General features: G+C 34.3%; 3 protein-coding genes and 1 pseudogene across 3 annotated transcripts; 1 reads left to right on the plus strand and 3 right to left on the minus strand.

Moving 5' to 3' along the window:
• Positions 1–22,174: 22,174 nt before the first annotated feature.
• Positions 22,175–23,031, minus strand: LOC128185186 (uncharacterized; annotated as a pseudogene).
• A 14,904-nt stretch (positions 23,032–37,935) lies between these two features.
• LOC128183423 (zinc finger protein 862-like) lies at positions 37,936–41,407 on the minus strand. Its single transcript, XM_052852413.1, has 4 exons — positions 40,247–41,407; positions 39,926–40,152; positions 38,262–38,385; positions 37,936–38,174 (listed from the first exon to the last, which is right to left on the minus strand). Exons 1-3 carry the CDS (start codon positions 40,781–40,783, stop codon positions 38,373–38,375), a joined length of 777 nt encoding a protein of 258 aa, XP_052708373.1. The 5' UTR covers positions 40,784–41,407; the 3' UTR covers positions 37,936–38,174; positions 38,262–38,372.
• A 7,714-nt stretch (positions 41,408–49,121) lies between these two features.
• Positions 49,122–53,876, plus strand: LOC128185187 (uncharacterized). The gene is made up of 6 exons (XM_052854848.1): positions 49,122–49,181; positions 49,666–49,782; positions 49,883–49,897; positions 51,646–51,767; positions 51,954–52,153; positions 52,937–53,876. The coding sequence occupies exons 1-6, from the start codon at positions 49,122–49,124 to the stop codon at positions 53,785–53,787; spliced, it is 1,365 nt and encodes a 454-aa protein (XP_052710808.1). The 3' UTR covers positions 53,788–53,876.
• Positions 53,877–53,923: 47 nt separating this feature from the next.
• Positions 53,924–56,255, minus strand: LOC128183416 (uncharacterized). Its single transcript, XM_052852403.1, has 2 exons — positions 55,638–56,255; positions 53,924–55,347 (listed from the first exon to the last, which is right to left on the minus strand). The coding sequence occupies exons 1-2, from the start codon at positions 56,078–56,080 to the stop codon at positions 54,216–54,218; spliced, it is 1,575 nt and encodes a 524-aa protein (XP_052708363.1). The 5' UTR covers positions 56,081–56,255; the 3' UTR covers positions 53,924–54,215.
• Between the last annotated feature and the right edge of the window lie 13,160 nt (positions 56,256–69,415).

Genomic DNA, 69,415 nt, shown 5'->3' on the forward strand with positions numbered 1-69,415 from the left:
ACATTGAGCCCATGCTCGCTTCTTTTTCTGATTCAGCGATTTTGCATGCTTTATGCTATACTCTGATATTTGTTTTATTCTTTGCAGAGCTTTCAGTGACTGAGACTGGGCACCAAGGGGAGCACCTAGGGAAGCAAGGGTTGTACACACCGCCATGTCTACCCCATTGTTAGCTCGTAACAGACCCGAGAGAGCACGGGATTTTGCATTTCTACTGTAAGTTCTGTTTTTGGGAAGACTGACAGATATGGTTCGATTGACTGACTCGCTCTTGTTTGTAGTTGTGTTCAGTTTCATTTCATTCAAGGCAGAGATCGAGAGAACCATTCCGAGTAATGATTTAAGAATAACCTTGTCTTTTTTATTTAACTTTAGGTGTTTTGAAGGGCGGTTTCTAACCCCACATAACTGGTGGCATCACTATCAGTGGTCACATATTTAACCAGTAGATCATGTTTAGCCAGTTTTTCCCAAATTTTGTATCCCGTCTCCCTCTCGGAGAATGGTTCGGCAGGATTTTTATTTGCTGTACAACCGACATGCCCATTTGGGCAGCTAACATCATATGCCTCTTCTCGGAGCCATGCTCCAACCCAGCAAAGCTTATTTACCATATGATAGCTTATCACATTATGCTGGTCTGTCTCATCCTCACAGGCTACACCAATTACTTGTGAGGCTCCCTGGCCCATTTTATGCCAGCTGGTGATACCCCTTGATTGATAAGAGGCATTCATTTGAATATTGATTGGATGCGAGGATGGAAGACCTAACATTTCATTCTTTTTCTTAAGTTGTTTCAATTTTTCATTCATATCGTGTTCCGCAATTTCAACAATTTTCTCACCCACTTTATTACCTGATTTATACATTGCAGACCTTGCTGGGGGTGGAATGCCGGTACATGCCAGAATAAGTCTGGCCTGGTCATTACCTAATGGGGTCTGGTAGAGACCTATTTGTATACCTAGATTCATTTCTGCAGCTTTCCTGCCACAGTGCTCAGATGGAACCTCATGATACAATTTATATGGTTTCGAAATAAAATTGCACCTCTTGCACCCGAATGTCCATGACCAGCCTAGCCCCTACTTAGTTTCGGATTTTATCTCAAAATCAGCAAGGTGGCATTTACACCTAACATGTGATACATACAGGTCGTTTATCATGTCTAGGGTCAGACCCTTGTCTACAACCCTCATTTCCCGGCTGTCGAGTCTGGTGACTCTTGAGTAAGGGTTGGGATCACTTGGGCGGGGGCGTAAAACCTTAACATTACTAAGACTTTTTTCAGCTCCGGACAAAGTGTACGACTTGCCGTCAGGTGATACTTTAGTAAATAAGTTAAATTGATTAGCTGTTAACCGTGGTAACCAAACAGATTTACAGACCCTGAAACGTGCTACTACACCTCTAAAACGAACCGTACCGTTCCGTGCAAGAAACGAACCGTACCGTTCACAAAACGAAACGTACCGTTCACAAAGCGTACCGTACCGTTCACAAAACGAACCGTACCGTTCACAAAGCGAACCGTACCGTTCACAAAGCGAACCGTACCGTGCAAAAAGCGTGCAAGATAATTTATGCAAGACCCGCCTCCAAACGGACAAAAAAGCGTACCGTACCGTGCAATAAGCGTGCAACTTCCATATACGGCTTATTGACCTAATGTCTTTCGATGAATACGGACGGATATTATCGCTGACCAGATAAGTTCAATATTTTGCTAGATTTTTTATACGGATTAGATAACACATACAAAGATTTAAAACTGTTATTCTTATTAAAACAGTCACAAAAATATTTCCTTTCTTAGACCGTAATCATTTCTTTGTTTTTCGACAAAACTTGCATCGCCGATTTCTTAAACACTGTAAACTATTAACGTTCACACAAGTCGTGGTTATACTATTTTGATTATTTTTATGAAATGTTTGAAACATTGGGTACAGACTGGAATTCTCAGGAGAGAGAGAGAGATCGTTACCGAGACGTTAAAAAAGTAGCGTATGTTTAGAAATAAATACACTATGACTAAACAAAGGTTGAAATATAAATAATTTTATATCCTTTTTAAATTAAAAAAAAAAAGAATGTCGACGTAAGTTACGCAGACCCAGAAAATTGTCGGGGCTTTCAACGTGAAGTTGTGATCTGTAATCGTAAATGGGTATCTTTTAATTAATTTGTTCTTAGATAAATTCAAATTAATTTACCAAATATATTTATTAGTCAATTGATATATTATCAAAATTCAAATCAATTTAAGTCATGCGCTTTTTTTCTAAACAAATTAAATATATGTGCTGTAGTGAATGACGACCACATATTACCGGTGACTCGAGTGATTTGTTCTTGAGCTATTTATGTACCAATAAATAAACAAAAAATCACTCATATGATAAATTGTAAATAAATACATGTACAAAATCTTAGTAAATTAAATGCAAGCATTGAACGGAAAAAAGTTCACGCGTTCTATATTATTGATTTCAACTTTATTTCCTGCATAGCTGGTAATGGCGTCGTGATTTCACATGAACAAAAATCACTCGTGCGAAACACGTGTACAGAAGCTGATCTTTGGTTCTATACACAATAGGTGTTATTGTCTTTCTTTGTTTTTTAGCAGTTATTGTACTTCACAAGTAACTCTGTATATTTGGACGCTTAAACAGGTGTACACGAGATGCCGGTATTCACACCTTTCCACGGACACGTGTTAGGTAGCTCATCACAATCTGTCGTGTGTATAGTCTGAATATATCTTACTTCTACTTTGTTAGTTTCATGGCTTTTCTTAATCTCTATAAAACAAAAGAACTGTCTGTAGAAATGGACACAAACAACTACACGTAAGACTATCGGCGCGTGGATCCGTAGAACAATTCAGCGACTCTATACATGCGGGATTTTCACATATTAACTTGCGATAAAAAATATCATTTACTGGGTACATTAATGTACCAAAAAATGATTAATTACATCATAAATAGTTAAATGATATAACAAGTACATGTAAGCACAAACACGGCTCTTTTAAAATGTATTTTAAATCTAATATGCTGTGATGTGAAATAGCGTCGAAATTTTAACCGTCGAGATCAATCTATATGTACATCGTCCACTGTAAAAACTAGTCATTGTGTTGAAATCGTTGTGAAAACCATGTGTCTAAAATAAATGAATTCAATTCAGACAAATAAAAATCTAATAATTCCAAATGGCTTGCACACAATCACATACACCCTCAGATTGAGAGAGAGAGAGAGAGAGAGAGAGAGAGAGAGAGAGAGAGAGAGAGAGAGAGAGAGCTTGTGTTGTGTTTTGATTATAATACAATGTATTTAAATTAAAGTTTTATCACTGAACTTAATTATTTCGCTCTAGGTTGCTGTAGTTGGTCATTTGACCGGGATTTTATCTCAGGACTCCACGTGCTTCGCCTGTCAATCAGTCTTAGTGTAACAGTACAGATCACGTCATGTGCCGCGTGCTACTTGGCTCCTCCTATATGGCTAGAAGAAATTTGTTTTATGTTATCTTAAATCCCTATTTAAAAGAGTGTTCTTATTTTAAATTATTCAAAATAATTTCTTTCCGATTTCTTGATTATAATTCATGTACTGGCGATCAGAGTCGTTTTCCCTCGCTGTCGTATTATTTTTGTTACTACATAAATTCTTATATATCTATCACTTTTAACATTCATTTGTTGATTACCGGGTATTTTTTCGTGTCCTGTTTACAACAAGTATGTGTGTAAAAAGGTAAATAAAATATGAACAGGTTAGTCAGCATTTGTAAAACGTTAGCTAAATCGCATGCACACAGTGATGAGCGGACACTTGTTCAACAGAATGATAAATATCGCCATTATATATATATATAAGTTATTGACTTGTTGTGTATATCCAGTTGTGTACATATCGTAAGAGATATGTTACATGTACATGTATAGTTTAACGGAAAATCAAAAACTAATAGTCATATTTTGACTATACACGCGATCTTAGTTCAGATAAGAGAAGCGATAACGGTTACATGTAGATATGATCTGTGTAAACGAACAAGTGCAGAAAATCATAGAATCAATATTTAAATGAATAAAAATTCGTGTCAAAAAACTATATAACAGTTGAATTCAAGATTTCTTATCTGAAATTCATTGTTTGTCTTATCATTAATTTTACATCGTCTATTCACTAGAGCAATCGGCGATCGACAATAGTACTACAGTAATACGCAATAAAGAATGATTATACGAATTATGAATAATAACTAGCCGAGAATCAAGACAACGATAAAGGAAACTAAAGAAATATCGGAATAAAGTCGGGGCAATTTTTCATAGCAATTTTAAATTGATTAGAAATATTTATTGACTTCAACTCAAATACATGTATAAAAATAAAAACTTAAGATGCTTTGTAAAATTATCGACATCTCGCTGAATTAACAAAAATATATCGGATTAAAGTCAAACAGTTCTTTTAATCTATCTTAATGATTACATTTATCTAAATTAAAAACTTATAATATCAGACTGATCAAAATTAAAATTACCTCCGCTTCCCGGTTGTCACTGAGTATACGTTTCACGCAACGTATCAAAAACCGGGAAACGGATGGAAGTTTTGATTTTAAACAGATCAATTGAAAAATTTTTGTAATACTAGTATATCATATAAATAAAGAAAAATTCTTGTCATAATTACATGTACTACCTTTCTGAAGTAGATCGGGCAAAATTTAAACAAAATTATATCGAGAAAAATCAAAGCGTTCAGGCCACGCCTACCTCATTAATAAAGCGCGCAAACCGTTCACAAAGCGTGCAGCTATTTTTAGCAAAGCGTACCGTGCAAGAAGCGAACCGTTCCGTTCACAAAGCGTACTGTACCGTTCACAAAGCGAACCGTACCGTTCACAAAACGAACCGTACCGTTCACAAAGCGAACCGTACCGTTCAAAAAGCGTAACGAACCGAACCGTGCAACTGGTGTAGTAGCACGTTTCAGGGTCTGTAAATACCTCATGTTTAGAGTGGCCGTGACCCACTCTCCCCTTTCTAATACTGTTTCCACACACACACTTGTGCTTTTTTCTCTCACCTCTCATTTTCAATGCATACACAAGTTCAAATTACCTTGTTATGATGACATCACATTTCAATACGGCTGCCTCAGCTGTCTATGACATCATGACGTTGGGTTTTGGCGTAAAAATGTAGTTAGGTTAGACTGATAGGTTTACACATTGAAAGTTTAATAACTCCATTTCTAACATACCAAATTTTACTTTTTTAACTTAATATAGTGATTTTTTATTTAAGTTAACAGTTTACTCTCAATATTTTGATTTATATTCTTAAATCTAGTTCTAAGAAGCAATTTAAATTAAAAAATCATGGTATAACTTAATATTTTTGTCTGTATAAGTCAATCAAAAGACAAGTCTGAAAACAACTATATTTACATGTAATGACGGAGGCGTACATGTAATTTTTGTTAGTCTGTATAACTTTTACTATTTATCGGAATTTCACGAAACTTGGTAGTATGGCTGTGAGTGATGTATAATAGATAATGATATGTTGAAAATCATTAGATTGATAAATGGGTTTACATATTGGGTTTATCCCTTCAACTATTTTTAGAATCGGTAGGACAACAAAGTGCAATTAAAATTAAAAGTTCCTTTATAAGCAGACTACATAAAAAAATAATGAAGCTATGTATTATTATGAACATCATACTTGTAAGTGAGGATCATTTTTCCTGTAAGTATATTAAGCAAAATGTGATTTAACCTGAAAGTGTATGGAATTATTTTGTGTTATTTGATGCTTCACTGACAGGCAGGAGTTTACTACTTTCATTTCTTTTTCAGGGGTTGATGTAAATAGACGGATTTTGCGGGAAAACGAATCTGACATCAAACCACGAAACTCGGACCGAAGATGGACAACTTGTGTAGCTTCAGTTTGAGGGATCACTCGTTGCTGAACGAAAATTAGGGAGAATTCTGTGTGACATTATGTTAACATTACCGGCTATGGAAAATGTATTAGTGGATTATACCCATATGTTTGAATTAAGAACTTTTTTTAATACGACCAGACTCCAAATTACTTAATTAAAAACCAAAGTTTAACAAAAATGGATATGTTCATAAAAAAATTTGATTACAGCCCCTAACCAGGCGCGGTCAATTAACTTAAAGAGGGGGGGGGGGGGGGTGACGTTAGCGTAAATGCACTCGATGAAGGCTTATTCAGACAGCGGATTACTTTAATATAATTTGAATCTATCCATTTCTCAGCACACATTGTTTTGAATTCAAACTGAAGCTATCGTTCATTCTAGATGCCTTTACTGATTGATTTATTAGGATCGAGCATTTATTTGCTTTGCTGGACATATTTTATTTTCATTTTGCAAACCTTTAACAGGCAAAGATGAAACATAAAATGTCTCAGTCTTAATTCTTTGTAAATCCTTCTCTCACTGAAAGAGGTTTATCTTTATATCGACACCCCCTGACTACATATAATCCACAACTCCTTAGCATTACCTTTTAGGCGTCTTGCACATGAATTCATTATGTCCAGTAGTAGAGAAAATATAATTTGCCCAGATTTTGATCTACAACTCATGGGCTCAGAGATGTTAGAGGTCAATAATTTTATCACATAGGTTCTTCGTCCCTTTTAAATATGTTACAAATCAAATTTGTTCAAAATATCCCTGGTAGTTTAAGCGAAGAAGCTGAAAATGTTTTAATGTGAAAAACCAACAAAGTTCATCGAAGGTTATCCATTAAGAATCATTCTATTCTATTAAGCAAAAAGATGGCGACATCCTGACGGAATCTGCTGGAAACACGATGAAGCGAACCAAAGAGAAAATTTTAACTACATAAACAATAGTGGAGGAAAATAAGAAAGAAGAGATATCCCCAAATGGCGGCAACCTTGATCGGTACCTAACTTTACACAAACTTCACGAACTTGCTGCGAATGGGAAAATAAAATTACTGGTCTTCCTTACCGCATGAGGTAAATAAAAGATATCCTCAAATGGCAGGGAAAAAGTTGAAGAAACTCAAAGATCACACAACACTTGATACTGAACTTCGTATCTGGCATCCCTTCGTTTTCGGAGAAATTAGAAACATAAATCGATGCATGAATCCCATGTAAGTAGATAATGGTAGCATTCAAATAGAGTAATAATCCTATTTAATGTCAGTTGTTTTGAAATAATAAATACGGTTGAATTTAAATGGGAATGCAATTGTAAGATATACCGAAAAAAAACCTGGCAAGAAAATCCACAATAAAATAAACAATACATGTATAGTTTGCATTGCTTGTATGAAATTTCGATTTTTATGTTGTAGGGGGAAATCATCTAAAGATATTTAGATATTTTTTTTTTCAGGAGTGGCAGGAACGTAAAGACCATCTTCTTAAAAACAAGGACATCCTGTATAAAACCATACGACCAACATTTTCTGATTTAGATATGGAAAGACTAGAAAAAAAAACGTTCGGGGGTCTTTCAACTTCTTCTTAAAAGAAGATAATAAAGAATGGTGGTAAATATCTTTCAGAATGTAATATAATATTGATGCATGTTATAATAATGATATGACTATTGTGTAATAAAAAAAATAAGCGTATTTCTGATCTGATAACTTGGTTTTATTATTTGTTTAATTATACCATTTTTTTTAAAGCTTCAATTGCTATTAGAACTATATTGAAAATAATTTAAAGTATGGAGAGTGAACTCTTAATTATATTATATTATATTATAAAATATATTAGGTTAAAAAGGTCAGCTTTTTGCTCTTTTCTGAATACAAATTGAGTCAAATCAAGAATAACTCCATCACGAATAAGGGGTTACGAATAAGCTGAGGATATGTCGTTTCCATAAAAAAAAGGTGCTAATTGTGAAATTTGGTTTGATAGAACTTTAGTTAATAAACATTAAATGTGTATTAGTTAACTATAATTTTACGCCAAAATGTCATGGTGTCACAAAACGCTGAGGCAGCCAAATTTTGATGTAATCATACCAAAGTAATTTGAAAGCTGTATATGCTTTCAGAATAAAAATAAAAAAAACCACTAGTCTCTGTTTAAGGACGTTGGATCCTGCCATCATGTCTCTAACTTTTTTTCTAAAGTATTTTTTAAATATCTACACACATATCTTAACCAAAATCCAAAACAAAATGTTGGGGTCTATATGCTCCTTTCGGTGCTACGGTGTATTTAATATGACCCTTCTGCACCGAGAATGCAAATTGCACATAAATCGCTTTTCCCTCTATAATTTTTTTTATCGAAATGAACCATGGTATCAAATACAAATTTACATTATTTAGAATTAAAAAAATTAAAATTATCATAATGAAAAAGTTTGCAATTTTTTTCCCTTATTGATATTTTGACCTTTTTGCACTAAAAAAATACTATTTTTATTCATAAACGATTCAACATGCAATTAAATAATTTAAAAGTCTCAAACTTTCTTCAAATTATGACAGACTTGTCAAAAAAAACTTATATATTCAGAAAATCGAACCAAAAGTATGGGTCTATAATGTAAATTTTGAGATATGGCATGAAATAAGCTAATTTTAGGGGTAAGCTGGAGTTGATTTTTTTCTTTACTTTTATGAAATATCACTTAAAGATGCCAATATATGTCGATAGAAATATTGAAATATTGTTGAAATATGTCCTGTGAAACAATACAAAGATATCCCAATGCATAAACTATCTGAAAATTTGGTCTGCACGGAAAATAAGAAAGCTAAAATTACGGTACTCTGAAACAACTGAGTTATGAAAAATGTTCATTTTCTTCTTAAAAACCTTCCGCCACAAAATGTAGTTCATTACCACACTCTCTAAATATGGAATTTTTTCTTCACTATTTTATTCAATAGAGTTTATTTGGCATTATAAAAAAGGAATTTACAAGTAGAATTCATATATGACACAGAATTTCCAGACTAGAGGTGACACAAAATGGCTACCCAAAATCAGAGGATCGAACCTCTTTAAGAAAACAGTATTAGAAAACAAGAGGCCCATGGGCCACATCGCTCACCTGAACAGCAGTTCCTTGTAACATTACATTTCGTAGCATATGCTTTTTCTATTTTAAACATTGAACCCCTTTCTGGAGACCCAGTAATGGTCCGAGGTTTATGGTTGGCTTGAACAACATAAATAGTAACATAGGAATGAAAATGTGTAGCACTGCGGTGGGACCGCACGTACACAACCTGAAAAACTGAACGTAGAAGAGTTCCACTTCAAGAGGAATAACTCTCAGACAGTACAGAACATTAAGAAAGATAACTCTTGGTTCCACTACATTAGAGTTTACACAATTTGAGGATCCTTGCATAGTAATCTCACAAACTGTAGCATTATAGTTCTCGAGAAGAACTTTTTAAAAACATTTTCAATATATCTTTCTATGTTAAACTTTGAACCCCTTTTGGGGCCACAGTATTAGTCCCGTGCTAAAGTTTTAATTATTTGGAATCTACATTATTTAAGGATGCTTGCATAGTTATCTCACAAGCTGAAGCATTATAGTTCCCTAGAAAAAGATTTTTTAACATTTTCCCTCTATATTTCTATGCTAAACTTTGAACACCTCTTGGGGCCCCAGTATTAGATTGAGGTCACGGCTTTTATAATTTCGAATCTACACTATTTGAGGGTGCTTACGTAGTTATCTGACATATTGTTGCATTGTAGTTCTCGAAAAGAAGATTTTTAAACATTTTCCATATATACCGGTACTTCTACATTTAACTTTAAACCCATCTTGGGTCCCTAGTATTAGTCCAGGGGTCACTATTTTAAAACTGTCGAACCTTCATTATCCAAGGTTGTATGCATGATAGTAATCTCACAAATTGAAGCATTGTAGTTCTCGAGAAGAAGATTTTTTAACCTGTTACCTTTATATTTCTATAATAAACTTTGACCCCATCTTGGGGCCCCATTATTGGTCCGAGGGTCACGATTTTACGAATTAGGAATCTACATAAGCGAAGGATGCATGCATAGATATTCCACTAACTAAAACATTGTAGTTCTTGAGAAGAAAATTTTTAAACTTTTCCTTTGTTTTTTAAAATGTTTAAATTTTGAACCCCTCTTGGTGCCCATCAATTGTCCGTTGTAGTTACAATTTTTTGAATCTAAATTATTTAAGGATGTACATGTATGCATAGTAATATCCCAAACAGTTGCACGATGGTTCTTGAGAAGATTTTAAAACATTTTCCTATATATGTTAAAATCTAAACCCCTCCTGGGGCCCCACTTTTGTTCGGGGGTCACGATTTTTACAATCTTCACTATATATACAACCTTTTGTGTATGTATTGGCATTTTTGGTGAAGTGGTTCTTGAGAAGAAAATTTTTAAACATTTTTCATATGTAGTTCTATGTTAAATTTTGATCCCCGCCTGGGGCCCCAGTTTTGGTCCGAGGGTCACGATTTTTACAATTTAGAATCTTCATTATACATACAAGCTTTTGTGTAAATATTGGCATTTCTGGTGCAGTGGTTCTTGAGAAGAAGATTTTTTAAACATTTTCCTTTGTATTTCTATGTTAAACTTTGAACCCCGCCTGGGGCCCCAGTTTTGGTCCGAGGGTCACGATTTTTACAATTTAGAATCTTCACTATATATACAAGCTTTTGTGTATGTATTGGCATTTTTGGTGAAGTGGTTCTTGAGAAGAAGATTTTTTTAACATTTTCCTATGTATTTCTATGTTAAACTTTGAACACCGCCTGGGGCCCCAGTTTTGGTCCGAGGGTCACGATTTTTACAATTAAAAATCTTCACTATACATGTATATACAAGCTTTTGTGTAAATATTGGCATTTCTGGTGCAGTGGTTCTTGAGAAGAAGATTTTTAAAACATTTTCCTATGTATTTCTATGTTAAACTTTGAACCCCGCCTGGGGCCCCAGTTTTGGTCCGAGGGTCACGATTTTTACAACTTAGAATCTTCACTTTGTATACAAGCTTTTGTGTAAATATTGGCATTCCTGTTGCAGTGGTTCTTGAGAAGAAGATTTTTAAAACATTTTCCTATGTATTTCTGTTAAACTTTGAACCCCGCCTGGGGCCCCAGTTTTGGTCCGAGGGTCACGATTTTTACAATTTAGAATTTTCACTATGTATACAAGCTTTTGTGTAAATATTGGCATTTCTGGTGCAGTGGTTCTTGAGAAGAAGATTTTTTAAACATTTTCCTATGTATTTCTATGTTAAACTTTGAACCCCGCCTGGGGCCCCAGTTTTGGTCCGAGGGTCACGATTTTTACAATTTAGAATCTTCACTATATATACAAGCTTTTGTGTAAATATTGGCATTTCTGGTGCAGTGGTTCTTGAGTAGAAGTTTTTTTTAAACATTTTCCTATGTATTTCTATGTTAAACTTTGAACCCTGCCTGGGGCCCCAGTTTTGGTCCGAGGGTCACGATTTTTACAATTTAGAATCTTCACTATATATACAAGCTTTTGTGTAAATATTGGCATTTCTGGTGCAGTGGTTCTTGAGAAGAAGATTTATAAAGACATGCACCCTATACTCACAGTTTCGCAATTATCTCCCTTTTGAAAAGGGCTGTGCCCTTTATTTTAACAATTTATAATCCCCTTTCCATAAGGATGCTTTGTACCAAATTTGGCCTAGTGGTTTTTGAGAAGAAGTTGAAAATGTGAAAAGTTTTCAGACGGACGGACAGACAGACAGACGGACGGACGGACGACGGACAACGGGTGATCAGAAAAGCTCACTTGAACCTTCGGTTCAGGTGAGCTAAAAATGAGTGGGTCATGTTTCACTCTAAACAAATCAAGTTAGGTTAATTACCTATCACCTGGGAGTAAGTAATTCCATTTCACAGAAGATGAACAAAGTCCAAGTAATGGTTATCCTGGTATTGCCAACCTTTCTCAAGTGTCACCAGACACGAAAATTGGGAAATGAGGGATGACGATAAAAGTCTGACCCTTGACATGGTAGTCGACCTGTATGTATAACATGTTAGATGTTAATGCAGACTTGCAGAGTTTGAAAAAAGCAGATACTGAGTGGGGGATAGGCTGGTCATGGACATTTGAGTGCAAGTGTTGCTGTTTAATATCAAAGCAATATAGACTGTATCATGATGTACCATCAAAGCATTGGGACAGAAGAGCTGCACAAATGAATTCAAGAAGAGGGAGTCTACCAGGCCCCAACTAAGTAAAGACCAGTCCCTGTTATTCTAGCAAGAACTGGCATTCCTCTCTCAACAAGGTCCGGGATGCATAAACCATGTAATTAAGTAGACGAGAAAAAAGTTGAAACTACAGAACGCGCTATGAAATAGAAATTGAACCATTTTACGGAAAGAATAAAATGTTAGGGCTTTCGTCCTCACATCTTATCAATATTTAAATTGATGCCTCTTGTCAATCAAGATGTTTCACTAGCAGGTATCGTATAAATGGACCAGGAAGTCTCACAAGTATTTGGTGTACCTTGTGAGGATGAGACAGACAAACATAACGTTAAAAGTTATCATTTGGTCAATAAACTATGCTTGTTTGGAGTATGGCTCCGGGAGAAGGGATATGGTGATTGTTGCCGACATGGGAATGAAGGTTTTACCGCCAATAAAAATCCTGTCAAATCATTGTCCGAGAGTAAGACGGGATACCAAATGGGAAATAAGTGGCTAAACATGATCTGCTGGATAATATGTGACCACAAACGGCGATGCCACCAGTTAGTTTTGTCAGGTTATAAACAGCCCTTAAAACATCCAGTCCCCCTGTAGGAATTTGGCCGAAAGGATTGAGGATAAAATGTATTTTAATTTGTAGAAAACTAAAAAAATATATATATATATATATATCGTTTTGATAGTGATATATATTTTTTTTACTTTTTTAAATTGATATAAGTATTCAACTCTTAGTTTTCATGCCCCGACTTTGTCTTTAATTTCCCCAGCTGATCAGATCAGAACTGAGTACAATGCACTTCTGCTGAACATTAAGGATTGTGGATTTCCTAGTTTGAGAGCAGCCATCATTTCTCTTTTTACTCTTTTGGTTTTCAGGTTTAGGGTCATTGCTTTCACGGGTTCAGATTGAAATTAGTAACTCAAGGACGCATGGCATATTTACCAGGAAATTGTCAAGCCTATCTTTCTTAAACTCTCTTACACCAAATCAAGTTGAGATGGTAGAGGAATACCAGCAGACCCCGTTTCAATGAACGAACATTGTCCAATTAAAAGGCTCACAGTCAAGATGAAGTTAATGATTCCAGAGTGGCTTTTGTGATCTAGAACCATTACGACGGTATAATTGATTTGCTGAATCTTTTATCCCGTATAAAACGGCTTTAAAGGAATAATGTAGGAAATAAACAATTTCTTTTGAAAGTTGAAGAATTTCTGATTGTTTTTTCGCCGTATACTTACGACCAACGCTTGAAAATTGAGTGAAAAACGTAAACGTCAAAGGACATCTTGAAGAGCCGGGCCGCCATTAACTTTTGTGTCCAATCAAGAAAATCTCCGATGGAGGTCAAAGGAGGCTGCAGCTGTGTCTATTTTATAAGCCAAAGGTTCACAATTGAAATCAGAGGATTAAAGATGGAAGGTCTGATATTCTGAGCTACCCCCCCCCCCCCCCCCCAAAAAAAATACAGCTCTGATCTTAACCGTATAAATTTTGCTTTATTTCCTTACCTAAAGTCGAAACTGGATTTCTTGACTAATTTACAAAACCGGGAAAATACCAGGTAATCTTAAGTAGGAGCTTTTTAGAAGTGTGTAAAACTGAAAGGTGTTGACTTTAAAAAGGAAACAGGTTTGCCCTCCAGTTGTTTGATGTCGCCTAACGTCGTTGAAACACAGAATGGTGCTCCGTAAATCTAATTCATGCAAAGTAAAAATCGTTGTATATATTGATGAACCTATTAAAATCATATGATTTTGCATACCTAATTTAAATATGTATTAGTATAATATAATATATATCAATCATACGTCATCCTTCAAAATACACAGTGATTTTGCCATGAATCACTTTGTCCGCAATCGTTTATAATTACACTTGTATATTAGAAGATTAAACATCCGTTAAATTTGCGAATTTTATGTTGGCAATATGGCAAGTCAACTCTTGTTGGCATTATTTGGAGGTTTACTTCTACAAAAATCTATCCACTTGTCTTATTTTGTGGCGTATAACTATTACAAATTCGTTCTTTTTTTTAATCATTTCACAATGTTTTAAATAAAATCCAGTTGATGGGAAAATTATGTGAATAGGACAACCCATGGCATGCAAGTGAAGGGTTATCATGTTTTACTCCCTCTATTGTTAATGTTATTGGAGAAAGGATTTAATACACCAATTGTAATGATCACGGGGTCATCGTTAGAGAAACTTGTAATTTGTAATAAAGCTAAATTGAAGATTCACATACCCCCAGTGCAAAGGTATTTTTTCTACACCAAGCATGTATTAGCATAGCTAAAAAATGAATAGCATTTTAAATACTTAAACTTGATTTATACCTGTGAATTTCACGTAATTTATAGGACATGGAAGAAATTTAATATGAAGCAATGGTACACAATATACATGGTAAACAAGATTTATAGCTTAAGCAACATCAGCGTGATTTATGTTTCTGTTAAAGCTTGTTCTGATAATTTCTTTGCATTGTTAATAGTAATAACGCCAGAAATGTGCATTACTCCAAGGTAATATTACTTTCAAATTGTTAATTACTCAAGAATTCTGAAGATATCAGAAGAGCTTTCTTTGATGCAACGAATATCGAATACAAACCAAGGAAAACATTTATAAACATTAATCGATTTACATTAATAAAAGGCCTATTTTAAAGTTACAATGATATTTTCCTTATAGCATTTTAATTTTGTTTTATGTGTTATTGTTAGGGTAATCCAGTGTCTAAAAAGAAACAATACAGATTGTATATTCCCAACAGATCTCACAAATGCCTACAAAATGGTTAAGGAACATAAAATTTCAGTAAAAAGGCATTAAGGATATCTAAAGTGCCAGATACTACTATCAGAGATGGAGTTTTGCAAAGAGTTGACCCAGAGACTGCAGTTTTTGAATAGGGTCCGGTGTTATTGTTTTACAATTTAATATATCGTCAAATTGTTATGAAATATTATTAATTTATTTTCATAATTTGCCATCTTGTGCAATGCCTTATTGTAGGCATTATTTTCCATATGAGTATAAAGGAATGTTAAGATGGCTTTGGCCTTAGGGTTTTGTTTATCTTCGACGTCACGACTCTAGGACCGGGTTTCAAAATGTCCGTCTCCGCTTCATTAGTGCTCACTTATTTATTTATTACATAAGTATTAATGAATACTGGTACAATGTAAAGTTTAATGAAGAAATAAAAGTACTCTAGGTATGTTAAAAATCATTTAGGGCCTAGTGTCACAATTTTCATTAAGAGATTAAAGTGGCAGACATTCTTAGAGTAACGACTCATGAACCATATAGGGAACCTAATTCATTACCGAATGGACCAATGCGAGTAACGCAAACAGCGCACTGCGTGTAGAATTTTACCAATGACGTAACAGATGACGCATAAACATTCACATCTATGACGATATCTTTAGAGAGCTATGTGGACTCCTGACCAGGGCTCGGTACGATCGTGGTCAGACTTACCTTTTCCTAATTCATATCGAGATAATGCAAGTCACTTACCTTAGGCGAAAACAAGCACTCTTTAAAAATTTTTTATTCAGATTTCAACATCCAATGTTGACATAATAGTCAACATAATGGATAATCAATGATACTGTGAAGGTACAAGCACAATAAAAAATCGAATTTGCTTAAAATTTTTTGGGGTCTTTTTCAACTTGTGTTGAAATTGAGAGTATTGTATTGCAATAGCCTTGGACAACCTCATATGAGCTAAATTATTAACTCTACCAGTCTGTGAGAGAAACTGCACGATATTTCACTGCCCTCGGTAGGTACTAGCACGATAAAGAATTCATAAATGATGCGTCACAACAATTCACTTTAAAACATAATGCTTTATGGTAAAACTCTTAAAGGTTTTTAAATCTTAAAATCCTACAAACTGTGGTTATAAATTCTTTGTTGTGCGAAGGGTACAATATTTATTGTTCATAAACAAAAAGTTTTTTTTAGAAAACAACTCTTTATAAAACACGTTCTAGCTGAGTGTATGCATGATTATGATGTTCATGAAGCCCTATACCAAAGTTATAAAAATCATGGCCACTGGGTCGGGTTCTGGCTCTAAAGCGGGGACAATGGCCATATAGTTAAAATGTATTAATCTTAGAAAGTTTTGAGACTCTAAAAACAAATTAATTTCATATGAACTAGTTACTACTTTTATGCAGTTGCTTATGTCGATTTCTTACGTGAACAATTAGACTAACATCAATCTAATACACCTTCGAACTAATGAAAAGCTAATTGTTACCATTTTTGGTGTGTGTAAGCCATCTCTATGGTAATAGGAATCTAAATTGTGATATTCATGGCTCTACCATCCCGGGGCGCCACATGTGGGGCATAATATGCCAAATTTTCTTCTCTACCCCCACACACATGATGAAAAAACTGATTGCATGGTTATGATGTACATGAAGCCCTCTAGTAAAATTCATCGCCCCTCTGTCAGGGGCTCTGGCTCTAAGGTGGGGCCAATATGGCCATAGAGTAAAAATGTATATAAAACTTTAAAAATCTTCTTCTCTACTTCCATATACATTTGTTAAAAAACTAAATGCATGATTATGATGTCAATGAAGCCCTCTTCATAAATTGTGAAATTCATGACCCCTGTGTTGTGAATACATGTATATATATATCACAATTTCATGTTTATTTCTAATATGGACATAGATGTTAATGTTTACTTTCATGTTTTAATAAGTTTGTTTAATCTCTTAGTAATGTTAATGTATGTCCGTTTTTGTCAGATCAAGGTTTTTTGTTAATGTTTAATCCATTTTCCGTTTTTGTCCGAGTGTTTACTTTTTGTCAATATTGAACGAGAGGAAGTAAGTTTAGCAGAAGACAGTTGGCGAGCAGGAGAGAGAGGAGAAAGGGTTTGAAGGTGTTAAATAGAAATAGAGTATAGTACAGGGAATAAAAGGTATAGTTAGGGAAGGGAAATAAGCATGATAAGTGATAGGGGTTAGATGGGTGGCTTTTACTTTTAGACAGTGCAAGAGAAGAGAGTGTGTTTTGGTGCATGGTGTCAGATTGTGTGAAGTGTGAGCAGAGGTGTATATATGATATGAATGTGTTGTGTGTCAGTTATCTTAAACAATGTGGTAGGCTATTCGTGTGTATTGTTTTCAGTCTAATATTGTGTTGTATTGTTGATTTATTTATATGTGTTTATTAAATGTATAAAAAGGAAAAGGGAGTTTTTATTTCAAGACTTCAAGAATAGCTCGCCACACCCTGTGTCAGGGGTTAAGGCACTAGGGTGGGGCGAATATGGCCATATAGTTAAAATTCAAAATGTATTATATATTAAAAAGTCTTCTTAAATCCCACACATGTGGGCAAAAAACTGAATACATGGTTATGATGTCCACTATCTCCTCTACCGAAATTTTGAAATTCATGGGCCAGGGGTTCAGGACATTGGGGGGGGGGGGGGGTCATATGGCAATATAGTGTAATTGCAAGCAATGATTTTGAATCTTTTTTCTCTATTCTTACACAACTGTATGAAAAACGGCATCGTAATTATGTTTACCAGGAAGTCGTTTACTAAGATTTTAAATTTCATGTCCCCTGGTGTATGGGTTTTGACTCTATGGCGGGGCCAAAATGGATGTATAGGTCTTAATGCATATAATGTTTAAAAATTATCTTCTTTACTCCCACACACCTGAAAGAAAATCTGAATTCATAATTTTGTACACTAGATTTTAACTTTTTCGCCAAAATTAAAGGTTTCATAGTTCTTTTTGAAAGATGTTTAACCGGGTTTTCCAAAGGTGAAAATGGCAGGGGGCGGGCGGCTGCCAAAAGGGTACCCTCATTGTACGGATAACTCCTCCTATAATGTGCAAGGTAGATAGTTGTTCTTTTGCAGATCAATTGTACATATATCAGAGGTGTGCACATTGCTAGGATTTTGATTTCTGATAATTAATATAAAAAAATATCAGCTTTTGAACTGTTAGTCCGACTTTTAAATAGCGACTTATATTAAGGGTTTGGGTTAATTTCCGTAATCACAAAGCCTTGACGTTTTGCAGATTAAGGAGGAGGTAGATAAAGAAGATGTAAAGAGAGCGAGATAGTTTGAGAGAGAGAAAGAAAAGGGGGAGGAGATCTTTTAATTCTGAATATACTAATAAATAAAATTAAGCCCTTAAAATTAAATCTAACTTGTCGTGGATAAATGTATTGTCATTAATAGTTTAATTAATGATCGAAACTGCCTGGCAATGAACTCTCGGTAAACAAAACGTAACGTTGTTGTTGGCTGGATCTGCAATCACCGGGATGTCCGATCCGGCTATCGTTTAGTTATCGGGGCAAAGTGTAACAATGTCCTGTCGCAAGATGCATACATTATGCAAGCGGCAACACACTGGCAGGCTCTACCAACCAACTGCTGAAAAGGGGAACCTCCACCTGAGGATTCCGCATGTCTGCTCTATAAATATCCGTGTACGGCAGAAGGCCGTCTTATATCTCTCCCGATATTTCACATTATTGGCGGTGTTGTAAGGGGTAATCGGGTAAGACTGCAAGGATATCCAGAGTCACCAAGCAGTAACCCATCATGCTGACCTGAAATTAGGTGAATATAAGATTAACCTAACAAAAATTTCATATAACATGTACTTCATGCTTGGTAAAAGTTTCTATTCATCATGCCATAATTTCATCAATAAAATCAAAGAATGATTATTTTGCGACTTTTGAGGAAGTAAATCATATATATGTTGCATGTTAGTTATGTAATTAAGTCATTTTGGTCCTCATGTACATCAAAACTTCTGATAATTATGCGCAAATATATGCATTTGTATTTAATTTTAAATATCTGCATATATTTCGGAAAGCTGTCCAGCAATTTGACAGGATTGCGAGTTTTGCTTACAAGAAGAACTGCGTGAGGACTAGATTATATTGAATGTTTGACTGTGAGCTAGACTATCAAATTGTTCAAAACATTATAACCAATGTAACTTGTTCGGTGGGGGGTTCTAGGGGTTTTCCTGGCTTAGTTGAACGGACCCTGGACCCAGTTTAAGAACAGTAGGAAAACCCCTGCTTACTCTTAATTTTTTCAAAATGTGCCACTTTTTCCCGTTTAATGACTCGAAAGGATATATTAGCTCTGTACCATTTGCAAAGGAAAAAGAAATCGAAGTGCAAAACGCGGTATCTTGCAAAATGTAGAAAAAGTAATCGAAAAATTACACAATGATCCTTGTACTTAAATGCATGTAATGAACTGGTTCAAATTCACAACTATGCAATAAATGTAAACAGACATTAAATGTCAATAAACAAAACAAAAACAGAGTTTATTTTTGTGTTCTGCCTACCTAAAAATACTTTTTTTTTAAATAATCGTGCCTGCAGCATGTCTTTGATTGTCTGCAGCTATTGCGTTGGACATCAATTTCTTCTGGCTCCAGTGATAAATTCTGGATATTCATACGTTTTTGTTATGGCATTAGTGGGAAACATGATATATGTTATAAAAATGACAATCACGGTGAACGTTAAAAATTTGTCTTTTCAAACGGAAAGTTGGTCGTATGATACCGTATTCAACAGAGTCTGTCGCACCGTACATTAATGACATATGTGTAATTCTTTAAAATGATACAACTTTGAATATAAAAACTGTTTCTCTCTTGTTGTAAAGAGGGTTTCATCTGTCATGGACATGATAGATTAAAAAAAAAATATATGCTATAAAAATATTAATGACAATTATTTTCCAAATAATTTATAAGACGGTGAACATTAAAAATTTGTCTTTCCAACAGAAAGTTGGTCGTATGATACCGTATCCATCAGAGTCTGTCGCACCATACCATAAATGGCAACCGTGTAATTCATTAAATTTATACAACTTTGAATATAAAAATTGTTTCTCTTCTGTTGTAAAGGGGGTTTTATATGCCTTGGACATGATAGGTCTGAAACCATATCATAGAAAATACAGTCAGACTGTTGCGTCAAAGTAACTGATTCTGAAATGGGCTGCAAGTAATTGACATATTTAATAAGCACAACACATGTAAAAACATGCACTAATGATGTAATATTACATGGAACCAATACTGTATGATTTTATATACGAAATATAGTCGCATCAACCATTTTGCAGGCTGAGCATGCAGACCAATGAAGAAAACGTTATCCTTAAGTTTGCAAAACACAGTCTTCTATATGACTTAATCGCGACGTCATCACTGACCCATATAAAGAAATGTTGTAAAAATGTGTTACATACGTATCTGTACATCAAGAGAAAGATAAAATGATGAATTTTGTAATTATTAAAAGATTTCAAGTTCTATGCATTTCAAAGAGCAAGTCTTAAGGTCTTGTTTTTATGTAATTTTGGGGTACATTCGCAGTTTTTTAAAGAGCTATTACCTGCTACTCAAGTCATGAAATTATGCATATGTAAAATGCGGATGTTTATAGAGTTACCACCTTCTATATCAAAACAAGTTTAAAAAACATTTCTGCATACTTTTACATGCATTCTAAAGATAAGACTTTATCCTATACAATTAAGAGTTAAAAAGATTTTATTTCCTGTACACCGCATAAAAATAATAGGAAAATCCCTACATATCATGCTTTCGACTGGGACCCCCCTCCCCCCTTAGATTTTATACGAAACTGCATTTAGCTACCTTACAAATTTAATATTACCAATTTTAAAAATCATCACTACAAAAGCAATAAACATCGGTTGAAATCAATGCACAGTATGATGTTACATCACCCGTATTTTATAAGCCTAAACTGGTCAAACTATAAGACAATCTTATCATTAATTCCTTTTGATTCACTACAGAGGTAAACTCTGTAGTGGTAGTAAAACTCTGTAGTGGAAAACCCTTTCAAATAAATACTTATCAAATAATTATCATTTGGGATTAATTCAATCCATCGATAGTTCAGAAAACATGGCGACTTTAACTTCTCTTGAGGAAATTCTGGCGTTGTTACGGAAAGTGAATGTGTCACTGAAGTCGTCCCTGTCCTAGTTAGTCCATTATTGATACTCAGTAAAAACAAATATGAAGAAAAAATGCTGTTCAAGTTCCATTTTATATATCATCAGAACATGTTCTCATATTTAAAAATATTGACATTTGATTGGGAAAAAATGGATCTGGATTTGGGAAAATAACGGTAATTTTTGGATTGGGAATGGGTCCGGTAAACGGACCCAAAACTTAGCAAGGTAAACCCCTGCCAAGTGATTTTGCTAACAATACTGCTGACTTTCCCGTTCCAAATGTGGATGAATGGCATATTCCATTGAAATTTCTTTCGAACAGCACAGATTTTGGTGCATATATAAAAACTCTAAGATGCAAGCTTTTCCATTGATTGGTTGCATATAAATTAGCAATTTTATAAAAAATTTCAGCTGTCGGCGTCTTCATCATAACATATTCCAGCTTGTGGCGGTCTTTTGTGACCAGATTTAAGTAACTGTCATATGGAAAATACTGAGTGCTGAAGGAATCCGGGTGGGTATTGCAGGCTAGGGATCTCTCTGCACAATAAGTATGGGATCCACTGAAGCATGCCACAATGTTCTTTATAGCCATCAGTGCCCTGGTCACAAAAGTCCCCTCTGCTGGGTACTTCTTTTTTATCCTTACTAGTTCAAGTTTCACTCTCGACCGGATACATGTTGCTAATTTTTGCCCAGAAACATCTTGTTCGTAGCCGGTCGGGAGTTTTGCGAACTGTATGGATTTAACTTTTTTCTGGATTGTGCGTAATTTGTGAACGAAACATAGGAAGAACTTAATATTAATTTGATTTTTTCCTTACTTCTCTAACAACTTTGCTGATTTGAGAGCTGGCAACACTGGTTAATGATTTTGCAGATACAATTTTGAAATTATGAATCTTTTGTATGTATTTAGTGGTAAGTTTTTATTCACTGGCGGGATGATTCATCAGGGTTTTGAGTCAGTGAACACATGTTGTTCTCATGGGTACACCTGTTCATTTTTGATTTTCACCATAGATTTTTCATTTTGTTCTATCATTTTTTTAAATTGTTAATGGTAGTTAAACTTGGAGCACGAATATCGAGGCAAGCCATTAGCATATGAACGTCGGTTCCTCCCATTTTGGGTTAACGGTTGCCATAGAAAGGCCTTCGTTTAAGCACCTTGTCGCCAGACCTCTTTAGTTGCTCGTACACCCGGTGTTCAGTTTATGCACACCGGTATCAAAACCAGTTTGTGCAGGTCGCCCGCAGACATACTCAAAATCCTTTTCGCCTTGCAATTGCCTTATTGAAGCTGTCTTGCCGCCTACAGTTATGGCTAATGCTTGTTTTTATAAAGTCTTCTAATTTACAGAGGTTAAAAATCATATTTTCCGACGACTTGTATAAGTTAACGGTCCGTTTTCTTTTCTTTAATGTTTAGATCTTATTTTTTCCGAAAGGGTATTTGGTGGACAATCATACTTCAGAATTTAAGCGTCATACACTGCTATCTCCCGACGACACACCGGGATATTGACAGGTGGGCTCCGTGCAGGGAACACTGCTGATCCTTATTCCAAGGTAGGTGTCCCTTCAGAAATGTTGCATTACGTGTTTTCTTCTTTTTGCCATGCTTGCGTATATCAGTTCTAGGCATGTTAAAAATCATTTACCAGCATATTCCCTCATTCATGATAGTTTACATTGTATTCATACATACGTCATGTATTGTGCTGTCATCAATGCATTTGCATTGTGCCGTCATAGGTCATCAATATAATATATATGTGCATGTATATCCATGTATGTGTATGATACTGTAGTTTCATTAATATTCAAGGGTATCAATTTTCGTGGATAAAGTGAAAATCACAATTTCAAGGATTCGTAAAATCGTGGCCAATGACCCTTTCAATACAAAATGTTCATAAAAATTGCGTTTCAATGAACATCTAATTTCGTGGATCAACTTAAAAACGAATTCCACGAAAATTGATATTCAACGAATATTGATGTAACCACAGTTACTCTCTCTGGACATTTCCGGCATTCTCTTAATTCAACACAATTTCACATAGAATCATCACTCATGTGTTCATAATTCAATAAATGTAAATGTAAAACAACAGAATGTAGTTGGAGGAAGTTGTTTTTAAATACCATCAAGCATGCCATCAATATTCATACATGCAGTTCAATTGGCTTTTTTTATTAATTAAAATGAGATTTTGGGAGTTGATGATCAGTTCTGAATTCTTGACTGTACAGTTTTATTTGTTGGGTCAATCAATGTCTTAGACATGTAATAATATACCAATTTCTCGAATACCAGTATTGGAATTAAGTCTTATTCATAGTCATTCATTATAATACTTTAATTGGTACTACTCGTTATATTACTTTAATTGTTACAACATGTAGATTTTATCATAACACCACAGTGGTAATTGCTGTAATAACGTAACAATATGAATGTGTGAAAATAACGACATATACCTGGGTTTTTTAACTTTCTTTTCCAGTGTTACAAATAATATTGTTTGATACTCCTAAAAAATTTAAACTAAATACAAGCTGTTTATCACAGTAACAAACATTGGATTTATGTTGTAAATGTCATTATACTTAAACTCTACAGGTACAGTGCTTTTGTCAAAGTATTTGACAGTAGTGATATAGTCATTGGTACATGTAAGGTCCTGGAAAATCTTGGTTTTTATGGGACACATTCTGTAATAAATATAAATTTTTATGTTACACATTCTGTAAAAAATATATGGATTTTAGATTTTATAAAATGTGAGTACTATAGTATGGAAGTGAAGATATATTTAAATGGTAGTATAGAAGTTGCCAAATATTTATAAGTAGTTACCAAACTAGTGTAGTCAGCATTTGGTAAGCAGAATTTGCTTGAGTTAAATACCAACACAGTAGGTAAAAACCCATTTGTAACAGAATGGAGGAGATTTCGTTAATATATATCTGGAGTCTTTGGGTACCCGCATCTTTGTATCTGATGGCAAAAAGGTATATTCCATCGCATTGCTAGATCTTGTACGGTATCTGCGGCACTCTGTTTGATAACACCTTTGAAGAAATGTTTTGGGTGTCCTGAACTAAAGTGGATATAGCTGTAAGCATTATAAGGTTTATGGAAAATAGTTGTACCCTTTAAAAAGCGATAAACGTGATATGTTATTTTCCGTTCCGTTCCGTTTTCCGTCCTGAGTTTTAGCAACACCCTAATATGGATGGTAAACAATTATATCTTTTTAATATTGAAAATATTTTTATAAGATCGTTAGAAAACGCTTACATTAAGCTCGTAAAAAAAGTATTGTCTGCCTACAATGTTAAAGTCACATTTTGTTTACCGTGGATCGTCGATGAAGTCGGGAGAATTCTTACAAGCGATGACATGGAATTTCCATTTTCATGTGTAGCCTTTCTGTCCGGTTGGAAAGCAGATAAATCGTCCGGCACAATGACGATTGCTGAGGTCACTCACCGCATGCATCGTCCAGCCGTGGCCTTTGACACGTGCATGGTATCTCCAACAAGCTGGTGGAATTCACAGTGGCTTCAAACCTTAAAAACACCAGTAGCTGAGGCAAATGTGGTACAGCCATTGACCTTCTCATTCCATGACTCATCGTGATGGTAATCATGTCAGAAATAAAGATGATGGTCGCTCGATGAAAACGGTACCTTTCAAAAGGTTCGTTGTTTGTCCGCATCTCTAGTGGATTAAGGTGGATCCCTACTCAGACGCGTCATCAATTTAGCAGATATAATAAGCTTTAAAATCAAAAACGATATTTGTTCGGATTTACCGTTTTTTTGCCCTAATTTTTAATGTTTAATTAAAAATTCTGAATTTGATAGAAGCAGTCAAGTGTAAATAATGTCTACATGTATATAAATGTTTTGATCTCATTGAGTCCAATAGTTGGAAATCGTGAATTTTCCTACTGAGATATTAGTACGTTTGTGTTTATATATGCAGAGGAAAGGTACTGTTTATCCAAAAAATTTATTTATACTTAATACATGTAGTTTTGAAAGAAGAATTTTAGGGTTTATCAAAGCAAAGAAATAAAATGCTGTCTTCTGATGTATTTTTAAATTGTGTTCGTGACACTTTTTTTAAGTTGCATTTGATAAGGGGGTATATGTGACTCTTGTAGTAAAAATAAATAGTTAAGGCATGTATTTTTTGGGCTTTTTTATAACGTAAGGTATTATTTTACTTAATTAATGGAAAAAAACATATATTTTTCTTAAGCACGTGACGGATGTATTCTAACACGGTAATAATTCTGTGTTTGGAGATACTGTAGGCATTCTATATATATTTTATTTAAGAAATAAAGTAGGAGTTATTTATTTCTATTCTACTAACAGCTCCGACTATCAGCTGATCGGTTTATCTTACTTTTCAGTCAATGTTGTAAATATATTTATTGAAATGTTAACAAATAACAATTTAAATTCAGAAAGGATTAAATCAATTAAAACAGGTTCTCTTCATTTCTCCCCCCCCCCTCCGGAACAGTGTACATATTAATGTATATTTGGCCCTCCCCAGTCACATGGAATATTGAGCCGCAGAAAAGAGAACCATCACCAAGCATAGTACTCTCAGAAACTTCCCTTACAGCTACGAGGAGGTGGATGCTGATGACAGAGGGGCTGGAGACGTCATATTGCATTGACTTATCACACCAGTCGCAACTCGCTGTAGTGTTTCGCTAAAATGGCGGCGCTTAGAAACAAAGGGTGCATTTACGTAACTTTGGATGCTTTTTTCATTCCGGTGGCCTGTTACCGACATGATCTCAAGAGAGCTTACCCCAGAATTGGCTAACACAGTTGCTGTGGTGGCTCGAACACAGTGATTTGTGTAAGTTAAAGACAGTCCAGCAGCGTTGGAAATGTTTGACATCATATTTCCAAGTGTATGATATCCCATGGGTGCATTCACATACCACACATCATAGGCTGGCTCAAAACTTGTCAAGGGAAGCTGGAAGAATGCATTGGGTTTTTTTGGATTACGCTTTGACAGGTATAGTTTTAATGATTTTACTGGACATAAATCGGATTCGGGCAATGCGTAGAGTCGTGTGTCTTTAACAGATTCTCGAGAGTCAACCCCATGATGCGTTTTGTCCGCCTCATTGTATGACATTGTGAAGTACTCTCTGCCAGTATCGTCTTTGTGAAGGAGAAATGACTTAATTAACGCAGACCTTCCCTTCCCCCTTTACATAAATGAAGCATGATCTCAAACCAGACCTTCCTTACGAGTGAAGTGAGATTGGTGATTGACAAAACCCCTGAGAACATTTTCTCCAAATCTTTATCAGAAATTGGTGGATGGTGTTTTGTTTTGTCAGCCCCTTCCCGCTTAAGGTATCCGATGTACAATTGACCAAAATATGATGCCTGGTAGGGTATATATTCAATGTACTTGTTTGATAGGTAAGGATATGTAGTTTCTAAAAATAGATGTTTTTCCCGCCAAATCACTATGGGGAAGTAACTCTAGCTCTGCAAATCACTACTTTTTCTTTGACGAAAACATGTGTTATCATTAATAATATTTATCAAATAAATATTGCCAACATATTTTAATAAAAATAAGTTTTTAAATAAATTGATTACCTTTACCAATATCTTTTTTTTATTTATTCCGAGTGTATTCCGAATGGAGAAAAGATGTAAACATTCCCCATTATAAATCTCCGTAAGGAATCTGTTTTCGTTCCTGTGAATTTTTCCGAGTGAAAGATGATAATGTGTCAATGAAATTATCTTGGAAAATATCCCTTTCAACTATTTCAATTGCACTTCTTTCACAGGTAAGTGTATTTTTATTAAAAATCGTCCAAATGTGCCGCATAAATATCTCGGGACAGACTATAAAAATCTATAAAGAATATTTTGCGTTTCCCATTTTGAAAACAAACACAGTCATTAAGTGCCGAGACCTCTAAGTATAACTTTAACAGAAAAGAATACATCGTAAAGACGGACATGTCGTGTGACATTAAGAATGTTTTATATGTAATAACATGTGAAGATTGAAACGAGTACATGTACTATATTGGCAAAAGGAGCAATCGACTTCGGGCACGCGTGCCTGTTAATAAACAACATGAAAACACCCCGGAATATCGACAGATACCGTTAAGTGAGCATTTGGGGATATGCGGCAATAAACAGTTCAATATATTTCCATTTTGCAAACTAATGAGAGACAGTGCTGTTAAAAGATGAAAAAAGAAATCATTGTATCCGTATTTAATTCCAAATTAAACTGTGTGTAAAAGTTATTTATTGCATTGTATATTATTTATTATATTGCATAAAACTTTTTCCCGCCAAATCTATGACGTCAGTAGTATAACCCCCCCCCCCCCCCCAGGCGGTTCAACTGAATGCACTTTTTATGCAAATGAGGTGTTGAATCGCCCAGCGAGGGCGGCTGGTAATCCAGCTTCTGTCTCAAGCTATTAAAGCTATAGTAAGCTAATAATGCTAAGCTATAGTAAGCATCATTTCATGGCATTTTTATTGAGTAAACTTGCATTCTTCTTGTAAAAGCACGTCCGATCTCTTTAAAGTCACCGAGAGATATGAGGCGAGGAGTCCTCATAGAATTATAAAATGCTTTTTTTCTTCCTGCTGAATGAAAAGATAAAAAAGACAATAAACAGTGAACATTAGTTTATTGCGAAACGCATGAAAAACAAGTATGAAATAACAGCGAAACAGTTCAAATAAAGTATAAAATAACACTGAATCAATGGCATAAATAATGTCATATTACCGTCACCTTTTTTTTTTTTTGGAGGGGGGGGGTGTGAGGGCAGTTTTGCCTTTTTCTAAGGAGGTTCACTCTTCTTTGGGATGGCATTTTTCTCTTTTCAGACTCGGTTTTCTAGGGTTCTGGCGACCGTTTCACTAACGTATCGTAGATCGTAAACGTGAACATAGCACGTAAGTGCGTTTCACTAAGAGTTGCGAGTTACGATGGAAGTTGCTCTTAAGTCTACGAGCAGTCTGAGGCACTCTTAAATTGATTTACGTGCACGTAAACAAATAAAATGGCCGCCGTGTTTTTATTATCAGACGACGAGCAGGGAAAACTAATAAGAGAGCGTGTTTTTCGAGATAGAACAAACCCTTTAGACTTTCTGAACGACACAGAGGTGATCTAGCGGTATCGTCTACCAACTGAAGGGAATATCTTTTCCGCCTCATACATCTTGTCAGAGAGGACGTTGAGCCGGACACCCACAGGAGTCATGCACTGTCGGCTTGCACACAGGTTAATACCCTAAGTTAATTTACCGAAGACCGAGTCCGACTTGAACTATGTATATTTCGAGTTACTGTATCTGCCGTTATATAATTTCATTTAATGAATGGTACATGTAAACACGAAGGAAAAATAAAACATGCAGTCAAAAAAAACGTTTCCGTACTAAATGCTATGATACAGGAGACATTACTCACTAAATATCTTTAAAGTTTTAATTTGTTCAACCTTTTTTTTTTTTTAATTAAACATTGATATATAATGTAAGCGTAGACCAGTACTCAGTATGCACATTATGAAAACCAGAGGTGATATAACGTACTATTTTCATTCACACCAAGACATATATATGTAAAATTAAACTTTAACTGATCCATTTTTAAACATCAATTGGCGTACATATATGTAAGTGAATTGATTTTAAACCCCCCCCCCCCCCTCTTATTTTCATATCAACAAATTCAATAGCTAGTACATGTTCATTGCTATAACTTCTATATTTCTCTTACCTACTGGCCTCCTTCTTTTTAGTGTGGCTTTGGAGATCTTGCCATTTTTTCTTACCATCTTTCAAATTTCGCATACATGTTAAACTGGCGTTGATTCTATATTATCATAAATTGATATTTCATTACTGTGATACATTATATTTATCATATTTTTAATTTATCATCATCACACCATGTCAATTTCAACACTGTTGTTATACAAGTAAATTTTAAATGTACACAGCCTCTTCAATGTGGTGTCTGATTTCATGATTATCAAACACAGAGAATATAATTATACTTTTTTTTGTTGATAGAAAAAACAGAACTTGAGTAAAAGAAATCTTTTTAAATGTGTATACATATGAATATTTCATTATTTACGAGGGATGACAAGTACATAATTATATAAAGTTTCCTCTCAGCAATTTCTTCCCAGACTCTCTGTTTTTTCTGGATGGTGAGTGATGGGCTGAATTTCCTTCGAATTACAGCCCATCGCTCGGGATCTGTAACGAGATCCACTAGTAAACTGATGGACTCCTCTGTCCAGTTCGTATGTATGTATAAGCATGTAAAAAATTAAACTAACTAGTAATTTCAAAGTTTACAAGAATAGAATTCCAGGGTCCCCCGCCGGTCAAGCAGTATACTAGTATCGAGTCTATCGACCAAGGCTGATTTAGAAACCTGACCAAGGTATTAGTGGTGTAAACATTTGGTATAAATTTAATGAAAATCCGTCAAAATTTGTAGGCATGAGCGCGCTTACAAGGTCAATTTTTGGAAAAAAAAACGGAGTCATTATTGTGGTCAAAGTCCCATAACTCCAACAAAAAGTATCGACCAATGCTGATTTTCGAACTTGACCAAAGTATTAGTGGTATAAACATTTGGTGGTATAAATTTAATGAAAATCTGTCAAAATTTGTAAGCATGTGAGCGCTTACAAGGTCAATTTTTGGATAAAACGGAGTCATGATTGTGGTCAAAGTCCCATAACGCCAACAAAAAGTATCGACCAATGCTGATTTTCGAACTTGACCAAGGTAATAGTGGTATAAACATTAGGTATAAATTTAATGAAAATCCGTCAAAATTTGTAGGCATGAGAGCGCTTACAAGTCAATTTTTGGATAAAACGGAGTCATGATTGTGGTCAAAGTCCCATAACGCCAACAAAAAGTATCGACCAATGCTGATTTTCGAACTTGACCAAGGTAATAGTGGTATAAACATTAGGTATAAATTTAATGAAAATCCGTCAAAATTTGTAGGCATGAGAGCGCTTACAAGGTTAATTTTTGGATAAAACTGAGTCATGATTGTGGTCAAAGTTCCATAACGCCAACAAAAAGTATCGACTAATGCTGATTTTCGAACTTGACCAAGGTAATAGTGGTATAAACATTAGGTATAAATTAAATGAAAATTCGTCAAAATTTGTAGGCATTAGAGCGCTTACAAAAAAGTGTGACGGACGGACGCACAGACACACGGACCCACGGACGGACGGACGCCCTGCATTTCTATGTCCCCGCTCCGCGTTGCGGCGGGGGACAAAAAAAAAGCCAACAAGTCTAAAGTCATTACAGACACAGGCTATAAACATTAAGAAAGATGCTGTTGATATTTTGCAACCAATTGTAGAGAACAAAATTGGAACATTCAAAACAAAACTAAGCCGAAACATAACTTGCAGCAGCACTGCTGTCTCCCTTGAAGAAAAAAAGAAAAGTGTAGAAATGAGCATTAAAAAAAAACTGAACAGCTCATGCCAAATAAAAACATTGGTGTTTTATATTTCCTTGGTTCTGGTTAGTTCTATAATCGTATTGACAGAGACAAATTCAATACAAGTTTTGTTTCAAGAGAAGAAGTAAGAAAAATCACACAATTCAAGACCGACAAAAGAAAATCAGGAAAAACGAAACCCCAAATTCACCATGGAAAAAACTGTGAGTTTAATAAGGAGAAATTCATGTCTGAAATTAAAAGCTACCCTCCAAACAAACCAATTAAGATCAAGGTTAGCAAAACAAATATGACTTTTGGTGCCACTGAACTATGCAAAAGTCCGGAATAATCATCAACACTTTCCATCCAACATAAAGATTCAGTAGGAGAGACTTTTTTTTAGAAGAGTGAGAAGATCACATATTAAAATTGAAAAGAGCAGAATTCCTTTTCCCTCATCAATATTGGCTTAAACAAAAATCAAGAGCGTATAATTAAAATGAAACTTCAGACACGGGAAACGACATTGAAGAAAAAATTCCACTGACTACTATAGAACAGAATGAAACTTGACGCTTCAGAACAGCTTGTATTTTGCGAAGCAAAGCGGACAGGCATGCCTTTCAGCCCCAATAGAAAATGACAACAGGTTTTTTTTTCTTCAAAAACTCTGGCATGACCACTCTGACATTTTGAACATTTCTTATGACAACTTTATGGTGTCTTTTTATAGCACACCAAAAAATTCCTAACAGATGAAACATAGAAGGAAAAGTTTCTACAAAATCTCCGTATGGATGTGCAAAGTTTTGTAGTAAGACCCAAACTATACATATTTGGAAAATCAGGTATGTACATTTCAAATGCATTTTACACAAAATTATTGAAAGGACTCAAGTGTCTTACCGCTTTAAATATTTAATAAACATATATTTGGTACTGTCTACTCCCCCGTCTCCATGTAAAGTACATACTTCCAGTATTTACCCGTTAATTTATATACCTACTTTACCTATTTATATTTAATGAAGTTTGGAGAAGGAACAGGCATCCTACACAAAGACCAGGCGACCGTTTCACTAACGTATCGTAGATCATAAACGGGAAAGTAGCACGCAAGTGCGTTTCACTAAGAGTTGCGAGTTACGATGGAAGTTGCTGTTAAGTCTACAAGCATTCTTAAAACGCACACTTAAAACGATTTACGTAAACAAAAATAAAATGGCTGCCGTTTTGCTATTAGCAGACGATGCTCGGAGAAATTTTCGTCGTCGGGATTTTCCGTGATTGGACAAATCCTCTTTGGATTATTATCCAAATAATTATTTTATAATTTATAAATGATACAGAGGCCAGTTTCGGGCAACAACAAGGCAGTTCAAGAAATGTTTACATTCTTATTCTTTAATGTACAAGACTCATATGATTTCCGGATTTTTTAAAGGAATTTTCGTTGATTATTAGTTAGCGAAGCTTAATTGAGAAAAAATAAAACCAAATTGGTAATCTTCAAGTGCCAATAATGTTTAAAATATGCAAAACAAATGACAGTTCTGTTCCGACTTTTCAGTATTAAAGCCCCAAAAATTCGAGTTTATTATTTTAATATAGTAGTATAGATTTGATCATTCTACCCGTTTATATAGACAAAACCTGCAGAATGTGTCAATGCGTGAACAACAACCAGTTCCAGCATGCTGTATTGGGGTACCCATCCACAACATATGTAAGGGATTCTTTTTATTATATTTATATTGATCAGTAGTTTTGATGTTCATTTATATGTAGAGCTTTCGCAGCTCAGGAAAAACGTTTTATACTACATGTTGCTCGAATGTATCTGCCTGTGTGCAAAATGTGTATGCAGTGCATCAGCGTGCTATAATAGAGTTCTGTCTTTAATGGAGCATATGTACATGTAACAATATATAAATATTTTCTAACTATCCACATACGTACGTTATCATCATTATATTTTTTTTATTATTGTTCGATTGACTGATTTTATTTATATCTTGTAACTTATAGCATGATATCTCCGCCAGGGGAAAATAATTATTGAATGAATAGAGCTGCAGGACAATGGTGAAGCAAAATCTTATGGGTTGCCTGCGTTATTGTTGCATGCCCTCACCGTTCGGGGCGTACAACACATACCCTGATTCCGTGTCAGACCTCCAGTGTTACGCAACGCGGCCACCTACGGGTAAGGTGAAAATATCCACGTTCCCAGCAAAAACGATAATTTTATTTCTTATGGCTTCCCTGGGCATTATTTCCCTGTACGCCTAAAAAAGGGACCCTGGAAGGTGCCACAGCGACAAAGACAAGCGAAAAGGCCGATAGAGAGGCCGAATTTAGGAAGGTATTTTTAAAGACACGTAAATTGGAAATTTTTCATAAAATTAATTTTCTATGCATTATCTCTATTTCCTAGATAAAGAATTCACAGTACATTAGCAGTTTTTTGCGGAATTTAAAATATTTAATTTATTTTTTCCTCATCTGTTCACGTATCCAGTAATTCGTCGGCCATGTTTTTTTATCGGAGTTATCGTTCCTGATCGGAGTAAACATACTTCCGGTTTCGATACTGACGATAGCGTTAAAGTGAAAGTTGAGGAAAGTTGATAGATAAAAGCCCGTCGTGAATGAAATGTAAGCTGTTTTAATAGTCTTTATGATGTTTATAAGGCGATAGTTTATTGCATTCATATTATTTTATAGTTTATATAGACGTCCCAAATGATATAAGACATAAATATTCCCCTGTATGATCAATGTTTGGTAAGCATTCTGTGCAAGTTAATTTGTGTTAAAATCAGAATGAAATATATAACAATTCTTCAAAAGGAAGTTGTGCGAGTCCATTTTGCAAGGAAGTATACTTAGTTACTACTTCCTGTATAAAACAGTTGGAGTATTTATGCGTTAATGCCCTAGCTTGCACTTGCATATGAGTAGAATGACTTGTGGTGGATGGGGTAGAGACCTTTGATGACTGTTTGGTTAGCTCATTGGTAGAGCAAATTTTATACTGGTATGCTAGTATCCAAGCTCAGAATTCTGGTGCAACCAAAATATACTCTCTTACAGCCTTGCTACTAAAAAGATATTGGTTTGTCTGTAGCATGGCATTACATACATGTGTAATTACATACATGTGTAAAGAAAGGGGGCATTGTAGTAAATAGGGCTGAGGACAATGGATACAGGCCAGCTTGCCAGGATTGCTCGGTGGTGCATAGTGGCTGCTAGTAAAAGAGTTATCATTGGTTTATTTCCAAATCTAACTACAATTTTTTCTCATACATTATATATTGCAGTACTTTTTACTCTTCAATTGCATGATAGAGACTCTTTACAGCTTCCTATTTTTTAAACATTAGAAGTTTTGTTTTATGGAATGCATAATTTGTTGGTTCAATTATCAGGTTACAGCTGATGATTTTTCAGAACTGAACAAAGATAAATTAATATATGTATCTTTAAATGGAATGAGGGTGCATTGTTATTCTGTCATATTTTTCTTTAATGCATGATTTGTCCTGATTCTATAATAAATACTAACAGTTCGGCATGCTAACAAAGTCAAAGATGAAAAATTCAATTGAATTTGATTTTTCTATACTGATAATGCAAATTATAAAAAGGAAAAGAATATTTGATTTATCAATATTAAATTCATTTTTTTTTTAGGAAAGACAAAGTTCCTTTTGCTACAAGGAAATAATAATATTTATTATTAAAAATCAATTTCAGATTTTACGAACATGCTGTTCAAAACATCCTTTGTGAAAAATTATGTTTAAATCCAACTTGTCCTGGCACTAATTTATCCTGTGTGCAACTAACAACTTGTGTGCATTCTTTATGTGTGTGTTTTACCCTACCCTGCCATCAAAAACAGTTTAACTGTATGCCTGCACCTATCAGCTTTGTGAGCTTCAATATAAGTGATTAATAATATATTATTTAATTTGCTTCTGCATTTAACTTCTAACTTTTCTTTGCACATAACAGCTCAATGTATGCTTGTGCTTAAAACAAAATTGTGCTTCAGTTTTATTTACTTTTTTTGTTGCTTAAGATATTTGTTATAAGGTACCAGTATATATACCGGTATACCTTTGTCTTTTAACATGTCAAAAAGAAATTCAATGTTGTGTAATTGGTTGCTCAAATGGGGGATACAGACTTAACATCTAGAGGAGCAAAATTTGTGTCATACTTTCAAGTAACTTTGGAAAATTTCCATGTGTTTGCAAGCCTCCATTTCAGTTATAGCCATTTCCCTCTGAGGATGAAATGGATAAAAGACAGGTATGGATCAAATCTGTTAACAGAAAGGAGTCCGACCCGAAAAATCCTTTAAAAAAAAAACACTGGCTTCCCAATTCTGACTTTAGAATATGTTCAAATCATTTTGTTGACAGTATCCCTACTTTGAAAAACCCATATCCAACATTGAATCTAGGCCATTCACAAACAGTGAGTGCTCCCAGAAAGCCCCCTAAAACACGTAAAATTACTTTAAAGAATTACACCCCAGCAAAAAAGTCTTAAACTGAGCCATCAAACTGTGTGGCACAACCTGTTGCCATTGAACCATCTAGCTCAAATGTGTCCAACACTGTAAGCCATGATCATGATTATGATAACTGCAGCCATTGTTCCTCTTGTATAACAAAGGATGCAGAAATCAAAAAGTTAAGAGCACAAATTACCAAATTGTCTGTTGAAAACAAGTCCTTAAAATCCAAACTGCTAAAAAGGATGGACCAACCTTTTGGATTTGAAGATCTTAGGACAGATGAACAAATCAGATTTTACACAGGCATTCCTAGTGTACAAGCTTTTGAAGCTATACTGAGTGTGAAAAAACCCTATCAATCTAAAGTCCACTACTGGAATGGCCCATCTCTTCTAAGTCACCCACTGAAAAACAAACTTAGTAGACAAAAAAGGGGAAGAAAAAGAAATATATCTGTAAAGAATGAGCTTCTTCTTACATTGATGAAAATTAGATTAGGCTTATTAAATGAAGATTTAGCACAGAGATTTGGGATTTCAAAACAAAATATTTCAAATATTTTTACATCATGGGGAAAAATCTTAGGCAAGATTATAGGTGATGTAGTGTTTAATCCCCCCCCCCCCCCAAAGAAATGGTGAGGGAAAATTTACCCCCCCCCCCCCCCTCATTCAGAAATCCAGCATATAACTCGGTCAGGCACATCATCGATTGTACTGAAATATTTCTTGAGACACCCCAAAATCTTCAAGTTCGTACTGATACATGGAGTGACTACAAGCACCACAATACAGCAAAATACTTAGTTAGTATTACTCCTTCTGGAATGATAAACTATGTTTCAAAAGGATGGGGTGGTCGTACCAGTGATACATTTATAACTGTGAGTTCTGTAAGAACACATGATCTTTCCTGTGTTTTTTTTCAATGCAAGTCCAGACAGTATTCTGCTGGTCAGCCACTCTCATGGAGGGAGTACAACTGGCTCTCAGTAAGCAAAATTCAGAAGCAGATGATAGAGGTGGTAAAAAACCTCCTTTAGCCAATCAGATGAAAAATATTCATATGCTTTTCCAATTTTATACTCTTTGAGATATTTGGAGGAGATTGTGTCCTTAGATGCTAAAAAGTAATTGGATACATCTGAAATGTAAATTGGTGGCCACAAGTTAACACCATTCGCTTCACCATACCATTCTGTGGAGAGTTTAAGTGGATCGGGGATCACCGTACCATCTATACTTAGCATGTCGGTGTACTCTCTCTTCTTGATAATCATAGCTTCCTCGTTTGATGGTCGCACAGGCACTTTCATTGTAACAGCTGCAAAGCACAAGGCTGCAAGCTCTGCCTTGGTACCGTCCTTATGTAATCCCCTTTTATCCAAAAAACCCTTTAAAGATTCAACTTTCCAGGTAAAAAATGTATCTAAACTTATAAAATCTGGGTCGTCTATATTCATGGTTAAATGGTAAAATATACGATATAAAAAGTTCCACCAGTACAAAAACACGTATAAATATGATTAAATGTAAGCAATATAAAAACGATATCAAAACTGTCAAACAGCGAATCCAAATATACGAGAAGAGTTTAGATTTACCGCAGTTTCTAATGACGCGTCGTTAAAACCGGAAGTGTCATGACTCCGCGGCGCTTCGATCGATTTCAAAGGGCGATAACCGCAACACGAATTACTGGATACGTCTATAGTATGCAAAATTGATTGATTGCAGCAAATTGCTTATATAGAAGTAAAGTCATTATATGCAAATGTTAATATTTTCTATTGAAAAACTGCATAATAGATAAGTTTCGAATTAAATTAAATAAAATCCTCACAAAGTGTTTCGAATAAAGATATGAGGGGAAAATATGATTTTCATATTTTAATGAACAATCAATGCGCTCATGTGTTGTTTCGTATATACCTGATAGAGAACTATGAACGTTAGTAAAGTCAAGAATTTGACTATTCCCAGGGTTTTAAACTAACTTGAAATGTTTGCTAGCCATGTGGGCTACCAAGCTATGTAATTTAAGGAGCCCACATCAAAATTAAGTCGCCCACACTTTTAATTTAAAAAACTAAAGGACAAAAAAACAGTTTATTTTTTTATTTAATCATATTCATATTCCATTTCAATTTCTGTTAAGTTTTAAATACTTCATTTTCAGAAATGTCATCACTTATATCATCCTCTGAATCAAACTCTTCATCTTCATCTTTGACTGCAAGACTGGTTTCTTCTTCATCATCACTGGCATCAATGGGTTCCTCTTCAACTGTCTCATAGTTTTCTTCCGCTTCCATGGCATTTTCCTCATGATGATTCACAGCATCACTGTTTTCCTCCAATTCTTCAGTCTCTCTGCTCTTCTTCCTTTCAAATGAAGGGCGCCTTTGCCTTATGGATCTGTGGTTCCAGTAATGTATTGCTGGCTTTGGATCAGATCTGTGGTTCCAGTAATGTATTGCTGGCTTTGGGTCAATGTCCCTTACATATTCTGAGTGGAGTTTGATAGAGAGGGCATGATTAAGAGTGGTCTGGTTGAGCCTAGATCGTAAATTTGTTTTTAGGCATTTCAATCGGGAAAATCCCCTTTCAGCTTCTGCAGAGCTTGGTGACATGGTAAATATGAGGTCGATAACTGCAAGGATGTTGGAAAACTTGTTCTCATATTTTCTCTGTACCAAAACCCAATCACTTCTAAGAAGATCACTACAATTTAAACAGAGAAGTTTAACAAGTTTCTCAAAGCTTATATTGTTAAGTAATTTGCTGCACATATATTTTGGATATATTTACCTCTTTAATATTTCCTTTTTCAACATTGTCCATTCTATTACAGCTTCAAGAACATTGACTCCAGCTTGTTTCAGGACAGAATCAAAATGTTGAAGTAGAGTTCGCAACTCCTTATCCCCAAATTCTGCAAAGTTTATAACAATTTTTTAGTATTTACATGTATATTTCAACCTAGGTTATTTTTGTTTGTTTACAGTCACTTATATTACTTTCAAAGATTTTCTAGAAAAACTTTCAAAAGTAATGGAAAAGAAAACACAAAATGCATGCAAAATTAGATCTGAACCTGAAAACAAAAATCAATGTAAACTGATCCTGGAAATTAAACATAATAAACTTGAATCTGGAACTAACTAAAACCATCAATTCAAACTTGAAAGTTCAAACCAATACATGAACAGACAATAAACCTCTCAGATCTTGCCATTCCTGTGGCCATGCTTTTAAATCAGCTATCTGCGTTGCATTAACAACTGGCATTGTTGATGAAGGTGAAAACTCAGAAAATCTCTTTTGAAGGGCAGACTGAATGCTTTCAATGAAAGCTATTTTTATTTGACTGAAGTGTTGAAAGCCAGTATTGCACAACTCTGTGCCCTCGTACTGGTCATGTAGCTTTCTGAGGTTAGGCCCATCACTGAAATACATCAGCATCAAACTTTTGACTTTGAATTTAAGAATTAACAAGAAATCTGTGAGCCAATGCTCACTAGTGATACCCCCGCTCTGATGTGAATATGTAAAATAAGCAAAGTCGACATTTAACAGAAAGCTGGCATCCGATTGGTACAGAAATATATCCCACAATATGACATGCCTAAACAAATAGTGTGTTAAAATTTCAAGCATCTGCGATAAATAGCTGCTGAGAAATCTTTGACGAAAATTTGTTTCAAAATGTTGGCTAAAATAAACAAAGTACTCATTTAACAGGAAGATGACGTCCGATTGGTACAAAAATATATCCCACAATATGGCATGCCTTAACAAACACTGTGTAAAAATTTCAAGCATCTGCGATAAATAGCTGCTGAGAAATCTTTGACGAAAATTTGTTTCAAAATTTTGGCAAAATATAAACAAAGTCGTCATTTAACAGGAAGTTGACGTCTGATTGGTACAAAAATACATCCCACGATATGGCATGCCTATACAAATACTGTGTAAAAATTTCAAGCATCTGCGATAAACAGTTCCTGAGAATTCTTTGACAAAAATTTGTTTGAAAATTTTTGCTAAAAATAAACAAAGTCGTCATTTAACAGGAAGTTGACGTCCGATTGGTACAAAAATATATCCCACGATATGGCATGCCTATACAAATACTGTGTAAAAATTTCAAGCATCTGCGATAAACAGTTGCTGAGAAATCTTTGACGAAAATTTGTTTGAAAATTTTGGTTAAAAAATAAGCAACGTCGTCATTTAACAGGAAGTTGACGTCCGATTGGTACAAAAATATATCCCACGATATGGCATGCCTTAACAAACGCTGTGTTAAAATTTCAAGCATCTGCGATAAGTAGTTGCTGAGATAAATGCGACAGAAATTTTTGTTACGGACGGACAGACACACGGACAGACAGACACACAAGGGTGTCATCTCCTTCGGAGCGGGGGTATAACAATATCTGTAATTACTGAAAAACTACAAAAGAACAAACCTTGCTTTACTCTTCAAAACGGCTTCAAGAGCGCTTGCCAGGGAATCATGCTGACATGATATTAATGCAGTCCTGTCCTGGAGGTTCAGTGATAGATGACGCAAAGGTGCAAGGACATCCAGCAAAAAAAGCATGAATCCAACAATAACTTTAGACTTCAAGAGTTTCAAAAAGCCTTTTGATTTAGCTTTAGCATCAGATGAAACCCTTTCTCTTGTCTCTAATAACTTTAAATAGAAAAACAAATTAGGAACATTTTGACTTTTGTAAAAACAAATTTTATTAAAAAATAAAATCAAAATTGCTGTATAAAGTACTTACCTGTTCCATATGGGTTACAATGAATTTGTAAGATGTGATCACATGGGTTATGGCGGTGACCTGATGACCAATCCATCGCGTTCCACCAACTCTCGTTGGAATTAACAGCTTTTCATCCTGAGACTTTGTAGCTTCATATGTTTTCTGTAGAACTGCTCTATTAAAAGCACTGTTGTGATAAAAATAATACAGTCCAGCTAACAAAATGTTCACTCTCTCGTATGTCTTCACTTTTTTGGTAACATCCTTCAAGCTTAACTCTAGCCGAAGAGCCATACAATGGATAGTAACAATTGATGGACAGTCTTTCTCCAGGATAGCTCTTACACCAGATTTGCATCCTGTCATTACACTGGCTCCATCACAACTCAAACCAACTAGCTTATTCGATATCTCATTCCAGTCCATCTTCAAATTACTGACAACTGTCTCTTGTAAACCGTGAACAATATTTTCTGCAGTAGCTTTACTCGCTGAATGAACACCAATGAAATCTACTGTCACAATACCTGCTCTGCATCCTCTAACAAACCACATCTCCTGCTCTTTCACAGCTGAATCAGTTGACCCGTCTCCAATTACAGATAAAAACTTAGTGTTTTTTTATCTGATTAGCTATCTTCTGAAACTCAACATCAGCAATACACTGAATAAAAACTTTGGCAGAGTTAATGTTTCTATATGTTCTTCCTAAATCATATCCTTTCATTTCATCTAAATCACATATCCATGTAAAATCACTAAGGGGTCTATTGTTTTTAATGAGAGCATGACATGTACGAAACATTTTTTCCAACTTTTCTAAGTTCTCTTTGTTAAGTGTAGAAATTATCTTGCGAGCTTCAGACTCTTCTACTGGCTTACTCTTTCCCTCATTCACCTTCACTGCATGTTTGTGTTGTAATGAGTTTTCGTGTTTTGTTATGCTGTCTAGTTTGTACGATGTACAGCCTATAAGAAACAGACGGGACCCTGTTGTACTCGTAGGTATGTTTGCAATAGGAGCAAATCATGCCCTTTTCAGTGTCAACTAACCATGGCCTGTTAATGGTCCAAGCATTTAAAAACTTGCGCTACCTTTTAGTTTTGTCGTTACTCATCGTGATATTCTTTTCTATCTACTTTTGTTTTCTTTGGCTGACTGACGCCATCAATAAACCGCCACATGATTACTATTGTCAAAATCAATTAGGCGCTTTTAAACAAACGTTTCTCGTCAAAATACGAAACACTACACTGATTACGATGTTAGATATCTTGGTCATCAAGACGCAATGACTGTAAAGTGTTTTATTTGTTAAGTCAAGCGTCTTAATGATCGAAACTACGACTGTTGCCGAAATGAAAATCTGGAAACAAGACGTTTGTCTCTTAAATTGTTAATCGCCATGCGGGCAACTAAAGTTGCATTTTTAAATCGCCCACACGGAAGTTTGGTCGCAAATGGCGAGTGGGCGACTGTTAATTCCAAACCCTGATTCCAATGTCGGAGAAATAACAATATAGGCATATAGCAATATAGGCATCATAAAACGAAGTCATAAACGCCATCATAAACACTAGCTTGCTAAGATTTTTCACAAACGATTTTATGTTGTGTATTTAAATTTGAATACGTGCATCACACCCTCTATCCCAAAATTGAAAAAGTTAATTTTGAAACAGAATTTGATTGAAGTTAGTCGTAAAAATGAGATCAATTAATGTCAGTCATTTTAGTTCATTTCTTTATTTCACCATGGATCATACAGAAATTAACCAAGCATCGGGCAGTTATAAATGACTTTTTTTTCTAATAATTTACATTTGACGTGCCAATTCCTTGTGATATACCTTAAATGGATAAAAAAATGATAAATCATGTCTTCTCCGATCACTTAAAATTCGAGTTTTACGGATGCCGCATTTTAAGTCCAGAGTTCCTGCAGGTGCTGGCACGATAAAGACCACCCTCAATGATAAATATTCCTAAACAGAAGCCCTAGCTTAACACGCTGTCAATTTAATTACTATTTACATTAAAACAAATCTAAAAAGCAGTTTACTTAGTTTATTTTTCCGAAATATTACATATAATCTTCACTGTATGCGTTAGCTGTTCGATGCTTGGTAATTATTGTCCGATTCATTATGAAATAGTTCAATTCTTCGTTAATTTGTTTTATTTTCAACTTTTTTTTAACAAATTCACTTTTAGAACGAGTTTAATTTATATTCGGTCTATAACTGATGCATAATCATAAAGAAAAATCAAAGGGTGTCCGATATCTCTGTGAAATCACCCGACTTGAAAAGTAAACAGGGTATCATTGTACAGTAACCATGATGACGTCATAAAAATAGTGTTACAATGTATTTATGGCACATGCACTTTGACGTCATTTCACCATGCATCGGACACCTTTGGATTTTTCACTTTGTACATGCATCAAATATCGTCCAAATATAAATAAAACTTGTTTTAAAAGATATAGGTTTTCCCCTTGCTTAATTATTGGAGAAATAAATGTGAAATTGTTAAAAATATAGAAAATAAACCAAATTAATGAAGAGTTGAACTATTTCACCATGGATCGGACAATATTTACCATGGATCGGACAACTATCAGTAGAAATTAAAAATAACATTTTCTGGTTTTAATGCAAAAATACAAAGGTTCAGAAAATCAATTCATTAATTGCCATTCAGATTTCTTTAAACAGTTTATTGTAAACCTTAAATCTACATATATAGGGATTTAGACTAGTGTTTCTGTTTAAAGGAATATTTATCGTGCCAGCTCCTACTAGAACTTTGGACTATAAAAGGCTGTGTCCGTAAAACTCGAATATTAAGTGGTCTGAGGAAAATGTTTGTATCAATTATTTTTTAAATATTTATTCTACTTCACATTTAAATTATATTACAAGCAATGGGCACATAATATCCTTATTATTAGATAAAAACCATGCACTGAAAACTGTCCGATGCATGGTTAATTTGTGTCCGATCCATGGTGAAATGAACATATGGAGCAACAATGACCTTGACATTCATTGTTCAAATTTTTTGGACTTATCTTAATCAAATTTTGTTTTAAAACTTACTTCTTTCTAATAATTTTACGCAGAGAGTGCATTTTCACTAATTCACAATCAAATGCACAACATCCAAATTACGCTTTAGTGTTAAGTTTTCATAACTAAATTTTCAATGATGGCGTATTTAACGTCATTTTACAATGGCCATACTGCTATTTCTTTGACAATATGACTGTCAAATTCTTAATAATGATAAAATTCATTAGTTCTAATTCAGTAATATACGAAACAACACACATCCTAAGATGTTTTTGCCGCCTATTTCCTTAAATTTTTCGATATTTATAAATACATCTTGGTTCAGACGATGTTCATTCAATAGTATGAGAAAATCCCAATATTTGCTTTTTGAAACGCCCCCTCTAGCTTGTCGGGTATCAATACACGGCTAAAAATAAAAAGTCTACAGGGTTTTTCCATTGCCAATGAGATGTAGACGCCCGGATGATAACGTTGAAAAATTGCGCGAGGTATTCCGAGTATTTCCGAATGGAGAAAAGATATCAACATTCCCCATTTTAAATCTCCGTAGAAAATCTGTTTTTGTTCCTGTGAATCTTCACGAAGGAAAAATGATAATGTGTGAATGAGGTCATCTTGGGAATTTTCCCATTCATCAATTTTATTTGCACTTCTGTCCCAGGTATGTGTATTTTTATTCAAAATCGTTCAAATATGCAGCATAAATATCTTGGGACAGACAATAACCAAATACCAAATCCACATTCATTGTCATGGAATTGTTTTCTCATATTTTTGTACGTAAAAACAGATGCGTAAACTTCATGTAGCATATGGGCATGTTTTGGCATTGTGTCAAACATGGAGAGGAGTGGTCCTCGAAATATATTGTCGAGAATAGAGTATATTATGAGAGATGAACCGGTAAAAAGCAATTTTAATGATAATCATTTCCTAATCATATCATAACAGTTGCTTATTAACTCTGTGGCATAGTATAAACTGTAGAATGATCAAATTATTTGAAATGTAGAGAATGTCTATCTATATGCAATTTCAAAATATATTAAAATCATCATGTTGTGGTATTTACGTCGGGCTCGGCGCCACTTATCAATACAGCTCAAATTACAGTGAACACTCATCAGCGCCTTAATACCCTTGTCCTGGAGCCGTACAGACATGTTTCTTGGAACTGAGGACCTGGGCCATCTACCGCTGACCTTTTGGTAAGCTTAAGCGTAGATATATATCTTGACAGAAATAACAATGTCATCACATAAAAATATTGATCAGGGGATTTAGATATATCCCCCCCTCCAGTATATATTTATAATGTTATTTTCATTCACTATGAAAGAACTCTCAAGGGGAGGGGGATACAATTATTTCAATATGATCACATTTAAGTAGTATTGAAATATTGTAATATTTCAGGTAATATCTACCATGGAAGTAAAATTTCACCACCCTGTGCGTTATATCACTCAGGTTTAATATAGTAATTTATACGTGTTATCAATATAAAATGGTAATATTGATGACAATATATCAGAATGCATGGTTTTCCTTTAGTGTTTCTTATAAATTAATATATACATAAGATCAAAAAAAAAATCTCTGAAAGAGATAAGTTATCAGGTATATAAGGCATTTATTTTATTTAATATCAGAAGTTTCTCTTATTTCATTGGTGTACTCGGCAAGAAAAGAAGGAAGATTCATTAATGTTTTATTTAACAGTTACACTCAAGAATACTGAACACTTAGCCAATACAGTTAGGCCTACATGTACCTACAAGGATATTTTCACTGTTCAGGGCATTGATGCTGTTTTTTGCAATTGAAGTGAACCCCCCCCCCCCCCCTTCTACAACTCGCAAAAAACATTCTGCTTCTCTACGAATGCCAAGAGATTTGTTTGAGCAGATAATACAATCCTTCTCAAGGTGACCTACAATAATTGTCATTTTCATACACCTGCTTTGAAGGAGTAGGAGGTATACTGTTTTACTTTGTGTGTCTGTCTGTCGGTCCATTTATTTGTCTATCCGTCTTTCTGTCGCATTTTTCTCAGAAATATTTCATTGCAGATGCTTGAATTTTAATACACCATTTAATAAGGTATGCCATATCTTGGGATATATATATTTTTTAAATTGAATGCCAACTTCCTGTTTAATGTTAACTTTTTCTTGTTTTGCATATTCACATCACAGCGGTAGTATTACTAGTAAGCATTGGCTCACAGATATCTTGTTTTCATTCATGTATAGTCAAACTTCTGATGTACATATATATATTATTTTGTAATTTCCATTAAGTTTTCCATTTAAAATGCTTTTCGTACCTGCAAGTTTAATCAATTTTGTTTTGGCAAGGGTTCTATATGGAGGAACAGGAATTCTACGTCGAGGCAGCTCATTCAAATGGCGCATAGGTAACCTGTCAATCACCTCCTGGCAAAACTGGAGATGGCTAATCACTTTCCCTGAGGTGTTAGATTTGTATAACACATATGCATTGAGCTACATGCGTTGAAAAATGTGTAAGGCCGTTTTTTTCCACACCTTCAATGATTTTCTTGTGTTGCTGTAAAAAGATAGTTGCATATCTGCACCATCGACTTCACCCATGCTGCTGTTGTATGCTCAGATAATTTGAGGCACACCTTTAGAAGAGTCGGCAGAAATCGCAGTAGATAATAGACGGTCAGGACGTCGACTGTTATATCTCTTATGGGCAGCAAGAAGGTGATCACCCTTTTTCATGAAATGGGTTGTTTCTGAATCTACATTCGCATCCTTGATCGTTGCTGGTAGTCGCCGATTTGACCTAATCGTGCGTGTGAGGAAAGTCCTATGGTTTCGTAGAGCTTTGGCCAATTCAATGGAAGTGAAAAAACTGTCGGAAAAACATGATAACCTGGACCAAGGAGAAGGCTTTCACGCAATAAATCCATGTACACTGTTGTTCCCTCACAAAAACCTGATGTTACTGGCTGAAACTTTTTGCCTAAATTGCAGGTCATCCTGATGATGTAACCTGTGGCGCTCTCAGCAAGAACCCAAAACTTGATACCAAATTTTGAGTGCTTAGATGATATATACCGAAGCATGTCTCTCCCGCCCCTTGTCCCTACAAGATTTCCGTCAACACAGACATCTTGTTCTGGTTGATAATGCCGTCTAAACAATGTATTAGCAATGTCCAAGAGAGGCTTAAATTTATTCTGGTCTTTGAAAAAGGAAAGTTGTTTAATATAAAATGAAACTGTTACACTTGTTGCTTCATTGCATTCATATTTTTTAAGATGGTAAAATAATTTTACAGCAAAATTTAGAAAATAAAGCAAATAATTAAGTAAAACAAATTTAATTTGTACACATTTTAACATTACGTCACTTTATGCATGCGCCTGGTATTGTGGTGTAGGCAAGTTATGTTATACAACAATAATTATACCCCCGCTCCGAAGGAGAGTGGGTATACAGTTTTACCCTTGTGTGTCTGTCTGTCTGTCTGTCCGAAACAAAAATTTCTGTCGCATTTATCTCAGCAACTATTTATCGCAGGTACTTGAAATTTTTACACAGTGTTTGTTAAGGCATGTTATATCGTGGGATATATTTTTGTACCAATCAGACGTCAACTTCCTGTTAAATGACGACTTTGCTTATTTTTTAACCAAAATTTTCAAACAAATTTTCGTCAAAGATTTCTCAGCAACTATTTATCGCAGATGCTTGAAATTTTTACACAATATTTGTATAGGCATGCCATATCGTGATATATATTTATGTACCAATCGGACGTCAACTTCCTGTTAAATGACGACTTTGTTAATTTTTAGCAAACATTTTAAACAAAGTTTTGTCAAAGAATTCTCAGCAACTGTTTATCGCAGATGCTTGAAATTTTTACACAGTATTAATATAGGCATGCTTTATCGTGGGATGTTTTTTTGTACCAATCGGACGTCAACTTCCTGTTAAATGAGTACTTTGTTTATTTTTAGCCAAAATTTTCAAACATATTTCCGTCAAAGATTTCTCAGCAACTATTTATCGCAGATGGTTGAAATTTTATCACACTATTTGTTTAGGCATGCCATATTGTGGGACCAATCAGACGTCAACTTCCTGTTAATGACGACTTTGCTTATTTTTTAACCAAAATTTTCAAACAAATTTTCGTCAAAGATTTCTCAGCAACTATTTCTCGCAGATGCTTGAAATTTTAACACACTATTTGTTTAGGCATGCCATATTGTGGGATATATTTCTGTACCAATCGGATGCCAGCTTTCTGTTAAATGTCGACTTTGCTTATTTTGCATATTCACATCAGAGCGGGGGTATCACTATTGAGCATTGGCTCACAGATATCTTGTTTAATTCTGGTTGTAACGCGGCATTTGATTGGATAGAAAAAAATTATTTAAATTTGTATAACCTGGTTTGCATGTCACAAGACACGTCACAATGCACCAACGTCTAAAACGTACTAATCCGCCGTTACCTTTGGATTTTGAAGTAAAATGGACTCAGTTTGTACAGCAAATTACAGAAAATTATCCAAGTTATATTCGTATTACCTGAGCTATTTCATCTTCCCAAGTCAAGGGTTTCTGATCCGTACCTCTCCTCACAAACCCTTGACAGATTTAGCGATAAAAACTGTGGCTAATTTTCATTGGTTCCAAGGGTAAAGCTTGGATCCAATGAAAAGATATCTCTCATAATCAAATACGTCATGCAAAAACAGTAATGGCTGCCTCCGTAAGTGGAGGCATGTGCCGACTGTGTTGGGGTCCGGTACCATTAAAATACCGGCGATTAATCTTTTCATCATCATTTAAGGTTTTAAAACAACTGACAGAAGTTCTGAATTACAGCCCGAGTCAAAATGACGGACATTCCCATTATTTGTGTTATGTATGTTTCAACAAATTGAACAAATTAGAGAAAATTGACTTTGACGTTGAAAATAAGTTAAACGCATTAGCTGTGGAAAAAGCTTCCATATTACAAGAATTACGGAACAAAAATACTGTAAATAAACTATCGTCGAGGGCAATAGAGACGTCCGTATCAACGAAGGCTTCAGTTGGAATTTCCTCGCGTGTGGTTACATGTCCCGTCACCCCTACAAAATGTATTAACCGCACCAAAAGGACAATTCTCCACACTCCAACCCCACGCAAATCCAAGGTGCATATTCTTGGAACACCCAGGAAAACAGTGTTGCAGATGGAAACTTCAGCTTCCTCCAGAAAGCGGCCTCAACAATTGCTGTTCTCCCCAATGAAAGCCAAGGTACTCATGAATGGTTCATATATATCAGCTTTTAGTAGTTATAGTTAAAGAATCACAAGTTTAGATTATATCAAACAATATACATGTATTATAATTATTATATTGAAATTAACTTATAGATATCATACAGAGGACAAAATGACAGAAAAGTTCGGACAAAAATAATAAGAGAGAAAGGACTGTATAGTGTGATGGTGGGAATTGTCAGAGGCAATAAACCAGAGGTCATTCTTAATAAACTGGTGAAAGTTAAAAACTTTAAAGAGAAGGCAGTGAAAGTTCTTTCAAAGTGTGTGAAAGAAGAATGTAAACTTCTTTGTGGTAAAAATGATCCTTCAATTTTGAGGGGCAATACCTCTGAGGACATAATTTCAATTGATTTTCTAAAAATTGCAAATGAACTGAAAGAGAAAGCTCCAGCCTTCTCCCAGATACTGGAGGATACTATGAACACTACCAAGCCTGTAGCTTTGGTATCTTCAGCAGCAGTTATTTTGCACCACAGAAACCAAAATATGTCACTTATTCACCATGCTGTAGGTCAGTTATTAGACCATGGTGGAGCCACTGATGAAGTATGTGCATTTATTCAATTATTCTCACTAGTATCACCTTCATTCTAAGGTTAAGGACTTAAAAATTCAATCCCTAAACAAACTCATTTTTTACAATAATCATTTCCAGTTTTACTTTTTTCATCTAAAATTAATGCAATCTTTGAAAAAAATACTCAAAATATTCAGGACACAAGGATTATATTTAGGATATTCATTACTCACTGTAATCATCATTTAAACAGCTAATTTACTCGAAGTAATTTATTTGTTTTTTTATTGTTGATTGTATCACCCTACCTCGTAGGTTTTATATTTTGAAACATATTAGATTTGGACAGTATGATAACAATTTAATGTTCAGACTGATGTAAATTCATTATGATTTTAAACATTTCACTTGCCATTGTTTTCCTTATCAAATTACAATTAAGATTTAGATTTGTGTTAATGTGTGATTGCACATAAGTATGTATTACATGATCTACATTTCATTTCATATTAGACAATAGATTTGCTTAGATGCCTTGGATTTTCTGTGGGCTGTTCAGCTACTCACAAGAAGCATGTTTCACTGATTGACATTCAGAAGAAGAAGATAGAGAACACAATTCTATGTCAGGTGCATCAATCAAGTCTTCAGTTCAACAAGAAGAAAACCAAAGAAATGGTATCTGCACTCCATGAACAAGATGTGACTGATAGTTCCAGTTATTTCACAGACTCCAGTCAGCAAGGTATATGTTCTAGAGTGACAATGCACTCATACTTTGACATGAACTTTTCAACTGCCTACGTCAGTGACACAGCCACTGCTAAGTCAAATATGTCATGCTACACAACAGATTCATGCAACTATACATGTACATCTACCGTCCCACAAGCTTGCCATCTTCTGCCACTTAATATATTCACTAAAGTTGGGTTGGTACAATGTCCTGCTGTGTCCATGTGCTCAAGCTTTGAGGTAGATCCAAGTAGTTGTGTTGCCCAGTCAAATGACAAGTCCACAAAATGTTATGGGGAGAAGTACATTTCTCGAATTGAAAGTCAGTTAAAAGAATCTGAAATTCAGCCCCCGTTCGATATAATTGGTGACAATTTGGACATTCTTAAATCGACTTCTTCTATGACAAAAGAAAATCAAAGGAAAAGTTTTCACTGGTTTATCTTAGTTGGTTTACAACGAAGAGTGCTAGATTCAACTATGCTGGATGATAAACCCAAGCATGACATTTTATCACTACCAAACCATTCATTTTTACCCAATGCCCAAGACATCAATATTTTGGAAAGAAACATGAACCATCATATACTGAAGGTTATCACAAGACATGTTAAATGCTTAAAGTCTTTTGCTCATTGTGTTCCAAAACACATCGATCATCCTTTCATGGAGGAAACCTCAAAAAAGTCAACTCATTTCATACTTGATTTGCTTGACAAAAATGAAAATTTGCATGATGACATAATTAGCATATTGGAGCACATTCATCAGAAGTATATAGCACATACTCTTGGGGAAAAAGCAGAAGTTTTAGAAAGGAAAGTATTTGGTGGTGATGTGCTTACTAATGAGCGAGCATACACAGCACAACTCGCAATGCAGAACTGTGAAACAGATTATTACAAACTGGGAGGACTTATTCACAGACCAGAGGGCCTTCACAGAATGATGAACTTTTTGCTGGTATTCCCCTTGGTTGATATTCTGTTCCTGTTCTAAGAATTGGTTCAGTTCCTGTTTTGGAGTTGTTGGTTATTTGGATGGTTTCTGCTTGTGTTTGTTACTCTTGTAAGTGTTCCATTATCATTATTTTATTACAAGTTAGATGAATTACTGTAGAATTATTATTATTTGTGATTTCAAGATTTTTGGATACTCACCTGTGAATTTACATCCTTGATAAATGAATTTATTATTCATTTTTAAACAAGATAGTAAAAATTCTATGAGCCTCAAGTTTAATATAAAAAATACAATGAATTAAAAAAAAAATAACCCCCACACATATAAGTGATTCCACAGTCAAAATGCATAGGTATTGAAAATGGATGCTGGTAGTTTAGCCACCACTTTTTTTATTAAACACTTTACTTTAATCCATTATATACAATTTCCCAAGTGTTATGCAATGCCTTAGTATGATGCTTCAGGTTTGTTTGCATGAAATTTGAAATTTAACTAACATTGCATATTGTTCACAAATTAAAGCCTACTAACAGTTGAAGTGAAAGAATTTGTAATGTTTGAATTGTCAAATTTACTTCAAAAGAATCAACTATTTTTTTTTCTATGGCACATCAATCATAAAAAGTAAAAATCTGATGAATTATGTTTTCTAAAAAGGCATACTTTGTTAATATATATATTTCATATCAGTAGTCAGTACATGTATATCGGGGATATTATTTAATATTTTTGCAATTCATTTTATTAATCTGATACATATATCAATAATTGCTCTTGTATTTTCTTGACTAGTTTATATACCAGGAGTTCTACAAACCATCCTCTGCATTTGAACAAGGAACACTCTATCAACTTCGAAATGTCATTCACAGAGTGGATGTTACTGGAAAAGATAAAGTTGTTGAAGCATACAGGTATGTCTATTAATTGGTTTAATTTTCCTAACTTAAGGAGATAAACACAGATATTTTATTGTCAGTCTGTTTTGGTTTTGTTTGTTTTTTGTGTGTTTATTTTTGGGGTTTTTTTTTGGGGGGGGGGTGTGTACTGAAAATTGTACATGTAGTTATACATCCATATAATCCATAAAATTTTCATAGAGCTCATTATGCTTTTGTGGAGGATGCTTTGGATGCATTTATACTTGGGGCCACAATGGATGTTATGGGACTGAATGACCTAAATGGATCTCCTCAACAGTGGAACCCCAACATTTTATCAATGTATTCAAATGAGGAGCAGCTATCATGGCTTAGAAATCTGGCTGAGGCAGTGATCAACAAACATATCAACTTGCAAGGTTAACATTACATGTAACCCCATTGAAACATGTACAAAGTTCATACCGTGATTCTCTTTCTCATAATGAATATGACATTCTATTAATTAAGCAAGGAAAATCAATACAGTATATGACTAATATATGCTTTTTGTTTTGAATACAACACATAATTCACCTGCTGATTATTCATAGTTTACATTTAAGTCATTTTTTTAAGCCGATTTTCTTCCTTTTCCACCTATGCAGTTTATAGCAAAATCATAACCATCTAACCATAAAAATCAATCAAGGTTAATTCCATGAACATTATTCATTGAGGAGACACATAGGGATAAGTTTTATAAAACAATACTAATTATTATTTATCTTTGAGGAGACACATAGGTATAAGTTTTATAGAATAATAGTAATTATTATACTTTCATGTTAAATACTAAAATCTGATTGGTTTAGACGCAGTTGACAATTCATTCTAATACCCTCGGCGTTAGCAACACACTTGGCAACAAGCCGATAGAACGAATTGTTACATGCGCGTATATTATGCGCGTACGGTTCGCCGTAGAACTCACGTCTTTTCTATATAAAAGCAGTAAAATTTGCTATAAAATAAAGACATTCAGTATAATAAAATAAATAGTGCCTGCTTGGGAGGGTACCAGTTGAAATTGATATTCAATGGTTTTCGAGGGGTGTCAATTTCAACTGGTACCCTCCCAAGCAGGCACTATTTATATATTATTATGTTCGGTTAACATTTATTTTGTTCTAATGAAACTTTTCAAATTTCTAAACTCCCAGGATCAACTCATCTCCAAGATTTGGTTGAAGAAGCTGCCAGGCTAGACGCACAAAATGCCAGGCTACATAGCATGTTTGATGCCGTCACCAGTCAGTATATGTGCACGTGTCAGAAAAACTACAAGACAATTGGACACTTTAAACGCCATCTAGAGAGAGAACACAATTGGCATTTCCTTACTGCTGCACGAGAAGAACCCAAAAAGGGGGACAAGGTTGCAGTATGGCGGTCGTCGTTCATGAAAGCTGCTCTTATCTTAAGAGATACATCTGATGCTTATAAAATGGGCGACGGAAACCGGATATTTTTGAATGCAAAATTTGAAATGCTGTGTGCAAATGTTGCCGGACATACCAAGTATCAGCTTTGGCTGTGGAGAATGATGGCCTATGAACAGGCCATCTTAACACCTAAGCAAGCCTTTGAATACAAATGGAATACAACAGCAAATCTTAACGGAACTATTGATGGAAACATTCCAAATGACAACTTAGTGGAAATTTGTGTTCAGCTAGTAAAGAAGAAAATAAAAGAGCAGGGTTCAAACTTTACCTTTAATAGTGCCCAGACTACAGCATTAGCATGTCAAATCCAAGATGAGCTGAGAGAGAATATTAGGTATCAGGTGTCAATGAAACCCTCTGGTAAATCAAGGACAAAGACTGATAAATCTTCTGACATAAATTTGATGCTGATGGAGTTGATGGCAGGTGACATCTTTGAAAACATTCAAGGGCGCCAATTTGAAAATTTCAAAAACATAAAAGATGTTTTTGAAAAGGTAAACCTTCATAAACTGCACATTTGGATAAGTAAGCAAAAGGAGAGAGCATCGTTTGAAATGATGTAAAAGTTTATACATTGTGAATGTGTGTTATCAATTAATATGAACTGAGAATTCATTTTAACGAGTCAACATAAAGGGCAATAATAGCTAGATTCTGACTTGTTATAATTTTTTATGAATTTTTAAGCTAAATTTTTAGTAATTTTGGAATCAATTTAACTTTAAAAAAACCCAACTTATTCCATTTTGAAAAAATGAGGTTCTCACGGGTTCTTAAAGTGAGTCATATAATCACTAGAATAACTTCTAGAGAAAATAATTCAGAACTATTCAGGTTCTAAATTTACACCATGCTAAAAATTCTGCTTGCATGATGTAGGCTATTTAAGTGTGATTGAAAATATACATAAAATAAAATTTTATCTGTGAAATTTACTTATCTTTTATTAAATTCTGACAAAATTAAACTTCAATATGCACAACTTAATACATCAAGTGAAGTCGTTTTCAGAGTCTGATGAACCATATATTATAATATCATCAAATACATCATCAAAAATCTTAATCACTTGTTCAGCAGTGTCGAGCAGCCAGATTGTTCCATATTCCATCACATCGCTTGTTGTAAATATTCTGTGACAATTGTCAGTAATACACTTAATAGTTTCTACACTTAGTTCCGAATTGTTGCCAAATAACTTAGGTAGATTACTTTGTAAAAGTTCTAGTTTATGTTTGAGAGTTATCTTATTCTCATCAGTCACATCACGTTGAAATGCGTCCTCTTCCTGTGGCTCAATTGCATTAAATACAGGATGAGATAGCCTAGGACAGTCTAAGCATTTGCAGGTCTTTTCACAAAAATCACAACATTCATGCAAGTGTTCAAAAATGTGTGAATGAGCGTTGTATGCTTTACACAAAATGTTTCTTCGGCACTGATCCTCTGATTTTATCAATGAAAGAACGTCGCTGTCTATTTTTTTTAAATGTCCCTTATGATTTTTGTATAAAATTAATTCAACAGAGAATTCACCATCTCTTCCTGCCCTGCCCATTTGCTGTACTAGTGTGTCAAGGTCACGTGGAGGTCCATAGTGAACAACATTATGCAGGCCTTTAAAGTTCACTCCCATTCCTGCAGCATTTGTACTAATAAGGACCCTAATTTGGCCATCTTCTGACTCCATATCAATGCGAATTTTTTCCTTGATGTGCTCTGCGGTTTTGCTGTGGAACATTTGTACTAAAGAAGCATCACATTTCCGTCTGAACATGGTGTAGAGAACGGCGCAGTCTTTAATGCTTTCACAGAATATCACAATTCTTTGTGCATTTTTTTTCCTTGAGTTGAGTTCGTCAATAACCCATGAAAATATGTCACTAATGTCAGAATTATTTTTTACACATTTAACATTAATCTTGATGTTTGGTCTGTCAGGACTGTCAATTATTACAATGTGATTATCACGGAAACATAAACTTTTCAGGATTCGTTTCCTATTTGACGGACTTGCGGTTGCTGTAAGAGAGAGTAGTGGAATGTTCAAACTGAGGGACCTCAACTCGCCGATCTTTGAGAAATGTTCCCTGAAGGCATCATCAGAATCCTTTTTCTCGCCCCTATGAAATACATAATAGCAATAACAGTCAGTCCTTGTAGATGAAATTATGTCACTAATAATTTATTTGCCAATTTACTATATCTTTCATGAAATAATGATTCAATGCTTAAATATTTGACACTCTTACTTGACAAGTGTTAGCTATTTTTATTTCAAATTCAAATAAATTAATACATTTTTTAATCATGAAATGTTGGGCATGAATATTCCTATAAGGGTATTCTAAATTGTATTATCATAAAATAAACTGTATTTATACTGTTAGGTATTAATTCATATATACACTACCATTGATAAACTGTGTGTGCCTCATCAATAACTGTCAACTTGTGTCGTTGAGAAAATTCGGGATGTCGAAATATTCCTCTCCATTTGTCGTTTCCAACCAGCACTTCAGGATTTCCAAAGACAAACTGATAATATCCCCTCGTAACGTCGTCTATACAGCAATCTTTTTTCCCAATATATGTTGCTTTCAAACCTAGACCAGATAGTCTATTCACCTGCTCTTTCATGATGCTGAGAAGTGGGGATATTACCACACACACACTCGACTCGCCAAAGATAATTGGACAACTTTCGTAAATTAAAGATTTTCCACTTCCCGTCCGTGTGCCTACGAAAACGTCCTGGCCAGCCGCTAAGCCCTTTATCCCACGAATTTGATTTTCTGTCAGTTGGATCTGAAAAAAGTTCTGTATCTCCGATATTTTTACACTGATAGCCGCCATGTTGTCTTGTTTACGATATTTATCAAGTAGGTTATGAAAGCTATCGCGCGATTGGTTGAACCCAGTAGTTTAATTTCAGTGCATTCGCTAGATGTCGCACCTGTCAGCCACAGTTTAAATCGCTTAATCTGCCAAGGGTTTGTGGGGAGCAGAGTGGACCGAAAACACTTGGCTAGCGAAGATGGAGCTATTTACGCATTTTTATAATTCGCTTTGCGGATTATAAAACATAAATTGCCCCAACCCAGGTTATACTCGTATAACTTGGATAGACATTGAGTTCATTTCTTAATTAATATAATATGAATTTGTTTAGCCAATCAAATTAGGTGTTACAACCAAAATTAAATTATTCATGTTGATATTCTAAAGATTATAACCGAACAAGTGTAACTTTTTGTACCTGTAATGTGGACTTTTTCGCTTGGGGACCTTTTTGTTGTCCACAGTATGAAAGAATTTGAGAATAAGTTGAAAGCGATTTCTCGGGAACATGGTTTTAAACCAAGGAGTTGTTTGGCTCTTTCTTGTGGACCAATACTCTGTTAGTGTTGGTTTACGAATAAGAACCATATAAAAAATAACAGCTAGGAAGCCCATCATTTCAGCTATCGTCACTGGTTTCCATTTTCGAATCGTTGATTGCAGAGTAGGTAATCTGTTGCGCATGAACAGCCTGGCATACCTTTAATTAATAAGATACACCGGTATTGGTTTCCTTGTTGACATCATGTTCTTTTAATAAAGAAAATGGTGCAGTTACACACAACATCTTGTCGTCTGTGTGCATAAATTATCGTCTCATGTATGTATTTAAAATGTATTATTTCATGTGCATGATATAATATCTTGTTTGCATGACATTATTTTGTCAGCACAACTATTTAGCCCACTTGAGATGTGGTCAGTTTCAACGAAACTTGCATTAGTAAGTAAAGGGGATTAACGTTTTTTTAAATAGTGAAGGTCATGTTTCGAGGTGATATAATATACTTGTAGATTAAGAATTTAGAATAAGAATATCAGGAGAAAATCTTTAAAATGCAGGATATGTTCAGTTTTGCATTGTCGAGGTAGTTTGGTTATTGTTGTTCAGGTGAGCAATCTGGCCGATGGGCCTCTTGTCTATCATACCGGTATTTTGTGGACAATTGATGGTTCTTGTATCAAATACTTTAAGTTATGTTTGAATTCATTTATCCTTGGCGTCTGTATAACAAACTTAGTCAATTGATAGGCTTCTATCATTAATGCGCAAAACTCGGAATTTGAACCGGGATTTTAAACTTAGCTATTTCTTCATTTGGATTCCCACAAGCAATAACGATGATAAGTTCTCTCGACAATGGCACCTTCCCATGAACCATTTTTGACCCTTACCTGGCCAGACCTTTATTGGTTTTTGAGAGGGTTTTTCCCCGTCTCACCCATATTTCAGATCCGCGAAGGATGATCCTACATGTAAATGTTTGGGATTAAATGACGTTTTCCAGCTCATGGACATAGATTGTTATGCGTTGACTTGCATTGCATCGTGACCCACAGATGCGGTTTCTTCTTGAGACCGAGGCTTAAATAGTGTCCACCACATGTCAGATCGTTTTCCATGTTTGAATTTTAGCTCTCTCGATTTGGTCATAAATCCCTCCAATCTTAGAAAAAAGCCGATTCCCATCTGAGATCTTTTTACAGCAGGGACTTTAATAAAAAGTCTGACCATAAAGAGAAAATAAATGAAGATCCTGTTAAATGTTTCTTTCCTTTATAGATATTTAATAAAAGAGTATACCCGTAATTACACACAATGTTACTTGTATTTCTCATCATGCATTTGCTCACTTCCCTGGGCCACATCAGTCAGGAAAAGATCAGCAAATGCAACTTAATTTATCAATTTGATTCTCCTAATACCTTCCTGGTGTATAAAAAGGAATATAAATCTTCATCATAATAATTTTTTTCTCCCCGGGCCACATCAATCAGGAAAAGATAAGCAAATGCAACTTAATTTCTCGAATTGGTTCTTCTGATACCTTCCTGGTGTTTAAAAAGGAATATTTATCTTGATCATAATAATTTTGATTGATACCTAATAGATTTATTAATTTAAATTTCTTTGCTTAATGTATTAAATAAATTTTAACACTAATACACAGTACCACTAGGGAGGTTTTGGCCCGTATATGAAATCATTTTAATAAAAAAACCTGAAACATAAACCACAATATATGCCTGTTAAAGTAGAAAAAACAAGATTAAAATACAAACTAGGTAACAAAATTCTACAAGTGATGGTTCTGATAACTGATACATTTTGTACCATGATTCATAAATAATGAAAGTCTGATTTTCAACGCACTATATTTTTCATGGCTATAAATGTAACCATTTTATGCAAATTTATTGCTGTTACCTGTTGCAGAAGATAATCTCTTCATGGGGTCGTCAATATTTCTCGCATTGCCTTGTTCTTTTTCTTTTTGAAATTGAATGTATTTCATCATTAAAATGTCTGTTGCCGACGAAGAAAATTGATATTGCACATGTGTAAAATACTATGTAAGCTGATACAAGCTTTCATAATTACCGGTAACATTTAGTATACTGGTATAATGTATGTACCTAGGTATAGGGTTAACTTCAGACTCTACCAGGATCACTAGCCCAACGTTTACACAAATCATTTTCAGTTGAAAGATTGTCAAGATCTCACACCAATATTAATTTTTCTTAATTTCATGATTCCTTGGTGAAACTTTTACAGAGGAACAGAAAGCAATTTTTTTTTAAAATCTTATTTTTGCCAGAATAGGATGGAACAAAGAATATTGACCTTGGTTTAAAATTAACCTGAGAGTCATATTTCGATGTTAAATTTCAATGTTTTCGCAATGGAAAGCAAAACATTTGCAGAATTGCTTTAAATGGCTACAAAGCTATAGCTGTTACCCACATATTATTTGGGAAATAAATTGTAAAAAGTCTTATTTACCTGTACTTTATTAATCTGAGTTTGCAAACCCAACTTCTCAGTGCATGACTTGTATGTGTATATACTATATATGCCTATATACATGTTTTTCTGGATTTAGGGGGGTGTGGGGCCATCTATTAATTAGTAGGATAAAAATGTAAACATTTTTTGAACTTGCTTGTTTCTGCCCAAAACTATTGCCAAAAGATACAAAAGCAATAAATGTAAAGTCCTACATGTCATTTTTTTTGAAAATTAATACATACGAGAACAGGGTAATGCCTTATATAATCACTTAAAACAGCTTTCAAACTGTGTAGGGGACACCAATGAACCCCCTACATATTTTTTCAGATTTTTTAATCTTCTAAAGAAGTATGTAGCTGCGCAGTTCGACAGTCGTTCTAAGTGTGTTAAAAGACATTGTCCTGTTTCTGTATGCATAATTTTCAAACAAAATGACATGTAGACTTCACATTTCTTATCCTCCTCAAATGAACAAGATTGCTGCACGCCCCCCCCCCCCCCCCTTTAAAATGACCTATATTGTAAAACTTGCATATAATATGCACACTCATAAATTTGTCCATTCAGAACTTTCTGGGATATGCAAATTGTAAAAGGCTCATATTTAAACTATATTGCACATAAATGGCCATTCACAATTTACATTTTTTTCCACACCCATTTCACCCCCTCCCCCTTAGAAAAAAATATTCTTGAAATATATCTTCCAATTTCAATTTGCACACCTATATTCATGTTGCAAGTTGTGAATGGCTCATTATGTATTATTATATACTTTCAATGTTTGACTATACTTTATTATGTAGTGTAAAACTGGCCTAAGACCAAATCAGGCTAGCCTACATATGTAATTAACATATGGATGTAATTGAACGAGGTGCAAAATGACTTGGCACCCATTTGTATTTTAAGGGCAAGGACAAATATTTTATAGTGACATCATACGAAGCAGACGCCAGAGGAAAGTTTACATTTTCAATATCAGGTACATTGAAGTTATCATTAAAATTTATATAAATAGGGTTATACATTTAAAAAAGGGATTGCATTTGTATGAGGCGTGGGATTTTAACGTTAGGCCCATACCAAAGAAAAGTGATGTCAAATATATTGCAGTCATCTTAAAGAATCTGAAATGATATTACTGACACGATGAATTATTGTATACCTCCATAGACTTCACTGACTTCGTTGACTTCCCCTTCTTGGAACTGGGCATCTTATTTTGTGTGACTGATATATGTTTATGATATTAGAATTATATAGTTTATAGTCGAATAGCAGACTATAGGATATGTTTAGTTATCCTCGGAAGCTGTATGTTTAAAACTTGGACAAATACCGAAACATCCAGAAAGTCTGCGCGAACAACGGCAACATGCTCGACGTCAGCAAAGGTCATCGACGTAACGTTACGATTCTTCACGAATATCCCATAATAATTACAGTCCCCTTCTGAAGTGGCAGTCATTTTCTGCAATGTTAAATTCCCGTTCGGTTTCAATTTTCGCTCGTATCATAAACCAGGTGGACATTGAGTAGCAGTTTTATGGCAGATAATCTGGACATTTTTCTTTCTAGTGAATGAAACACTTTTGGGTAAAGAGATAATTATGATTATCGAAATATTTGGCAAAAAGTGGTGGAAGCAAATACCCGGGAGAGAGTATTATAGGGTATTTGGTTTTTCAAATTCAACATTAATCAATGTTACTAGATTTTTTTACTGTAAATTTGTTATAAATATTAAGATAATAAGTTATCAATATTTTAAAAACCAATTCTTTGTTAAATAAATAATTAACAATATAAAAAATGCAGAGAGTTGGTATTAACCAATATAAACTAACTTTGAAAAATTAAATTACAAAACCAACATAATACAAATGTAACTGTAAAAACATGACATACAATGCAAATCACTATTCAGTGGATCAGTTTAAATAGTCCGTCTAACTGGGTAGTTTCAATCAAGTTTTGGCCAACCTCCCATACCTTGCCGCCCACAAAAGAAATAACAACAAAGTCTGGAGGTGACCAAAGGTTCGTCTGAACATAGGGTAACTCCTATTAAGTCTTGGTACACCTTCCATACCTTGTCTACAAATAAAAGAAGATAACAAGTCCATCTGAGCACAATGTAATCCATGGACTTGAACTAAATGACTCAAGGATCTTCATTGTCTGAATTTTGATTACCAGACAGAAACACAATTTCTTGGGTTATTTCTCCATTGTTAACAATAGTAATTCTTCTCCTATACAATGATGATGGTACTCTGTATAAGGAAGTTACTAGTAAACTGTCAGAGAGAAACACATTGATCAATGGTTCAGATGTTCGAACTGGGAGTGTTAAAGTTGAATGTGTTTGCTCTTCAAGTTTTAAGGGTGGATACGGTGCTACAGATGGCCGTGGGCTTGGAATAGGATTTATATTTTCCTTGTCCTGTTGGAAATTATTCAAAAAGTACTTTTTCTTAGCAAGATTGCGAGATGTTTCGCTCTTAGAGACACAATTCGAGCCGATTATTTTGCACCTACGTGTATCAATAAAAGATACAATGAGTTCACCAAGTTCTAAAGTAGTATATATCCATATAATAATAATAATTTTCGCAAGATTGGCATGGATCTCGAGAGTCTGAAAATTAGCATACATGTAGACACATACAGAACTAAATGGGGACTACATCTTAAAGTGAACATGATAATGTGCGAAACAGAAACATGTTCATGTCAATAAATTCATAAATGTGTTTAAATAAAAATTGAAGCTAAAAAAGATAATACTTATTAAGTCAAAATATGAATGAGATTTACTTTATTTTGAATCCAATTTAATATTCGTTCAGGATTGAAACTTATGTTCCTTTTATCCCACGCTTATTGCCATAAATAAAACTCTTAACGTTATTAATTTTGTTAACTTTTTATGTTTAATTTCTGACGGTTTGCGTAAAACTGCTTTATATTTCTACCAGGCCTTTTTAGTGGACCTAAACCTAGGCTGTGTGATTTTATTGGCATTTGAAGAAATCTTTTCAGATGGTGAAAATTTTTCGAATGATTGAGATTTTTTTCTGCACCCTTCATTACCTGAAGTTATATAGTTTAAAGCCAAAAGAATATTACCAAGTCTATGATCTTACACTGCATTGTGATTTTGAACTTGTTCCGCTATTTTTCATTTTTCTCGAATTTCATTTACTTTGGACTCTTTGGATTGCGCATTGGTGGAACCACATGTACCTGTATTATTTGATTTTACATCTTTGTCAAGATTTTGTACCGTACTAATCTCATGATCTTTGTACTTTCCGTATGTTTTTTATACAAAAAAAAAAACCCTTTGTGAGTATGTTTACAGAGATTACCTTGCACAAAGTCTGGACAACTGCATGTTAAAAGGTGACGGCATCAGTTGACACATGAAATTTTTGTGCATTTGGTAGAACATATGTTTCAGGAGAGGTCTGATGATGAATGGTTACTTTGTAAATGTGTCTTCATTTACTAGTACCTGGGAAAAGCCGAATTATCAATACTTAAACTATTTCTATGTTGGTCAGTTACCTTACGTCTTCATTCGGTGGTAAATTGTATGTCTTTTTGTGAAGTGCCTAAAAAACAAATTGTTTCCAAGGGGACATCAACTCTACGATTCCGTTGTCCATCTAAAAATATATTCTTAATTGGTTGTGAAAACTTTCTAAAAACATGTTGGTATTTACATTACAGTATTCACCAGTCCTGTAACACATTGCCCAGTTCTCTTTTCTACGTAGGTACAAATCTTGAAGTATTTTTTTTTAAAAGGTTGACTTATGCCGTGATTTACCGATTGAATTCACTATCTGATTTAACTTGTAGAGCAGCACATTAAGAAGTAAATTTCTGTCTGGTGTTGACTGTCCTTTATGGGTTGCTGGATTCGTCTTCACCAGTATCTGTGAACGTGACAAATGCAGAGATACTGTTTCAAGTCAGTGTCATATGAATTCTTGTGCTGCATTCCACCCAGAATTATCATCATCAGTCATTATAATTTCCACATTCGTTTTTATATTTCCTTTCTTAACCGCATTACGAAAAACTGTTATAATCGCATTTCATCTTCTTTATTTGAGATACAAAAAGCAACTGGACATCCATTTCTAAACTCATCTGGAACAAAAAGTATTATTGATTTGAAGAAATACATGTGGATATTGGTTTTGTGGGCGGAATCAATACACAGAATGACTGGTTCAAATTATTCATACATTTCCTATTGCTGCAGTGTCATTATACCTATAGGATTCAACACGTAAAACTATCTACTTCTTGATATTATTTATAGTTTTCTGTCAATTAGATGGTAGTGTCTTGTATTTGTCATATTGTCTCTATTGTCTCTTACACATAAATTTTCTCTAATTTTATCCAGAATGATGTTGATAAAAAAATTTAATTTAATAGCCAACTTAGTACTTATTTCTGATTTTATTCTCTCCGGTATTGGTAGAAATTAACTTTGTTTAAATCCTAAATAATGAGAGTGAAATTTTATAAATTTAACTTTTACCGTACCATTTTTTCGAATAAGAACACACATACTAGAAAAAACAAATAGTGTCTAATTATATTTGCAGGGACCTTTTTATTCACGTCGTTTGTTTTCCTTCCCCTGTCTAGTCTGACTTGACCGTTTCTTACCATCTCAATGGCAAACAATAAAAAAATTTGACTTCCATCTTTATTGGCGTCGATGAATCAATGCATCTCATATCGTGTATTTTTTTCAATGATTCCTCCTCTTTGAACTTTCTAAAATCATCAATATTTTCAATTCTTAACTTTGAATGTCAATATCTGCATTAAAGACATTAATCAGATGATAAACTAATGAATCAATGTGAAAAAAATTCGAATTACATGAAGTAACTATACAAGATACACGATTTCCATTTTCTTTACCATGAACATTTTTCTTGTGTATTTACAAAGTTGACTGTCCAAAAAGTTTTTTCAGTGAACACATTGTTTTAATTGCAGGCTTTATATCAGACTCTTCTCGTTTCTCAAAGGAATTGAGCTCCTCTGGTCTGGTCTTTGAATATAGTATGTTGTTTAAAGGGACTTGGCCACGATCTGAGCTCAAAATTAAAAACAAAAATTCTAATTTTAATGTTACGAATGGTTAATATGGGAACTTTTAATGCTTTGTCAAAATTTTAAAGTCAGATATTGAGTTAAAAGCAAGATACAGAGTTTGAAAATCTTTATTTTGTAAACAAATTAAAGCCCGAGCTTTGTTATGGTTTACATATGTGTTTAATTGGTATAAGTCTCAATCAAATGTTGCTTTTTTTGGTAAATCATATTAACCATGAACACACTGAATCAGTTTACCTTGTTTGCCAAGAGTAATTTGGTCAAAGAAATGGTGATTCCATCCTTCATATTATTTGTAAACAAATAAAAGATTCGAGCTTTGTTTACATATCAATGATTTATTACCTTTGTATCTCTCTTTAATCTTAACTTCTAATAATCAAAGTTTGGTTGATAATTCAAAATGAGCAAGTAAACCATTTTATACATTAAAAAAAGAAAAAGAAAAATTTGATCTAAATTTGTGTCAAAGTCCATTTAAATCAAACTGTCTGGTACAACTATTTTCTTTCCAAATTTACTTTTGGTGAAAGTGTTGTGTACTACTTTTGTATATAATTGGATTTTCAGGTACGGTTTCATAATGTCCTCCCCCCTCTTCTTGTCCATATGCTAAATGAATTTGAGATTCAGAATAGCGAAAATAATGTTCAAGTGTCATTGCATTTGGATTTTCAACATCACCACCAGATGTTACAAAAATGTTTATGTTGAAAAGCCGAGACAGAGCTAAAATACTTTCTTCAAGCTCGGTCGATATCACTTTCTGTGTCTTCGGTCAATTTCACATGGCATGGGTCCATCTAACAACATATCGACCTACAATGAAGTCCATAATTGTATATTATATGTAATATAATATGTGGTAAGAGCGTTTATGAGAACAATGGATGAAATCATTTGATTTATTGGGTGCGTTACTTTTGTAATCAGAGCCATTGTTCAGATGGAGAATGTGGAAATGCTTTCAGAAAATAAAAAAATAATTGGAAAAACTTGAAACACACAGAAAATGAATTGTCACTATTGGTTTAACTTTGGGGCATCAAATTATCTAAAGAATTGAGTCTGTAACAACAAATTCATTAAATTTGAGTTAAAATAGCCAACATGAAGCATTAATGACATGAAATTTGAGGCATAAATCTATTCATATCATTTTTTAACAAATTTAATGAAATAAAATTTGGTTGTAAAATACAAATTACATTCTCTGATAGGTAAGGTTATAAATAACAATATACTGTATATGTAAATTAATTACGTTTAAGGACTGAATATAATCTTTTCAAAATTAAAGGTACAAACAATTTTTAAATTCATTTATTTCGATTGAGCATCAAGCCAAAAAATATATATAATAATATTAACGTAATTTATGTAAGTATATTCAAGGTAACTATTGATATTCTATAAATATGTTGATGTGTGCATATTTTACATACTATCTTTCTTACTGTCTTACTAGCTTACCAACACACAAAAAACCACACCGAAGCGGAGCTATTATGCTTATTTTCGCCATTTTTTAGAAGTAGAGTAAGATGACGTATTCCGCGCATGCGCGTAAAGAGTTGGTCGTTAGCTGTGAGTGGTCGCATTTGAAATCAATCGGACAGCCTTAAAATACCCGCAAAATTGATTTTTTTTTATCTTTAAGGATGACGTTTACTCAGAATGAAAAAAAATTCCACTGATGATAATGAAACCCCATCTATTGTATGTTATAGACCTTTGATTGTAGTGTTATTTTTCACTTTCAAAAAAGTAGGTCAATGACCTACTTTTTGAGTAAATGGCCATTGAATATTTTTTGAAAAATCAAGAAAAATCCCATAAAATTTTACACTACAATTGACATTTTCTTAATTGTAAATATATTTCAAATAATAAAGCACTTTAAAAAATGTAATACATTTTATGGATGGCAGTGGCACTAAATAGGTACAAAACATTAAGATTTCAGCTACAATTTGAAAAAATATTCCAGTCCGAATTTCCTCTATTAGTTTTCAAATTCCTACCCATTTTTGATCTAAGTTTACAAAAAATTGAATGATGATAATACAAAAACATTTATAGCATTGAACTACTTATATTGTCCTTATTCTGTTGGCATAAAATTTATATTAGGTAAATGATCAAAATTTTGAGATATGGTGTCTTTTATCGTTTTTAAGCATTTTTTAATATTTTCGCAATTCGTGCCATACAATCATTTTAATGAATAAGTGAGGTAAAACCAGCAGAAAATATGAAAAATTATATAGACTAAAATATAAAATCTTAACTTTAAATATTAGAGTACTTCCAAAAATGTTTTAGCGGAAAACAAAATCTGCAAAATTTAGTCCGAATTTCCTCTGTTTGGCTAAAAGTCTATTTTTGTTTGAGCCTAATTACGTAATAAAGTAAAAATACCAAATGTTTTGTCAATAATAATTCATTTTATTAATACTTTTTTTGTTTAGAACAAATTTTACTCATTACATTGAACTTTATAACAATCCGAATTTGAGAACTCAAATCCTGAGTAAACAACACCCTTAAGGTGTTTCTCTCGTCAGGTCTTGCTTCATTGGGCAAATTGATTAATTATTTAATAAACTATTTTAACGAGGCCGAGTACAGAACGAGTACGCACGCTTTCGCGCAGCGTTTCATTTGTATTGTGACGTCACTTTTGCTTGGTTGGCACCATGGCGTGATAGTTTCAACTGCAGATATTCAGCGAAATTTGTTGAAAATAACTCGTTTGATGCGTAAAATTAAAGTTATATTGTGGAATAAAGATAAATGTTTTGAAGTATTAGCTATATTTGGGCTCGAGTCGAAAACGTGAAGAGGGTTCAGCATGCCTAGCCCTCTGTCACGTTTTCTTAACCCGCCTAAATATAGCTTTATTCATATATTTCAAGACATTAACCATGTATTTTATATTAATGACCCTTAATATGTGATGTTATATATTTTTTTAATACTTAAATGTGTCAGAATGTTTTAATAATACCATAAAGATCACCTTTTCCGCCTTTATTAAATAAAAAATAGCCATTAACTGACAAATCTTGGAAATTGGGCATACAAAAATCAACTTTGATAAGACCCCTGGAACAAACCCGGAGGTATTTGACCATTTGATGCCTTTTAGCAATAACTTCCATATGTAGAACAGGACAAGAAATCCCTATGGCAGAAGTTTAAAACAAATGTAAAAAAATGTGCAACATTGATACATTTCAAGCAAAATCCCATAGGTTCCTATGTTAAAGATTAACAAACTTTGAGATGACCCCCTAAACAAACGGTGTGGTAAATGTTTTATTTTTAAATCTTAAAATAATAATTTTATCAGTAGAAATTCATGTAAAAAATGTCATTCAAAAATCTAGGGCAGAACAAATAAGACCCGGCATCGTTAAATCTATATATCTAAATACTACAACAAAGCTCTTACAAAAACATTTTACAAAAATTATGTGAATATCACATAATATAATCAAAGTACTGAAGAACTGGCGGGAGTTGATTTTGTCGATTTTTATTTATTTTAAAATCAATGATATGTTATTTTGCATGACAAGTACATGTATACGTAGTTTCTAATTTGAATTACGCATATTTTTATAATATGAATTTTTGAACTTTTTCGACTAGAATGTCGAGAAACCTCCATATGAATCATGTTAAATAATATTTAAAGATAAAATTAATTCAATCAAACTATGTATCAGTGGTAGAAATATTTCTCGAAAATTGTATGGATCCAAGCAATATTGAACTCTAGTCTCGTTCAACCAAACGCTCGGCTGACATCGTAAATCTCCGACAAGGGTTTACGGAGACAGCCGAGCGTCGAGTTGAACGAGACTATATTGAACTCTGGCGTAGGAATACATACGACTACAAAAAATATTTAAAGTGTTCGTACCATTTAAAATCTGACTATTTTTAAGGTATTTGTAAATAAGTTTCCTTGAAAAACAATGCTTTTGCATACATTACATCGAATTCATCAATTATTTTCAAGAACTAAGTCTTGTCAGGAGCAAACACTGCTTCACTTTCGGTTTGTCCGAGTGACTGCATAGGAGAATTGATTAAAAATGAACTCCCAAAAATCGTTCCATGTTCATCAAACTGAGAATAAATCACCACCCGGTATACAGTGGTAACAACGTTATTGTTGACAAACGACACGCACAATTCTGATACACGAACGATCACGCACCATACACGAACGATCACGCACGATACACGGACGATCACTAACTTACTGAATCTTCACGATACACGAACAAAAACGACAAAACACGCAACCGAACGATTCTACACCATTAAACACGCAAAATCAAAATTAATTTTTAAAATTAGAATTAAAGAAACGTATTACTTTAATTTGTATTGCTTTATGTTTGTGTGTTATTGAAAAGCGGCATGTACTTTAGTCATGCACTGTTTTGTATTTTACGAGTTAACACTTTTATACATCCATACACATTAATATTTTGTCTCCATAACAAATATTAACTTCAATCATAAGTTAAAGAAAATTACGTGTAATTGAAATGAAGATAATGCATTAACTACACGAAATTATTTACATACGAGTTGACTGTTTATATAATTAAATTCTTTTACGTACGATTTAATTATGCGTGATACAGGTAAATTTGTTACCTTGTTCCATAGAATTTCGATTTTTCACATCCATTATTTTCATAATGTACAGTAAATAATTAATTTATTTCTATTTATTCTAAATTTTAAAGCGTCTAAATAAATTTTTTTTCAAACAAATGTGTATACAATCTACTAGATAATAATGCGTATCGTATTCTCATTTGAAAGAAAAACGTTGGGAATAATCGTTTAGTTTAAAACGGGAAATGGGTAAGCTTAGCCGCTTTCATTCAACGTGTCGCTTTTGCTAGTATGATTGAAATTATTTGTCAAGACACAATTGATGCTTGATATAGGCTGATTGTAAAATTATGCAAAACTAACTCGACCGAACAAAGGATTGAATGAGCTATAGAAATAAAAAAGTATTTAAGGACGAAAGAGAGAATGAATGTTAACAACTGTCAATGTTCTTATATAATAAAAAGTTTTAAATTCACATTGTTTTACAAAAACTACTTGTCTTTGTTTTAAGAATAAATCCTGGCATTCCG

The sequence above is a fragment of the Crassostrea angulata genome, chromosome 5 (genome assembly GCF_025612915.1).
Source record: "Crassostrea angulata isolate pt1a10 chromosome 5, ASM2561291v2, whole genome shotgun sequence".
Classification (NCBI taxonomy): Eukaryota; Metazoa; Mollusca; class Bivalvia; order Ostreida; family Ostreidae; genus Magallana; species Magallana angulata.

Bases quoted from the DNA above. Each gene is read 5' to 3' on its own strand.
- LOC128183423 (XM_052852413.1), bottom strand. From the start codon at position 40,783: ATGTGGTTTGTTAGAGGATGCAGAGCAGGTATTGTGACAGTAGATTTC. The intron at 40,153-40,246 runs GTAAGTACTTTA...TTCTATTTAAAG, and splicing joins TTGTAACCCATATGGAACAG to TTATTAGAGACAAGAGAAAG.
- LOC128185187 (XM_052854848.1), top strand. From the start codon at position 49,122: ATGTCACTTATTCACCATGCTGTAGGTCAGTTATTAGACCATGGTGGA. The intron at 49,182-49,665 runs GTATGTGCATTT...ATTTCATATTAG, and splicing joins ATGGTGGAGCCACTGATGAA to ACAATAGATTTGCTTAGATG. The intron at 51,768-51,953 runs GTATGTCTATTA...AAATTTTCATAG, and splicing joins AAAGTTGTTGAAGCATACAG to AGCTCATTATGCTTTTGTGG.
- LOC128183416 (XM_052852403.1), bottom strand. From the start codon at position 56,080: ATGGCGGCTATCAGTGTAAAAATATCGGAGATACAGAACTTTTTTCAG. The intron at 55,348-55,637 runs GTAGTGTATATA...TGTATTTCATAG, and splicing joins GCACACACAGTTTATCAATG to GGGCGAGAAAAAGGATTCTG.